This window comes from Drosophila subobscura, chromosome A (genome assembly GCF_008121235.1).
Source record: "Drosophila subobscura isolate 14011-0131.10 chromosome A, UCBerk_Dsub_1.0, whole genome shotgun sequence".
Taxonomy (NCBI): domain Eukaryota; kingdom Metazoa; phylum Arthropoda; class Insecta; order Diptera; family Drosophilidae; genus Drosophila; species Drosophila subobscura.
The window spans coordinates 3,346,112-3,406,085 of NC_048530.1; the positions used below are offsets into that span (position 1 = coordinate 3,346,112).

The 59,974-nt window shown below is 42.3% G+C and overlaps 4 protein-coding genes and 1 pseudogene across 4 annotated transcripts; 4 read left to right on the top strand and 1 right to left on the bottom strand.

Moving 5' to 3' along the window:
- Window positions 1–16,838: 16,838 nt before the first annotated feature.
- On the bottom strand, window positions 16,839–17,728 carry LOC117892835. Its single transcript, XM_034799191.1, has 2 exons — window positions 17,544–17,728; window positions 16,839–17,459 (listed from the first exon to the last, which is right to left on the bottom strand). The coding sequence occupies exons 1-2, from the start codon at window positions 17,658–17,660 to the stop codon at window positions 16,839–16,841; spliced, it is 738 nt and encodes a 245-aa protein (XP_034655082.1). The 5' UTR covers window positions 17,661–17,728.
- Window positions 17,729–20,490: 2,762 nt separating this feature from the next.
- Window positions 20,491–21,027, top strand: LOC117892851 (ARL-6-interacting protein 1 homolog). Its single transcript, XM_034799192.1, has one exon. The coding sequence runs from the start codon at window positions 20,491–20,493 to the stop codon at window positions 21,025–21,027; it is 537 nt and encodes a 178-aa protein (XP_034655083.1).
- Window positions 21,028–24,555: 3,528 nt separating this feature from the next.
- On the top strand, window positions 24,556–25,092 carry LOC117893038 (ARL-6-interacting protein 1 homolog). The gene has a single exon (XM_034799411.1). The coding sequence runs from the start codon at window positions 24,556–24,558 to the stop codon at window positions 25,090–25,092; it is 537 nt and encodes a 178-aa protein (XP_034655302.1).
- A 13,242-nt stretch (window positions 25,093–38,334) lies between these two features.
- On the top strand, window positions 38,335–43,752 carry LOC117893070 (annotated as a pseudogene).
- An 839-nt stretch (window positions 43,753–44,591) lies between these two features.
- LOC117893078 (period circadian protein) lies at window positions 44,592–45,355 on the top strand. Its single transcript, XM_034799499.1, has one exon. The coding sequence runs from the start codon at window positions 44,592–44,594 to the stop codon at window positions 45,324–45,326; it is 735 nt and encodes a 244-aa protein (XP_034655390.1). The 3' UTR covers window positions 45,327–45,355.
- Window positions 45,356–59,974: the final 14,619 nt, after the last annotated feature.

The following is a 59,974-nucleotide window of genomic DNA, read 5'->3' on the forward strand; positions in this document are numbered from 1 at the left end:
CTCGCATCTCTCTACCAGCCCCCCCTCCACCCAACAGCCGGAAGTGCCACACAAAAGTGACAGCAACAGCTCCACCATTGCCCTACATATGTGTGTACCATGTGAGTTTGTGTGTGTGTGGAGGCTGTGGAGGTACACCCATCCATTCATCCATCCACTCAAACAGATAGTATGTAAATATGTACATATGCACGAGAGTATACGCTGCTGCTTGCATGTTCGATCACACGATGCAAAAGTGTTATATGGGAAAGGGAACTCTCTTGACATTGATAAGACAAACTGGCATAAAGAGCTCCACAGCCCCACAGCCCCACAGGCCCATCCAGAATGGGTCACCCAGTCAGACGCCCCCGGGAGTGGCCCGAAATGGAGATGAGCCACAGCGGCAGCGACCATCGTTCAGAGGGGGAGGCTGCGGTTACCAAAAAAGAAAAACTGTGATTTAATATATGCACATTTCCAAAAATGCATATTTAAATGTTGAATTCTTGGATTCGCATAAAGTTGACAGTTTATAAAATTACTTCACCGCTGGAAAGAATATTCAAAGGGGAGGAAAAGATTGGATTTAGCTTTGAGTAAATGTATGAATATTTGTGCATACCGTACAGAGAGTAATCCGTATCCATTTCCACATCCAAATCTTCCATTATGAAAGTAGCTGAAGAATTTTTAAATCTCCGTTCATAGATTGAATCCTGGAAAAATTTGCATTTATATTTACTGATGTTAAACATTTTTATAAATATGTATGCAATATTATTGATATTTTATAGGATCTATCCTAGGTTAGGTTAGGTTAGGTTGAGGCGGCTGTCGGGGTTGTCAGAGACCCGACACACTTAGGCCGGTTTCGGATCTATCCTAACTACAGTATAAAATATTGCCCTATAGTTCTTTTCTGTTTGAACTGTTCCCACTCCTAAATAAATGAAATTCTGGAAAAATAACGGAACTTGTTTATTTTAAGGAGCTTTTAATGTTGCCAAAATACAATTCCTTTAGAAAAAAATGTGCTGTTAAGTTATTAGTTTTATTACCTTCACAAGGTCAGCTTTGGACAAGGTTCTTACTCAGAGCTATGTAAGTGCAGCTTCAAAAATACATTTTAAATTAAAAATTGACAACTACTTTAAATTACTAATTATAAAAAACCGCTACTTGCCACAGTCACTGCTGCTTTCACTGCCATCACAGCTGATGAAGCTGCATCTCTGTCAGCAGGCCAATGCGCTGGCCCCGTGTGGTGCGGGGCACTGAGTCACTCTTTGGCCGTGCGATCTCGTGACAAAGCACTTGAAAACGTTTCCCCAGTTCGAAGAACTATTGGCAATTGCTGGTGTTGGTGCTGGGTGCTGGGTGATGGGTGCTAGGTGTTGGTGTTGCTGGTGCTGCTGCTGCTTCAGCTTCTGCAGCATGCGATTGGGAATGAGGTTACAAATTTAAATAAAATGCGCATGCAAAAAGCAGAAGAAGAAAAAGAAGCAGCAGCACGACGAAAACGGAGAAGTAGAAGTGGGTGGGTGAGAGGGTAATGTGAAGACAACAACTGTAAACAGAACGGCACAACAAAGGCTGGGCTCGGCTCATAATTAAAACGAGCGTTCGACTGGCCCAGAATGCAGCGGATAACTTTCCATGCTCTCAGACTCCCCTTAGCCCCTACCCGCCCCTACCCAGCGCAAACAGCACTCTGACACTCCCCCTCACACACATGGCTCCATCAATCTCTGGCACTCTCCCTCACTCTCCGGGCTGTGCGAAATGTTGCCCCGTACCAAGAACAAAAAAAAGTCGTTGTTCCAACAGCCAAAGTAAAAATTTACGAGTAACGCCTCCTGGAACAACACACAAAAAACCGAAAAACAAAGATTGCTGGCCGCCGAAGATTGTCATACCCTTGCTGGTCCATGGATTTAGACTACACTGCTCTCTTTTGTTGGTTACACAATGTGTCTACATACATACAGTTACTTACAGGTGAACATACTCTTCCGATTAATTATGCTGCAGTTATTCCGAGGTGATGTAATTATTTTGCTTCGTTTTAAACGTCTGCCCAAAATGGAAGTGCTCATTTTGCCAGGGTATACATAGAAATAGCACACACACACAACAACCGAAGACGCCCCCTTGAGTGAGATTTTTTTGTTTCGTTTTTGATTTTTGGGTTTTGACAGACAAATGTCAATAGAGCGCGGCGGCTGTACGTATCCATCTCCTTCCCACACCGCTCCACCGACACAAGCCTCATGCCCATCAACAACAAATCAATGACGACGACACATGTTGGACATCCCGTACACAGGCGGAGGGGCGGCAGGCTGTAACCGAAACTCGAAACGGGAACAAGGAGAAGAAAGTGAAGAAGGAGCACGAGATATACGAGCGATGTCAGACCCACAAAGAGGTACAATGAAAGGCATTTAAGCATTTGGAAGCAATTACCGCTGAAATGAAGCGTGGAATGAAAGAGAACGAAAAACGGGAGAGCACTGCCCGAGATGAAGACGATGAGCAACGCCAGTAGCAAGGGCACGGAAGATGAGCAATTTGAGCAAGAGAGAGCAGGACGCGAAAGAAGACACGTGTCTGATCGGTGGTGGGCCCCCACGGATCTAAAAGTAAAACGAATTTACGTACATTTTTGTGCACATTTCCTGGGATTTGGTTCCTCATCCTCAAATCTATGGGGATTACTTAGTGGAAGCGACAGACGAAGGGTGACACACGGACAGCAGTCATACACGGGAAACACGAGACGCTTCAAATGCCAATGAGCCAAAACGACGAAGAAGATAATGTTCTGTTAAGGCGGAGGGGAAATGCCGAAAGGGAGTGAGAGTACAGTAGTATTCCGAATATGGGTACCATGGTGCATCTTACATGCAAATATACATACACACATACATATGTACATTTATAAATTAGAGCACTTAAACTCTTCTGTGTCGTTTATGCAAACTTATTACACATCGAACTTAAAACCAGTTACATTGTTTAGAGTTTTCATTTACACATTCACTAGAGTCCACTGTTGTTGAGCCGTTCACGCTGTTTTATCCGCGAGAGCAACAGGCTAATGGAAGCAGAACTATTTCCACCCTCGCCTCTGATGATAAATATGTACACATGTGAGTAGTGTAGGTGGCCAGAGCGAGATAGCGCAACGACCAGCGAGCGCTAAAGTGAGAGACAACGATGGAGTGAGAGCTCGCGCTGAGAGTTCGAGAGCGAGCGCGATGATCATCACATGAAAAAGGTGCTGTTGTTGGTTCGTGCGGGGGGCGACAGTTGCGCTAATTGCTGTACTTCACGAATGTGAATTTTCATCTTCCTCCTTAGCTGCTGGTTCGTTTTAGTTTTTTGTTTGTTCTTCTTGGACTGCGGGTGGAGGGAGGGATGAGTCGAATTTTACGAGCAATGCGTTGTTTCTTTTGCTTGTGCTCCTGCCTCTTTACCGATGTTATTATTACGTTGTTCTCTCTGTTGATTTTGTTGGTATTTGTGGCTGGAATGAGACGATGACAGCTGAACGGCTGGAAGGAAGCGCCGTCCTCACCGCGACGCACAGTGGGACACGCACAAGTCCGAACAGATATTTGAGATAAGATGAGATGTTACATTTTATATTTTAAGACGTTCAATTTATGCATTTGCATATTGTTAGGTGTATGTGTGTATATTTTTGTTATACGGTTAATACCGCACAATGACTTAGTAATTCATTATTAGTTAATTAAGAGTTTCAGTCCATCGGCAAGAGGATCTTTTGGTTCCATTGTTTCGATCCTGTTATGTTTGTACACTCAGCCATCTCTGCTACTTTTTCACTCAAAACACTGTTATACATATGTATGTATGTGTGTATGCATGAACCTACAGTGTTATACACCACACACTCATGCACTAAAAAATCCGTTATTTTTTCAGCCAAAGCCTTTCCAGGGTTTGATTTCGGCTTCTGCTTCTGCTTCTGTTGTTTGAGAAGTTTCGCGGCGTGCGTCTTCAATTCCTGGAATTTCGATAGTCACTTTCGGTTATTTAAAGTTTTTTGGTTTAATCCGGTGTTTTGTTATTGTAAATACATAAGTATTTGATTTCCGATATTTGTATATGTACATATAGCGTGTCGCTTATTTTTATTTGTGTTTTGTTTTCCTTCTGAAATGAGTTTCGGTCGACTCGATGATACTTCTATTTAGTAAAACACACGAAAATGGAAGATTTATTTTTTTGCTTTTTTCCTTTTTGTTATTGTGTGTGCATCTGTGTGTTTGTGTGCCTCAAGTGAGTGAGAATGTGCTGGAGGGGGTGGGTGAAGTAATGGGTGGGGGCGTTGGAGAGCTAGAGCGAGCGGGTGTGTGATGAGCGCTTCCGCTTCCGCTGCTAGTGGGGCAATTATACTGCTACTAAAACCGTTCGAGCGCAAATAAATACCAAGAAAACCAACAACAAAACACCAACCATTGAGCAGCGTGGAAAGAGAGAGACAGCAGTGAGAGAGTTTGGGCCGACTAATTGTTACCCAGCAACGGATAAAAGAGTGCACCAAGTACGCGGATGGAGGTGAGTCGTAGAGTCTTCAAAAATATTCCATTCCAGATGTAAATGTGTGTGTGAGGGGTGTGTCGCAAAATTTTGCAGCCACAACCTCTATTTTATTGACGGCAGCGTGAAACGCAAATACGAGTTAAATATACACAGCTTATTACATACAGCCTCTAATGTACACACATTCATGTGTGCATGCACATTTGTTGCACATACATACATACATATGTATTTACATTTATAGGTATGACCCGAAACAAATGTGGATTTATTCTTGGGTTAACTGTCTTTCTAGGGCTAGTTATGAGTATTTTCTTCGGAATGTTCTACGAATGTACAAATATTTTTAGGCAGATTCAGTACTTATGCAATTTGTATGAAAACATAGTTGCATAGTTTCTTGTGTGCCATTCTGTGATCAGTTATATGTACATACATACATATGTATGTATGTAAATTAAAATTTCTTGAACATTCCGGCTGAGCCGCTGCAAGTGTGGCCACACATCGCACGGAAGTTAGTGGGACCTTTAACATAATATAAAAAACCGCATAATAAAAGAATCATTAAAAAACTTAAATCTTCACTGAAAATCTGGAAAGGCAAGTAAATTAACGTTGTTGGCAATTAAAATAAATAAAAATAAAAGTAAAGAAACTTTTGCGATATGAGTGTGACCATATCTTGAGGAATATCGATAAATACGTGGCCAGCAACCCTGTGAACAACCAGCACGAAGCGTGTAGCTTACATGTGTGAAAACTAAACTTTGGTGTTAGTGTGCATTTAGTAAAATGGATAACCTTCCAGACCTATTGTTGGACCTCCCTGAGATACAATATCGACAGTATTTGAATAATTACGGACGCTACCATCATGTCGGAGCACGTCGGAATGTCGGACAGCGTGTTGAACCCGAATTCGTCCCTTTGCCTAACCATGGAATAGCCGAAGGTCCTAATGAAATGGTCGAAGAAATGGCCGTGGAAAACGAATCAAATTTTCTTTATAATCAAGTGGCCAAAGAACTAGAGGTCGCATTTTACAGATATGATTATGAACACTTTAACTCCTAATGGAAATTGGTATGTAAATAAGTATCTACAATATGCTTAATTTTCAAGCTTAACTCTTGATTCTTTCAGCTTACAAACAATTACTTTACCCACGCACGAAGCGGAACGGAACGACAACGACAACGATGTACGCATTGTAGAGTGGGATAACTGAGGACGATTGATCCCTTCTTAAACTTTAAAGAAACAAAACACTATTTAGAGACAAAATACTTGCAAACAAACAACATATGTACATATGTAAATACATGTCATTTGTTCTGACTCGATGGGGACGTGTCTTACAGCGTCTTCTGTTTAATGGGCTTTAGTTGGAAGTGCAAAAAAAAATATGCAATAGGAGCAACAATATACACAGAATAAGAAGGGGAAGAGGAAGCCAAGTGTGTAGCCCATCACACTGTGGAAGAGGCATCAAGTTGATTGTTCTTGTTGCTTGCTGGTGCTTGTTCAAGGGGCACACGTCAATAATTGCGCTGGAAAAGAAGTTAAGGAAAACACAATCAAGCAGAAGGAGCAGCAGCACCAGCAGCAGAGTTCAGCCAAGCGATGGAGGAGGTCCTACCAAGATCTTCGGCTTGCTACAGTCTCGAGTCCCGTCGTTCCCCCTTTCGAACTTTAATGTGAAAATCATGCAATGAACCAAATTCAAACGGAAATGATTCACACTCCAGCTGAAATACAATTCAAGTAGGGGAGAAATCCCCGAACCCGAAGCAAAAGTACAATATAAATATATGTATGTACGTATGTACGTACATACAGCAGACAGGAGGGGGTCTCCAATCGAAATTGCGTTTTCAACAACAATTGTTACAACAACAATGACGCCATTTGGAACAACAATAACAATTTTACCCCCTGCCCCCCGCATAGGATGTCTAAGAGACAGGGAACAGCTTGCTTGCCTGCTGTATGCATGTTCCCGATGAAAGCAGATGAAATACACTCGAGGCTCGAGGGAGGACAGGACCGACCACCACATGTCGAGGAGCATGTGCCCCCAGACAAATGTCAACGCAAATATTTCACTTCCTGTTCTTTCTTTCTATTTTTTCCCCCCCCTGGTACAACTTCTTCTTGCTAAGCTTCGATAAAAGGTTCAAAGGTCAAGGATTTTCACATTTAATTAGACTTGGATACGGCGGCAGAAGCATTTAGCAGCACCAGCAGCCTCAGCGAGGGCGTTCACGTAGGCGGACAGCAGCGGCGGCGGCGGCGGCATTTAAATTTCCAATTAGCCCAGTGAGCAGGCAGAATGAGTGGGTGGATGGTTGTTTCTCGTGGGTTGGGTGTCTGAAAGCTGCCCGAATGGCACAAAGAAGTGTTTGAAAAAGCTTAAATCGCCTTTAGGACAATGGTTGGCCGCGCCTGTGGGCGTGCAAGTGTTGGCTCAAAAACCTTCAAGGTACCGCCTTTCTGCAGGAATTATAAAACGTTAAATTTAAATATGGTAGAGTAGAGCTAACAAATTTAATTCTTATTTAAAATTAAAGCTGCGAGCACCATAAGGCAGGTCGAAACTTTAGTTTTAGTTTAGTTTCTTAGGATCCTTGAATTACTTTTGGAAAAAACTTGAATTTGCCCCCCACACAGTCGATAACAACTCGTCACTGGGGAACGGGAGTTGGGGCATGCAACAAATAAAATGCATTAAATGTCAAGTCTGGAACTTGTTGTCCACGCTGATAGTTTCATTAAATGAAAACGAATTTTTTTGTGAGCATTTTCCCGCAAATAGTACGACTATTTTCACTCTGTTTCTGTTTCTATTTTTTCTGTTTTTATTTGCTTTATTTTTGGCGCGGGGAAAATCCCACTGAGACGACGACGCCCGTCTGTGTCTCATCTTGAGCAACCTCCAGGCAGACAGCATTTTCCTGGCTGTTTTCCCTCACGTCTTCTGTGTGTGTGTGTGCCTGCCTCTCCCTCTCCCGCTCTGGGACTTCAAGCTGCAAGGCATGCCATTTTCCATTTGCCATATTTCAATTGCATTTTAATTCATTTCGAGTGTGTGAGTGTGTGTGTGTGTGTGTGCCACCAGTGTGCACACATTTCCTGCAGTTTCTTTGCCACTTAACCCTTTTTGGATGGGCTGCCAGGAGCAGCCAGGAGGAGTGGTGGTGGGGCTCCTCCTCCAGTGCCAACAAGGAACCTCAAGAATTCCCACAACTGACACGACTGCATGAAAATTATCTTAACCATTTTATTATTTAAATATTCCAAAAAGAAGCCACACAAAATGTAGCCTCTTGGCTAGCACCTTCAGTGTTTCCAAGCCAACTTCCCGATAAGGAGATCAAGTGGAGGATCCAGCAGCTGGGAAACTACTCTTAGAAAAACTTGCCAAAATCCCCCCTGAAGAGCTCTCCAATGAAGCGACAGCGGTAGGAGGCTGGCGACGGGCACAGGAAGCGCAAGTAAATATAATTATATGTGCAATAAGCAATATAACAAGGGCAACTAACATTTAGACGCCTCATAAACTAATAAAAATAATAATAACCACTAATAATAATCAACATTTTCGTGCTCTCGGGGGCTATATCCGCCATTTGGCGTCACACCTGCATAGAATTTACCACTCGCAAATTGATCGCAAATTAAGTAATAGTTTTGTATTTTTCTGTGTACTAATTTATAGAAATGCAAGTGGCTGTGGCTGGCTGCACTTTATCGTGCATCTGTGTAGTGTGAAAAATCTCTTCTGTCTTTTGCTCTTTTTCAAGATTATCGACGGTAATGTAACTGCGGTTTTCCGGCAGCAAAATAAAAATTAAATGAAGGAAGCGAATTCAGAAAAAATGAATCAAAAGAATTTACCACCAACGGCCACGTCTAAGAGTAACTTTTGCGAAATTGGACCCCAAATTGCCCGGATTAATGTTTGCCATCGACAAAGTCCCTCACAAATTGCATGCCAGCGTCAAGCATGTTTTCAAGATAACAAATAAAAAGAGTACCTTGAGAAAAGCGTCTGTATTGGTATTTGGTGGAATTTATTGCAATCTTTTTAGTCGAATATTTTTTAAACTAAATTACTACATTTTGGTTGAAAAATCTTTGGCAAAAACGTATTTATTTTAACCATTTGTAAACTGTTTCCCATTGCTAAAACAAATCCAAGCTAATTGCAGAATACCCCTGCCGCAGTCTCGATACTCGCTTAGGTACATCAACCCTGAGCTTATCGGCATGCAGCCATAATATCAACCCTGATTGCCGACTTCCTGACCGGCATTTAGACATCATTGTGCGTAAGAGTAAGAAGCGAAAAGCACATTTTTAGCCATGCCCGACAAAACTGAAGATAACAAAACTATTCCAATTGAGCAGCGTTTGGTGACCATCGATAATAATTGTTGTCAACTCCGCAAACAGCTCACAGAACTTAAGAATGGGGTTCTCCTTCTTCAACAGGAATTGGAAGCTTGGAAAAAAGAATGCAAACAACAGAAAAAAGCATAAATCTGCTTTTTGCAGTCGAAAGGTATTTATTTTGCTTTAATTCATTTAATGCTTTACCTAAAGTTCACATTTTTTCAGAGCTCGAGCTTCAAACTCTAAAATATTCCACATAAAATGTAACACAATTATTTTATCGCTTGTTCGTTCATTTAACATAACCACAAATAAATGAATCAAACATGTCTGATGTATGATTTAATGGCTGATTATTCAGTTGGGTATTCAAGGGTATACGAAGAGTATAACAATTCTTTTCAGATGCCTAACACGCTGAGTGATGTATCCGTAGTTGCAGGGTTGGTTGTTTCAAATTATAAGTTTTTACATTCAGATCACTCTTTTGAATTTTTGGTAACTATTTCACAGATTCCTCATGCATCTGCAACCAGCAGCCATATTTGTGCAACTTTTGGTCAGAAGCCATTGAAAATGAACATCGATAATGGTGCCATTGGAATTATTCCCTTCCAGCTGCTGTTTATCCAACACCTCATGATGGCAAACGGAGCAACATACAGAGGCAGCAGTGGGAGCTTTCAGCTTAATCTTTCTTAGTGTTTGTCATTTGTATTTTAATTACTTTGCGTTGCTCTCTACATATACTAAAGTCAACTTATTGTTTTCATGTGACACTGAGGAAATATTTGCTGAGCAACTTTGTCGGTTATGCTGCCGGACTCTGGATAGGCTATCTTCAAGCTGCAAAAGCAACATTTGTGTGCCTATTGGGTGAAGGTAAAAGTAGTTGTATAAAATGAGTTTTAAATATTTATGGCTGTGAGATCAAAGCGCTATATTAGGTAACATAATTGTAATGTTGATTGCAATGAACTCTAAGGAATGTTTAGCTTTTTCAGCTGTTAATCTTTTGGCTCTCAGCGCACATTTTGGAGCACATTCCAGCCATTGATTAGCATTCATCGTCTTTCCATTTGAACACTTCTCCTGTTGCTCTTGTCTTATTCTTATTTATTCGGGAAAGATTTCACACCAAATCTGTTTTTGCTTCGTTTTTGCTTCGAGTGTTTCTTGCAGCAATGTTTAACAATTTAATTTAAACATTTACCACGCTCGAATGGCTCGAATTCGATGGATGCCGCCGGTCTCCATCCGCGCACTTCAGTTGCATGCTTTTTTCTCCTCCTCTGCTTAGCCCATTTGTTGGGGAAGACGACTATGACTAGACAGAAGATATATCTATAGGGAAAAGCATCTGCTAGGGCATCTAAAAATTCGGTTAAAGCTCCCGCAAACAACGTTTGGCAAAGAATTCCATTTTCTTTCGGCTTAAATGAGTTTTTTATGGTTTTTTAATTTTGCTTTGATTTGATTTCCCATTTCCGTTTTTCGTTTTCCATTTCCCGTTGTCCCGTTGCCCGCTCTGGTGATTAATTTCCATCTCACCGACTTGTCCTGGCCATGCATAAATATGCTTTTGGCTTTCTCGTCCTCCTTGCAGTTTCTTATTTATTTATTCGCCTTGTAGTCTGTTTCTGATTCTACTTCTTCGTTTTAATAGCTTCATAAACATTTCTTCATTTGATTTCATGTCACTTTGGCCTCACACTCCACTCCGACACCCAAACCAAAATGATCAAAATAAAATAATAAAATGCGAGTAAGTGAAAATGAAAGGCAAATAAAATTTTATGAACTTTAAGTCAAGTGGCGGCACAGGACATTTTGCGGTTCGTCGGATTGGTTTTTGTGTGTTTAGGGTGCGTTAAATGCTAACACGAAATATGAGCTGGCCAAATAAATAAATGAGGCCTGAGTGAGTGCCACAATCGCAAATGAGAGATTCCATCGGAGTTCGACTTTACCAATCCAGGAATTGTGTACTTGCGTCTGCTGAGGAATAGTTGTCTCTATTATTTAAACTAATTAAATTCACTGTGTGTCATAATAAACACAATATAACATGGATATGCAGTGCACTGCAATTTAATTTAATTTAACTATCAATATAAAACGTTCAAAGCGAAACCAAAATTCAATTAAGTGTTGAGTCTAAAGCTAAAAAATAGGTTAAGCAGGCCTAATAATTTTTAATTCATTCATTTTTTGTTTATTAGTTCATTAATATTTATGGATACCAATTTTCTGACTGTGCATTAATTTTAAACAAATTTTCTTGCCGCAAAACAAAACATTTTAATTAAATCGAATCTTAAGTACATCAATTTTAAATTTCTTGATTAACGAATAACCCATGGTTAAGTTTAAATATTTAATGTTTGCTAGTGTAAAATAAAATAGTTATTTTAATATTTACCCGCATAATATCTTCAATTATCTTTAATTATAATTGCCAACAATTCATTCAAACGGTCTCATTTCATGGTTTTTTTATACCCGGTACTCGAAGAGTAAATAGGGTATATTGTATTTGTGCGGATAACGGTTGTATGTAACGCACAGAAGGAAACGTTTCCGAGCCCATAAAGTATATATATTCTTGATCAGCATCAATAGCCGAGTCGATTGAGCCATGTCTGTCTGTCCGTCCGTCCGTCCGTCCGTCCGTCCTTATGAGCGCCTGGATCTCAGAGACCATAAGAGCTAGAGCCACCAATTTTTGCATCCAGACTTCTGTATGCTCACACTGTTACAAGTGTATTTCAAAAATGAGCCACGCCCTCTTCCGCCCCCGCAAAAGGGCGAAAACCTCCCAAATCTACAATTTTAAAGATAAAAGAAAACTAAAAACGCCATTCCGTAGGGAATGACCATATCTATTTGATCACCAAATTGGGATCCGATTGGATCATTATTATGGCCACAATGAAGAAATTTTCAGTGGCCAAACCCACCCCGTCCCGCAGCATTCACACTCTGCTTCGCGCTGTTTATGGCCTCTGCCCCTGACACATCTCTGCCTCTGCCTCTGCCGCGACTCTGCAGTGTGTGTCTATAGGGGAGGGTGGCGAGCTAAAGAAGCGTGTTGGCGTGAGCAGTGTTGTTGATGTAGATGACAGATGAAGAAAAAATTTAAAATTTGACAAATAACCGCTAAGTTGCAGATGTAGTACTGAGTGCCGGGTATAAAAGTTGTGACGCGTAAGAAGCGTCTCACACGTCCTTTATCGTTTTTAAAGCTTTTCTGGAATACTTCTGTTTTTTCTTAGCTTTACTCGTGAATTCCTGGTCATTAAGGCATGCATCCGGTTGCAGGACTCGAAGCATAATTTTTTATCGCCTCCACTTAAAGCAGCAACCCAATCCCCTCCCTCTCGTACACCCTTCCCTCGTACCTTTCACCCTTCGCATTGAAAGCTGAAAATAGATTCTTAGTGTAGTTTCGTCCCCTCTTTCTCTCTTCTGTTTGGGGACGCAGGTCCTCAATGAGTTTACGTATTCGTGGAACGATTCCATTCAAAACCCTTGTCGTCATTGCTGATGGATTTGGGATTGGGGGAACTGGCAACTGGGCGCTCGCCATGCTCCGTTTAGTTATACAAAATATATTTATTCTTTACAAATAGTTTTTTACATTTAATGTACATTTTTATCCACTCACTGCTTTGGAAAATTAAATTTATTCATAATTTCAAGCGAGCGCAGGGCCCCTGCTTGTGTACCCTGGGTCGGATAGGTGCTATGATTGTTAGAGAAGAATTACCGAAAAGATTTAATTCTGTAGCAATTAAAAAATATCCATTTAAAAAAAAAAAAATTTGGATACATATACATACATATTTTATACATTTTTTTATGTTTACTTTTAGAAATTATTTAGGAGTTTCAATTGTGATCTAATGACAGATTTAATTGATATTTATTATTAGCTCTTCCAAGATTACTGATTTATTTATTTGTTCTATTTTTTATATTGGTCGCTGGACTCTTCGTGGAACATCTGAACCGAATATCATAGCCTGAGGAATGATCTGTTCGGTGGTCATGGAAAGCGGATGATCCAGGGGATTACAACCTGCGACCACTGGAAGGAGTTCCCGCTTGATTTCCTGGACAGATGGAGCGGGCTTGAGTGCCCACTGGAGTGTGTGTTTTGTGGGTGCGCTGTACCTTGGGCTAGGGTTGATAAATATTGACGAATTGTGGTAGGAATGGGAATCAGAAAATACACCCGAAACTAAATGGCAAGAAAAGCAAATAAATAAATAGCAAGTGGTGGAAAAACAAAGAGAAGTAAGAAGGGAGAAGAGGAACGGTAAACGGGTAGCGAAAGGTGAAATGGTGAAAAAGGTAAAGCCAAAATAATGGCAGCCAACAAAGAGGGCCACGACACAAGAAAGGAAAGCAAAGTAGGAAATTATGATATCATCTTTATGACGCCATTATGGTGGTTGTCCCCTATGCTGTGGGTGCCCCCCACATGGTACACCCTTCCATCGGCAATGCTATGACTAACTGTCAGCCCTGACGCAGCCACAACCCGCCATCAGCCCAAGGAAAGAGAGAGAGAGAGAGAGCGCGCGCTTTCTTTATGGAATGGGGTGCGGGAGGTTGGTGTCCTGTCAGGGCAAACTGTTGTAAATGTCAAAGACCGGAAAAAGCAACACACAAACACACACTCAACCCACACATGGCGGATGAGGCAAGTGGCATCAGAAGCTGACAAGAAATGCAACAGTTTTGTGGCGCCACCAACGATGTCGACTACTGTCGGTCTGCCCTGCCTGTCTGTCTCGTCTGTCTGCCTGTCTGCCTGCCTGTCTATGTGCTAAGCCAAAAGGGTTAAGAGCGCCCAAGCCGAAAAAAAAACCGACAGCGCATCTTTTCTTTTTCTTTTCCGTTGTTTTGTTGCGTCTTGTAGCTTTTTTGTTGGCACTTTTGTGAAACCGCAAAAATGCATTTCGGGCGTCTGGCGAAACGAAAGCTTTAAAATTAATTTCAAGCGTGAATTTTGTAGTAGGGAAAAAAGCGCAAAGGAAATCAAGATAAAGAGAGAAAGAGAAGCATTATAATGTTTAATGATACTTCACTTAACAAACGATTTTTCAATAATAATTCTAAATTGATTTCCTGATTTTTTAGAGCCTTATTGCAGCACTGCAAGTTCATCTTTTGATGGGATAATTGTCTTAAAGGATACAGAAATACGGAAACCACCAAAAATTGTCATGGAAAACTCGCAGTGCTGCCAATTTTTAATACATTTAAATTCACTCCATTTGGAGTCACAAATTGTGGCCAGTTGTCGGGCGTTGCTCCTTCTCTTCGCTGTCAGTGAATGGCTCTTCTAGAATGCCTATGAGAATGAGGTTCTTCACCGACAACTCAATCGCGTTATTCAAATCTTCAAATGGTGCAGCGATATGGTCCCCAGTGGGCAGGAGTCCAATAACATTTGTGCCGAGAAATAAAAAATGGCCTAGAGCACATGTCAATTGACTATTTTTGGCACACGGAAGCAGTCAATGGATAGGATAGGATCTTTAATTGTAAATGATATTGGTAGATCTGGATCAAATATATAGAAATGTTTGGAATCTGAACTAATTGTGTCCATTTGATTTATTTATGTATTCATTATAAGATCATTTAAATGTTTGATTGATATTTAAGCTCTTCGAGCCATGCATTTATTTATTTGTACCTGGTAAACAGAAATTATGAAAATACTCATAAGCCCCAAATTCAATTAATACAAAGTACAGCGTTAAATGTTCTAAAAAAGTCCCTTAAGTCCGTGTCCCTTAAGTTAAGTTTAATATTATTATTATTAGTATGCATAAGGCTATATTGTTATTAAAAGAATTGTTGAAGCGCTTTAAGTGGCAGCGTGGGAAGTTATTTTGAGCTGCGACTGCGACTGTCGATTCAATTATGAAAATATATAGAGAACAATTCAGGGAAGGTATTACTCCCAGTAGGAGTACTCACGTGCCTGTCCCACACCCCTTACACACATAAAAATAAATCATTTTAATAACTCAATTTACGTACGTACATATGTACATATGCATGTACCATCCATAGCTTTATTGTATTGTTAATACAAAAATATGCAAAATAAACATTGTTTTCTTTTTTTTTTTTTTGATATTTAATTGCTACAGCGAAATTGGTTGGTCGCAGAGATGAGTCCGCATTGACCAGATACTTCAGTTTTGTGTTGAATATTATAAAAAGTTACTGAAAATTTTGAACTCAAAAAAGAGTTGTTTGCCGAACGAACACTAGAAATAGAATGTTGATCGAAAAACTTGCGAGTTGTGAAAAATAGTTTCGGTCGCTAAAAATACGAGAAGGTTTATTCTGAATAACTTTATTTCGCAATCAACTCTAATAAAATCAATTATATCGAACATCTTAAGCAATGGTAAGACTACACGTTGTTTGCTTACATTTACTTTTAATACGTTTTCCCCTAGGCTCCTACAACCGGTACACAAATAAAATTCACTATGTCAAAAAGAATATCCTCGAAGAGCTAACAAAGAAGCAATATGCACAAGTTTTTATGCAGTCCAGGGACGGAAGCAACCGAGATATTGCGTGACTCGAAAATCCCATGGACCTGGGCACAATCATTATTCGTGTGCAGAATCTACGCTATCGAAATGTAGATGAACTGATTTCCGATCTCAGACTTGTCTATAAGAATTGGTTTTCTTTGAAGAAGGGCCATAAAAACCTGTGCTGCCCTGGCAATCAATCGAAAAAATTCGTAGAGAACAAGGTGTCGAAAATGCCAGGGGGCCAAGAGTTTTTCGATCAATAAGGACTCCAAGATGACGGTCAAGTCCCTCCAGTATTTTCCCTGGCTGCAGTTAAATTGCACAGAGCCGATTCCAACATTTATGCCAATCAAAGTGGACTCTCCAAGTGTGAGAACTGAGCCTGTATCTGCAAAAACAAAGCGTGTGGCTGCGGCAAAGCCCGTGGTTCTGAAAACAGTGCCCGTGTCTACGAATGTTCCTGTCCATGATCAAATAGTGCCTTCGCATTTTGGCTGTGCACCTGGGATAGCAGAGCATGAGTATGATGCAAAACCTGTGCCAACAGAGACTATGTATGTCTGTATGTATAAGAAAACAGAGCTTGTCGCTGATCGTACGGATGTTGAAACAGAGCCCTATGGGCAATTCTGGGCAAAAAGCAGCTGAAGCACTACCTTCAGGCACCCGAAATAAATATCGATGTTGACAAACTTGGTAATTCTAGCAATGAATGCAACTGCCAGTTGTGGGACAGCGGCGTGGATGATTTGACATCGCATGATCTACAGACTGTCATTCATATAGCGTTGGAACATAATGTGCCAGTCACTATGAAAAACGGAAAAATGGACTTAAGCGTAACGAAACTCTCCCCCAAAGTTATATCCATATTAAATCAGGCTCTCCTTCAACGCAGACGCAACGATTTCGAATTTCTGCAACTAATGACAGCTGATGAACTGCAGGTTATGACGGAAAATTTGGAAAGAAAGATGGGCAGACTCAACACCCTCTGGATAAGGGTACTAAAAGGAGACATGCCACTATCAGTATCAGTCAGGATCTGAAACCCTCCGGTCCAGCAGCAATGGCGAAAATGGCACGGCTATCTGACGAATAGGAGGAGAAGGAAGAATTCTTTCTGTGAATTCGGTGAAGTTATAAGTGGAACCGAATCAGGAATTATAAATTGATGTGAACGTCGTTTGAAATCGATTAATGAAGCAATAGAAGTTCGCACATCTGAAAATAAATTAAACTTACTTAATGTTCCTTATTCATTTATTATTTTATTTTTATTTATTTTATTATTTATTATATTATTTATTATTTGTTTCTCATGGTGTTGTATGTATGCTCGTCCATTATAGAGCGTAAATGTTTATCGACTTTTCTAGTTACGCGCTCGAAGATCGCGACCTCCTCGTCAAACGTATCCAAAAAATCTTCGTCGGTATCAAAGTTAAACAAATCCACGTACTCCTGGTATATGATGGTGGCCTTGTCACGTATGGTTTGGGCAGCTTCTTTAAACGATTTCTCTTCGCTTTTGTCCATGTTCCAACGTGACAGATTGCCAATATATGTGCAGAGTGCATGCACCGCATCGAGACACTCTGGATTTCGTAACAGCATCATCTTGTTCAATTCTAATTTCCTGATTTCATCCAGTGCCCGCTGGGCTCTGCCCACATCGGCACTGCATAGAGTTAGGCTTTTGCTGATTTGTTGGCACAGCTGAACAAAGTTGTTCTCCACCATAATTTCAACTTCCTGCTGCTCGGTTAAGCACTTCCTTGCGGGACGAACATGCAAGAGATCTGCTGGCATTTGATCGACATCGATTTCGCCCGACAGCACTGGCTCCTTTGGCTTTCGGGCCGCATGGCGTGCATTCTCCATCCAGGAATCCTCCTCCTCTTCGGAACTAACAAATGTATCTGGCTTCTGGCAGCAAATATTAAAGAAAAATATTAATATTAATTATTTTTTCATTCTGAAACGTACGGGTTTAGCTGGTTTTTAACTTACTTTGGATTGGAGTGATGTGCCCTTTGGAATGGGAGTACCGACGGTCGATTGAGCCGATACCTGGGCCTCTTCACTATCATCACCTACTAAGATGGGACTCCCATCTGTTTTAGACATTATTAATGCGACAATAACTTACAGAAATCAAAGGAACAAATTTGATTTCTGTAAGTTATTGCGGCACTTGTGGGTACACGAGGCAGACACTCGCACAAAAGGAATGAAAACGGAAGTACGTGCCCAGTCGCTGTTTCCGGCTGTCAGCGAGATATCGAGCGACACATGCACTGTTTCACTTGATTGTACCAGTTTAGTCAGTGAGCTGTCTGTATGTCAGTTGTGGTCTGTCAGGAAAGTGGAGTTGGCAAAACTAAATCTTTTGCAGTTCAATACAATTTATATAATCGTTACACAAGATTTAATATTATTATTAATCCATTATTTATTATTTATGTGTAGTTACATATATTAATATATATATATAATCGTATTTGATTTGTTAAATTGCCTCTTTTTGTTTAGATAATTGTTATTTATATTTTTATTTTGATTAGATTATTACTTAATTATATTAATGTAGTTTTTGTAATTGTTTTTTTATTGTTTACATTTATGTTTCGTTGCGATTTTGATGTCGAACTGTCGAACGAAATGAACAAAGAATTGTTCTTTATATTTGTTATACGTCATCCCCGGAAATATGCCTCAATTATATTTCCTCTAAGATGTTTCCTCTTACCATGACCAACAATTTTCTTATTTGAAAATTGTTTAGCTGTTCTTTTTCTCTGACTGGTAAAGGTATTTTAATTGTATTAATTTTATTTTCTATAACTAGTGTTGTTGCCCGTACATTATTCTAATGGAAAATTGGGAGTACAATATTTTTGGTCATTCCGTTTTTAGCCAAAATAAATAATCTCAATCTCAGTCAATACTTTCGGATGATCGTAATATTCAATACCTGTAATGCGAGACGAAGGAAAGAAGCGGATGTACAAGCTCTATGCAATTGCGACATGTCCATATGCAAATTTATGTTACCTTCTTGATCGTCTGCATCTTGTTGGAAATGTTCTCGCAAAGAAATCAAAAAAAATTTACCAATTAACAAAAAAATAAACTAAAATATATATACAACTTTACTAAAAACACTAAAATCTCGATTAAATTTAATGAGTTGTTGTAGAAAGATAAAAAACAGATATTACGCTCTGTGGCCAGTATGACCAAAGTAGACCAAAGTGCATGCTCTCTGGGTACACTGTTTTGTGTTTGTTTACAAAACGAAACCCGTGTTATTTTATAGTGGATATGGAGCTTGTCGGACAACAATGGAGAAAGCACTGCATTGGATAAGCCCTTTCCCGCGAGACAGAAATGCAAAAAAACATTTTTTTTTTTATAAATTTATAAAATGAGTACAGAGTATATGATATAATATCCATATAATCAGTTATCGTTCGACTGCATAAATAAGTCCTAATTCGTCTTCATTTAATGCTCTTTTCTAGCCCTCTTGCGCTTGTTTTGATTCTGTCGACAAAAGATAAATCTGCTAAGTTTTCTGGTAAATTTTGTGCTGATCTGAGTACTCAAATGAAAACATTCTTGCGACCAAATTTTCTGTCGAAAAAAAAAGGGTTGATTTTTAAACGCTTGTATGGGAAAATCATCTCTGATTCTGTCGCAAGAATATTTTGCGTGTCTGAGTACTGGGCTCTAAGCCAAGTGCTCAGATCCGAAAACACGTTTGCTAGCAAACTGTGCTATGTATTTTGTTAGCAGCAGAGTGTGACCAGAGGCGAAAACCGCATTTCGCAAAAAGTTGCGTCACGCTATGATTAATGTGCATCTGTTCGAAGTATTCGATTGCTATTGCGCATTTTTGCACATTTTGCAAATTTCATCACTAAAGAAAACAAACGAGAAGGGACGTGTGAGACGCTTCTTACGCGTCACAACTTTTATACCCGGCACTCAGTACTACATCTGCAACTTAGCGGTTATTTGTCAAATTTTACATTTTTTCTTCATCTGTCATCTACATCAACAACACTGCTCACGCCAACACGCTTCTTTAGCTCGCCAACCTCCCCTAGAGAAACACTTTGCAGAGTCAGGGCAGAGTCGCGGCAGAGGCAGCGGCAGAGACGTGAGGGGCAGAGGCCATAAACTGCGCGAAGCAGAGTGTGCTGCTATAAGCTGCGGGACGGGGTGGGTTTGGCCACTGAAAATTAATTTCTTCATTGTGGCTATAATAATGATCCAATCGGATCCCAATTTGGTGATCTGATAGATATGGTCATTCCCTAAGGAATGGCGTTTTCTCTTATCTTCAAAATTGTAGATTTGGGAGGTTTTCGCCCTTTTGCGGGGGCGTAAGGGGGCGGGGCTCATTTTTGAAATACACTGGTTTCAGTGTGAACATACAGCAGTCTGGTGCCAAAATTTGGTGGCTCTAGCTCTTATAGTCTCTGAGAACTAGCCGAAAAACAAGACGGACAGACGGACGGACGGACAGACGGACAGACAGACATGGCTCAATCGACTCGGCTATTGATGCTGATCAAGAATATATATCCTTTATGGGGTCGGAAACATTTCCTTCTGTGCGTTACATACAACCGTTATCCGCACAAATACAATATACCCTATTTACTCTTCGAGTACAAAAACAGCTGATCTAAGATTATTGGCTTCGACTGTGTGCTATAGTTTCACAGCCAATTGTTGTTCTTAGACTTGAATGCCTTATGCATCTGCAGACAAGTTCGCCAGCCACTCAAAATCATCGTAGCCGCTTCGATATTTGCCTTTATCATCCCTGACTGCTGACTGTGTGCTTACATATGTACATACCTACATTGACAGCAGAACCAAGCGTTAGCTGACAAAAGAAAAATTGCACTTTTTGCGTTAAAAATATCGAAATAAAGAGAAAAATATGCCAAATAAAAATGCGAAGCAGCTCGTGAAGGATTTGCAGGCCTTTAAGGGGGCCATAGAGAGTGCCCATCGGTTGCTCACCTGGGAGAAAAATTACTATCCCGGGCTGCTGTTTGTCGGCATAAGTCTCATCTATGCCACGTTTTGGTACTTGGACCTGTCGGTCATCACGATGTTGTTTCTATTGGTATTCGCGGTAAATATGCTCAACCATTTGTTACCAACAATTTCACGCTGGCTGGGAAATGCCCTCGACTGGGATGAGCTGCACGACGTGAGATTTGAACATGTTTGCGAACAGATCTACAGCTTCAAGGAGTACTGGTCCGCATGGGTCCAGTATCTGTCCAAGGATCGCACGTCGGCAGGACTCGTGACTATGATCAGTCTTATCCTGCTGGCCTTTGCCTGGATCGGCGCCAACGTTGACAATTGTCTGCTTATGTACTTGGCCACTTTGCTCATTGCCATTTGGGCTGGCCTGAAGTACAATCTGAACGACGGCGGCTACAAATCGAAACTAAAAACCCTCTAAGAAACATCTTCAAATCTATTAGAAAACAAATTAACACCAGCTTGGTAAGTGTTTGATGGAATTTAAATCACTTTAACGAGATCCTTGCTATATGAACGTTTTTTACAGCCGCTTTTGGACTTCTTTGCTCACTGAAGGATTCGAGAAACTTCGCAAAGGAAAAATATAGCGATCCGGATTTGTTGAGCCAAACAACCCACTTAAAACCTACACATTATTCAATTCAAATTCAAATTCAATTCACTTCTGAACACTTAATAAATGGCTGCAGTCCTTGTACATCAACAATAATATTTAACTATTAATTAAATACGAGGAGTAATTAACAATCCGAAAGTAGCTAAAGTATTCTTTTGATTTCCTTACCTTTATTTTCATCATCTTTAACATTTTTGGTGCATTAGCAAACATTTGTGTATAGATACATACATTCCATTAGAACTACATACGCAAAAGGCTGCCTCAATTTTTAAATTTATTTTCTAGACAAATATTTGCCATAGTTTGAGAGTCAAAAGTCGTGGATTTCGATTTTGAACAGCCGTTTAAGTACAATTTCCACAGCTACCTGAGGCTACCTGTGAAATATTCTTTTATTTTATTGCCCTAAGTGTGTACAAATAATTATTGCTAATCCACTAATCCACCGCAGAACAGCTCATCTCTATACTCGCCTTTATTTTTGTTCAAGTTAATCCGGAATCAGGTAGCCCGACTCCTACTGATCCCTCACATTTGTGGCTTGAGGACGCTTGCCAGCGTTGGTCACGCTAGTGTTAAACAATTCATCATATTATTTATGGCCTCAAAAACGATATATTTGTACAGCTAATATGCACTAAGGAACCGCAGTTGAGGTTTAACGGTGGTAAAGTACTTTATGACGGTACATTTTTAATTGTTTGTGTACGTTACTTTGGGTGGGTTTAACGGCTTTCTCTGGTTAAATGAAAGGAAACATTTTACAACTTTACAAAGAAATTGTCGATTCGTTTTGATAGAATAGAAATACCCGAAAACTTAGCGACGCAAAGTTGAAGTGTTCTTAAAACTTAAAATTTATTTTTGTATTTCTTGGTATTAGATAATTGTTATTTATATTTTTATTTTTATTAGATTATTACTTAATTATATTAATGTAGTTTTTGTAATTGTTTTTTTATTGTTTACATTTATGTTTCGTTGCGATTTTGATGTCGAACTGTCGAACGAAATGAACAAAGAATTGTTCTTTATATTTGTTATACGTCATCCCCGGAAATATGCCTCAATTATATTTCCTCTAAGATGTTTCCTCTTACCATGACCAACAATTTTCTTATTTGAAAATTGTTTAGCTGTTCTTTTTCTCTGACTGGTAAAGGTATTTTAATTGTATTAATTTTATTTTCTATAACTAGTGTTGTTGCCCGTACATTATTCTAATGGAAAATTGGGAGTACAATATTTTTGGTCATTCCGTTTTCAGCCAAAATAAATAATCTCAATCTCAGTCAATACTTTCGGATGATCGTAATATTCAATACCTGTAATGCGAGACGAAGGAAAGAAGCGGATGTACAAGCTCTATGCAATTGCGACATGTCCATATGCATATTTATGTTACCTTCTTGATCGTCTGCATCTTGTTGGAAATGTTCTCGCAAAGAAATCAAAAAAAATTTACCAATTAACAAAAAAATAAACTAAAATATATATACAACTTTACTAAAAACACTAAAATCTCGATTAAATTTAATGAGTTGTTGTAGAAAGATAAAAAACAGATATTACGCTCTGTGGCCAGTATGACCAAAGTAGACCAAAGTGCATGCTCTCTGGGTACACTGTTTTGTGTTTGTTTACAAAACGAAACCCGTGTTATTTTATAGTGGATATGGAGCTTGTCGGACAACAATGGAGAAAGCACTGCATTATTGGATAAGCCCTTTCCCGCGAGACAGAAATGCAAAAAAACATTTTTTTTTATAAATTTATAAAATGAGTACAGAGTATATGATATAATATCCATATAATCAGTTATCGTTCGACTGCATAAATAAGTCCTAATTCGTCTTCATTTAATGCTCTTTTCTAGCCCTCTTGCGCTTGTTTTGATTCTGTCGACAAAAGATAAATCTGCTAAGTTTTCTGGTAAATTTTGTGCTGATCTGAGTACTCAACTGAAAACATTCTTGCGACCAAATTTTCTGTCGAAAAAAAAAACAGGGTTGATTTTTAAACGCTTGTATGGGAAAATCATCTCTGATTCTGTCGCAAGAATATTTTGCGTGTCTGAGTACTGGGCTCTAAGCCAAGTGCTCAGATCCGAAAACACGTTTGCTAGCAAACTGTGCTATGTATTTTGTTAGCAGCAGAGTGTGACCAGAGGCGAAAACCGCATTTCGCAAAAAGTTGCGTCACGCTATGATTAATGTGCATCTGTTCGAAGTATTCGATTGCTATTGCGCATTTTTGCACATTTTGCAAATTTCATCACTAAAGAAAACAAACGAGAAGGGACGTGTGAGACGCTTCTTACGCGTCACAACTTTTATACCCGGCACTCAGTACTACATCTGCAACTTAGCGGTTATTTGTCAAATTTTACATTTTTTCTTCATCTGTCATCTACATCAACAACACTACTCACGTCAACACGCTCCTTTAGCTCGCCACCCTCCCCTAGAGAAACACTTTGCAGAGTCAGGGCAGAGTCGCGGCAGAGGCAGCGGCAGAGACGTGAGGGGCAGAGGCCATAAACTGCGCGAAGCAGAGTGTGCTGCTATAAGCTGCGGGACGGGGTGGGTTTGGCCACTGAAAATTAATTTCTTCATTGTGGCTATAATAATGATCCAATCGGATCTGATAGATATGGTCATTCCCTACGGAATGGCGTTTTTAGTTTTCTGTTATCTTCAAAATTGTAGATTTGGGAGGTTTTCGCCCTTTTGCGGGGGCGTAAGGGGGCGGGGCTCATTTTTGAAATACACTGGTTTCAGTGTGAGCATACAGCAGTCTGGTGCCAAAATTTGGTGGCTCTAGCTCTTATAGTCTCTGAGAACTAGTCGACAAACAAGACGGACAGACGGACGGACGGACAGACGGACAGACGGACAGACGGACAGACAGACATGGCTCAATCGACTCGGCTATTGATGCTGATCAAGATAATATATACTTTATGGGGTCGGAAACGTTTCCTTCTGTGCGTTACATACAACCGTTATCCGCACAAATACAATATACCCCATTTACTCTTCGAGTACCGGGTATAAAACAGCTGATCTAAGATTATTAGTTTCGACTGTGTGCTATAGTTTCACAGCCAATTGTTGTTCTTAGACTTGAATGCTTTCTGCATCTGCAGACAAGTTCGCAAGCCACTCAAAATCATCGTAGCCCCTTCGATATTTGCCTTTATCATCCCTGACTGCTGACTGTGTGCTTACATATGTACATACCTACATTGACAGCAGAACCAAGCGTTAGCTGACAAAAGAAAAATTGCACTTTTTGCGTTAAAAATATCGAAATAAAGAGAAAAATATGCCAAATAAAAATGCGAAGCAGCTCGTGAAGGATTTGCAGGCCTTTAAGGGGGCCATAGAGAGTGCCCATCGGTTGCTCACCTGGGAGAAAAATTACTATCCCGGGCTGCTGTTTGTCGGCATAAGTCTCATCTATGCCACGTTTTGGTACTTGGACCTGTCGGTCATCACGATGTTGTTTCTATTGGTATTCGCGGTAAATATGCTCAACCATTTGTTACCAACAATTTCACGCTGGCTGGGAAATGCCCTCGACTGGGATGAGCTGCACGACGTGAGATTTGAACATGTTTGCGAACAGATCTACAGCTTCAAGGAGTACTGGTCCGCATGGGTCCAGTATCTGTCCAAGGATCGCACGTCGGCAGGACTCGTGACTATGATCAGTCTTATCCTGCTGGCCTTTGCCTGGATCGGCGCCAACGTTGACAATTGTCTGCTTATGTACTTGGCCACTTTGCTCATTGCCATTTGGGCTGGCCTGAAGTACAATCTGAACGACGGCGGCTACAAATCGAAACTAAAAACCCTCTAAGAAACATCTTCAAATCTATTAGAAAACAAATTAACACCAGCTTGGTAAGTGTTTGATGGAATTTAAATCACTTTAACGAGATCCTTGCTATATGAACGTTTTTTACAGCCGCTTTTGGACTTCTTTGCTCACTGAAGGATTCGAGAAACTTCGCAAAGGAAAAAAAAAATATAGCGATCCGGATTTGTTGAGCCAAACAACCCACTTAAAACCTACACATTATTCAATTCAAATTCAAATTCAATTCACTTCTGAACACTTAATAAATGGCTGCAGTCCTTGTACATCAACAATAATATTTAACTATTAATTAAATACGAGGAGTAATTAACAATCCGAAAGTAGCTAAAGTATTCTTTTGATTTCCTTACCTTTATTTTCATCATCTTTAACATTTTTGGTGCATTAGCAAACATTTGTGTATAGATACATACATTCCATTAGAACTACATACGCAAAAGGCTGCCTCAATTTTTAAATTTATTTTCTAGACAAATATTTGCCATAGTTTGAGAGTCAAAAGTCGTGGATTTCGATTTTGAACAGCCGTTTAAGTACAATTTCCACAGCTACCTGAGGCTACCTGTGAAATATTCTTTTATTTTATTGCCCTAAGTGTGTACAAATAATTATTGCTAATCCACTAATCCACCGCAGAACAGCTCATCTCTATACTCGCCTTTATTTTTGTTCAAGTTAATCCGGAATCAGGTAGCCCGACTCCTACTGATCCCTCACATTTGTGGCTTGAGGACGCTTGCCAGCGTTGGTCACGCTAGTGTTAAACAATTCATCATATTATTTATGGCCTCAAAAACGATATATTTGTACAGCTAATATGCACTAAGGAACCGCAGTTGAGGTTTAACAATGGTAAAGTACTTTATGACGGTACATTTTTAATTGTTTGTGTACGTTACTTTGGGTGGGTTTAACGGCTTTCTCTGTTTAAAGGAAAGGAAACATTTTACAACTTTACAAAGAAATTGTCGATTCGCTTTGATAGAATAGAAATACCCGAAAACTTAGCGACGCAAAGTTGAAGTGTTCTTAAAACTTAAAATTTATTTTTGTATTTCTTGGTTATATTTCTGAACGAAAATTTGTTTTAAATTTATTTGTTGTATGGTTTGGTCCTAGTCCTAGAATCCCTAGTGGCATTCACGCTCAACAGTAAAAGCCACAAATCATTTCTTCAAAAATTCAGGAAAAGTCGAAAAAATAAATTTGTATTGTGTGTTTAATTTGTTAAGTCGTTGTAAGTTAGTATTTGTTCATCGTTCAAACACCGCTTAAAAAATGATTCTCAGCTCAAATTTGATCCAAAGTGGAGTTAATTATTTTCTTGAATTTTAAACATGAAAATTCATTCGTGTGGCTTGCAGCAGCTTCGACTGATTTTATTCTAGTAAAACTCCGACTAAGCATTTTGTTTTTGTTTACTCATATCACGCCTGGCTAAAAATGAAACTTTTATGGCTAAAAAAGTGGCTGTTAAGTTTGGCCACCCACAAAAAAGCCACTCGAACGCTTAGTTTCGGCCTAAGACACTCTCACCTGGGATAATTATGGCAAAGTTTTCGACTCCTATATCAATATGGCCCCCTGAGCCACCCGCCACCACCGAATAAATAAGCTTCTTAGTTGCTTTTTCGAGCGCTGCTTTTCGTATTATGTCGGGGGCCCAGAGTCTCTCATAAATTTAATGATGTTTTTGCTGTTTCCTTTTTTGTCTTGTTTTTTCGAAACCTCCTGGTGCTGCCTGCCGTTGCCTCTCTCTCTCTTGCTTTTGCCTTTGCCTTTGCCTTTGCATTCTTCAAAGCTTCACTTTGGTTTTCCGCATTGCAGGGGGGGACTAGTCCGTGCTACTTGGCGCCTAATGAACGCGTTGATGAGGCAGACGCCCAGTCAGGCTCTCTCTCTCTCTCTCTCTTGACTTTCAACCCAGTCGCCGAGCTGCTGCTGCTGTGGCGGCTGCAAGTGTGTCTAACGTTCCAGAAATAACATTTGTAGGTAATAAATTCTAAAGATAATACACCCACAAGACCAGACCCCTGAGTGGCCCCGCACAGGCTATGGCCTAGGCACTAGGCTCGGCACATAACTCTCTCTTTCTCTCTTCTCCACTCTTCCCTTCTCCCTGCTCTCCTCTTGTGTTTACGAGTATTGCAGCGCAGGGCAGCGTCGTCTCCTCCACTAAGCTAAGCGCAAATATAAATTGTGCCGGAATGGCTTGGTCGAGGGGAGCTTGGGGGTAAACCTCACGCACATTGAAATATTACACCTGCAATTGGCGTTGCTCCTGAGACGCGTTTTTGTGTGCTGTGCCCACAGTGCCCACAGTGCCATATACTATGGGTGTTTGTGAGTGGCGTTAATGAGGTTGTATGCTTCCAATGCGCACAACGATGCGTTTGTTGTTGCCTTCATTGACCAAATAATATTCATAATAATTAGTTTATAAAGATTTTTCAGTGCTTGATGCTCTGAAAAAAGGATATAAAATCACAAAATATTGCAAAATAAAATAATACTACAAATTTCAATGAGATATTTCGTTTTTTTAGGGACAAACTTCGTTAAGTTCAATTTACTAAAAAGTTATTTTAACATGACATTTATTTTATCTAAATATAAAAGCACTCTAAAATAAATATTGTACATAAATATATTTAAGCTAAACGTGGGAATATTTAATTTAAATCTAACATTTATTTATGCTATAGATGAAATACATTTCAATTAATTTTCTTTATGGTACATAACACTGAGCGACTGTTAAGCTCGAGACAATAATCGGTTTTTAGGCCTCGTAGTGATCACTTTCTCGTACTGCAAATTTTCCAATATTGTTACTCAAATTTGCAGCGCAAATATTCACGAAAAGTAACGGGCTGGGCTGACAAGAAAATTGCACCACCATTCATAAGATTTATGAGATAATAGATAAGATTTTAGTGCACCAAAGTTGAAGTTTTCTACAATTTTTAATTGTTTTTTTTTAATTTGAAATTGATATAACAAATTTATACTAGATGGTTTGGTAGTATTTCTTAACATCAGTTCTTTAGATGCTAACAAAATTAAGTTAGAATAGAATATATAGAAAAATTAATATAATAACATTTGGCATATCCAGTAAGTAGCACCCCTTCGCAGACTCTCTAAAACCAGTCCATCCTCATATTTTGATGTCAATTTTTGTTGTACAACATTTTTCACTTAAGCCACAAAAAATAAAGACCAAAGCAGGCTGGGTTCTCCGCTTACAGGAGGATGGTGGGTGTGAGTGTGCGGTATGTGTATGCCAAGGACAAGGGTATAGTAGGGAACAGTCAAAGAGAGATGTTGCAAAGGCGGCAGCGGCAGCGTGTCATTAGGTTACATGCTTGTAATTACAATTCAGAGACAGAGAGTATAGAGGGAGGATAACGCACACGCCCAACGCTCGGTTTTATGGCCCGGAATGAGCTCCGGCACCCGACCCGAGATGAGTAATACAAGTCCAAGGTGGAGTGCCAGCCTCCTGCCGGGTCATCGATGTCGGTTTCGGGTCGGTAAATCCTCCGACTACATATGCAGATTATCTACGTCCCTTTTTGTGGGTGAAACTTTTTTTTGTTTTGGCTGGTGAACAACAAAAATTATGTCATAAAAATGTTGTTGCTAATGTTGCGCGGGGGAGAGAGGAGCACGAGGAGCAGGAGGAGCAGCCACAAAATGCCGCATTAAAATCACAAAAAATATAAATACAATATGCAGGGCTTCCCTTCCATCGTCACACCCCAGTTCTCAGCTCCATGCATCTCGCAACTGATTTTCGGAAGGAAGTCGGCAACTTTTATGCTTGTGGAAAATTACGTGAGGCGTTGGCAACTTTCGCCAAAGTTTTGCCAGCGATAAAAGGCACTACAACAATCTTTTCTTATTTCTTTTTCTTCTCCTCCCTCCGATTTGCAATATTTCCGGTTATTACTTTCCGCTCACAGAGAGTGGGTGGGTGGGAGAGAGCTTTACTTGATTAGGATCCAAGCCGCTGATACTCGTACATGTAAGCCCGGCAAGTCCTTCGTCCTCATATATGTAAGCTGCCAGCGAAATTGTGTGCCAAGCCGATCACTTGTTTTTCGGGCTTTAAAGATATTTGGTATATACATTTTTAGTGCTTTATTCTATGCATACAAAATATTGTTATAGCAGCGAAAGCGATTGGAAGACAAAACAAATATGGGTAAATGGGTTTGAATATTGCTTGCGAAGAGTAACGGACACCAGGGGTATGATAAGTGTACAGTTTAATCTACATAGGTACATGGGATCACTGCTGGATAAGACATAATATCTGAATGGTCGTTCATTCCGTCAAACTTAAATAAAACCAAAATATTAATTTTCAAATTAAATCAAAGACCATTGAAGATGTTGAGTATTGCACATAAATTGTATATTGTAAGGCTACAAAATATAGTTAAATCTTGTAGCAGTAGAATAAATGAAAACTGAAGAGGAACGTTGTGAGACGCGCCTTAAGCCCCGTCGAAACTCTTATCCCTTGTACTCAGTCAGCTTATACGTGAGCTTGTAATTAATTTGTTTAAATTATACTATACAGTTCCGTGTTGGCATGAGAAGTGATGTATGTAGATGTAGTTGAAACATGTAGAAAAAATGTAAAATGTAAAATTTTAAAAAATAAGGTACATTTTTTCTACTGGGCACCGGGTGTAAAAATTGTGACGCGTAAGCAGCGTCTCGCAGCGTTCTCGTTTTTTACTGCATTTCTTAAAATTCTCCATTCTCCATTCCCAGACCCCAACTTCTTCTATAAATAGATGCTAAAAATCACTATCAATTAAGTGTCTGTACCCCACCAAAAACTCAACCACATTTGATGGTCTCTTAAGCAGGCGGCATCCCTAGGAGTACACCCCCCACCACTTCCCAGCAGATGTGTGGCCCTGTTCCGGGGGTTCACGAATGTCGTAAAATATGAGAGATTTTTCGTTTTGCTTTGCTGTATCTTTGCATCGTGCGATTCATTATTCTTCTCTCCATTGTTTGCCAGCCAACCCAGCACGCCCCCGCCCCCGCCCACGCCACCGCCTGGATATAGTTTTCCCTTTGTTCGCTTTCCTTTTTCCTATCTGTCTCTGGTTTTGGTCTTTAATGTGTCACCGCGTAGACATCTATTAAAACTTCATTCATATTGCGGTTTTGCAGTATATGTGCAGGATATCGTCTAGCAGGCTTCTCCGCTTCATTCAAATCTGATTTTGGGGGCAAAAGGCAGCAGCAAAAATTGGATGAGCTCTCAGCTTGAAACTCAAAAACCAAACTCCAGCTCCTGCGGCAGAGTCCATCTGTCAGGCATTGTGCCTGGCGACAGTTTTTTGTGGCTTTTTATTGTTTTTTTTTTGGGGGAGGCGGACAGAGGGGTTGGTATCCCAGCTTATGTTGATGATGCTGTTGCTGCCTTTTTGATGGTTCGGCGTGGAATGGGATCGGTGGAGTGTGTTAAAATATGAGCACACTCTCCCTTCCTGGTGTGTGCGGCATCAGGCTCCCTCGCTCCTTCCCTCCTGCCTGCTCATCTGCTCAATGGCAATTTTACCTATTTCCCCCCCATCCATGGACAGGCATCCTGGCATATCCTGCTACCTGGCAACCATATGTGGCCTTTTATTACGATTATGATTACGTGTAAGTGCAGGATGGGGCTCCATGTATCCATGTGTCCCCGCGGGGCGCCGTTGTTGGGAGGGTTCCATTAAAGAAATCAGAAACCAGCAACAGCTGACGGGAATCAATAAGTATGCAGAGCCCCCACCCTCATCAGCTCACTATCTATGCTCATTATGCTAATCATAATGATTAGAGGAGAGAGAGAGGGAGAGAGAGAGGGGACGGGTCCAATCTCTGCCTTGCAGCAATTTGTCACGCTGACTGTCGGAACGCAACAATGGAAGCCCAGTGTGGTTTTTGTTTCTTGTGACTTTTTATCGACCGCATCAGATCTTTGAAATAATCTGAGAAAGCCCCAAAAACGAAACTACGGCGCGAAAATTAAAACAAGTGGAGAGACCCAAACCGAAAACCCCACGAGGGTACGAAGGAACTGCAAATACCCTTGCCGAGGAGCTCCAAAATGTAGCTCCAATATGCTGTCGACTTTTCACTGATGTTCGGGGGTTCAAAGACTCTCCTTAAGCATTCTTTCTTGCACATATTTCCGTCTAGTTCCTTTCCTCAAATCCCTGCCCTAAGCTCTCTCTATAAGCGTACTCTGCGTAGCCCACCCTTCGCTTCTTCTTGTGTTACAAACGGCATGGCATTGGCTGTTGGACTCCACAGCTAAGTTGACGATTAATTTGAGCAGTCAGTGGCTGTCAGAGAGCGGGGTGCGGGGAGAGGCACGGTCAAATGCTCCATCCGGCGGTCAGTTAACCAGCTGCCCAAAGCCAAAGCCAGTGCCAAAGCATATGCCCGAGAGCCCCTCCCCTCCCACAGCAGAGCTCGCTCCAGTTTTAGTGTCGTTACCACTTGGCAGAGAGACAAAGACAAAGCCAAAGCCAAAGCCAGAGACAACGACAGCGACAAAGACAAAGACACGTTCTTGTTTTATTTAATGTGGCAACGGCAAACGGCAACGGCCACAGCGTTGGCGATGTGCTCATTGATAATCATAATCAAGCTAATGATGCGGCAGACGATAAGCTGCCCAGACCGAGAGCCAGAGACACGGAGCGCCCGCGACAAGGTGAATTCACTTATGGGGTGACAGCTTCATCCCAACAACAGCAAACGCAAAATGCACTCTCGTCCATCTGCGAGCAGCGAGAGAACGTGGTGAATAAGTGTTTGGAGCTCACCGCGGCGCACAACGGCACCTCATGGGTGGATTCAACTTGGACCGAGAGAGCAAGAGCAGGAGCAGGAGCCAGAGAGAGACCGAGAGCCAGATACCGTTGCAGCGATGCTCGTCGAACGGCTTTAATGATGATTTAGCATCGTGTCCATCGCCGGCAGCAGCAGCAGCTTTGGTCCACGGACCGACCGACCACATTGATCGCATCGCCACAGTGACGATATCTCCAATTGGTTCCCAAACATTCCCCAAGCCCCGGGGAACGCTCCGACTCCCGGCACTTGCTCTGCAGTGTCTACTTATCCAAGCCAATTATCTCATGGGTTTGCCGTGCGGCCAAACTTGGCAGCAAGAAGCGATTGGGCGCTCATCGAAGATTGGGAGCAGCGCCAGCGAGGCAACATGGAGAGGCAAAGGCCCACTGCCGCTGCCGCTGCCGCTGCCGCTGCGACTGCCGCTGCCACTGCTTCTGGCTAATGAGTGCAATTTGCTTCTTGTCTTGGCCACTAAATGCTCGCATTAGTTTAGATAAATAGCTTAATTAATACGTTTAGTATGTCTCTCCCTCGCCCTCGCCCTCTCCCTCTATCTCTGTGGGTGCCGCTCCCTCTCCATCTCTTTCTCTCTGTGGGCTTCCTCCGGCCACTCCCTGCCGCTACAATTACAACAATAACGAGCGGCAATTATTAGCCTAATGGCATTGTTTGATTTCCGTACTGCACTTTTGGTGGGTTGCGGGGGGCTCCAAAGTGCGAGATCCGCTAAGTGGGGAAATATTTGCGACCCACGGCGCAACGGTGCTGCGGGTGTGGGTTGCGGGTTGCGGGTTGCGGGGGAGTGTTAATGTGTTTTGCTGAGGCAAATAGATGGATGGTCGCATTCAATGGCACCATTAACGCCGCTCGATTAAAGTGCTTTGTAGAAATGTGAAAAAAATAATTAAGGATAGTCCGAAGGGGGTTTCAGGAGAGAGAGAGAGAGAGAGAGAGAGAGAGAGAGAGAGAGAGAGAGATTCCGAGGAGGCGATGTCTTGGGGGAAAAAATGCTCTAAGAGCAGTTGAAAGTATTCTAAAAATTAATTTGCGGCACTCCGATAGGGGGTTTTGATCGGTTTCGGGGATACCCCAGTTGGGGTCTTACACACTGAGCCCATCCCAGCGGAACTTTGGGATTTGTTGAAAGATGTGTGACGCCTGTGAACATTGGCACGAAAAACATGCTCAAGCTGTTGAAATAATTGTGCCCAGCATTAAGGGGGTTTCTGAAGGGGGCTCCGATCTGTTTTGCTGCCATGCCAGTTGGGGTTATGCAACCAAACGCAACTTATGATGGACATCCCTAAAAGCATTCAAAATTACTCAAAAAATCATCCAAACCCCCGAGGATCATCTCCATAATTTATGATTAAATGCACACTTCTGGGGCTCCATTTCCGGCTAATTCCAGTGGCTCTGGCTATACTCACTCCTGCACTTCGTATCACAAATCAATTTCTCACGTTGTCGATTTGCTATCACTCGCCGGGGGAACGCTTCAAATCGATTTCCCTTGCCGCCTAATGACTGCCCCACATAGGAAATTCCACCAAAAAAAATAATGTATATAAAAAAAGACAGAGAAGGAAGGGGAACAAAAGAATACAAAGGGCAGGCCGCTGCTTGATACGCCCCCATGGTAGCCGCCGCCGCCGCCGCCGCCGCCACAATGGCCGTGACTAATGCAAAATGCTTGGCGATGCTCATAAACACCTCATCAGCGATCATTACGATGCCTTCCACGAACGAGATGACGTTAGAAAATAAGCCAAAAACGAAACAGAAAATATATGTCTCAATAAATCTGGACAACGCCGACGCGGATGCCTGCCCCATCATCATCATCATCATCATCGTCCCCAGCATAACTATAAATCTCTGTGCCGATCGCAGCTCGTTAAAAAATTAAATTAATAAAACTTAATTTGCACACAAGGCAACAAAGACAAATCCAGCTTAGCGCTACACCAAAAAGAAAACGAACGAAAAACCAAAGAAACAAAAAACGGAAAGGAAAGGAAAGACAATGGGCTGACCCGAACGAGCAGCAAATGACCAAATCAGAGCACCAAATTAGCAGCCCACCAGTTGGTGGATCATTGCCTGTGCTCTGTGCCGCGCTACCCTCTAGTCTGAGGATAGTATGAGCATCAGCAGAAGCCACTGGGTCCACAATTTGCATTGGGAACTCTTCTTTTAAGTAGGCCAAAGCGGATTTCCTTTAAACTGCCAGAAAAGTGTTCCATCTCACCGTAGAGGGTACTCCCAGCTTCGTGGCTAAATGTGGCTTTGGTTTCGTGGTGGAATTTATTTTGATTTTTGTTTCGAGGGCGTTGCGATGTCGGCTCGCTTGGACCGTTGATAATGATCGATTTGGAACTACGAAAATGTGTCAAAAACAACACGAAAGCCACTCCAATGAGTCGGCGCATTTGATTGTGGCACTCGCAATGACGAGCTTCAATTGTGGCTGCTTCGACGAATGATTGATGGAGACGGGCAGAAAGGGAGTCAGGGAACAGGCAGCCAAGGAGCAATGGAGCAATGGAGCCAGGGAGCAGCCTGTGGTGGTGCTTAAGAGTGCAAACAAGCCGATGAATTCCCAGTAGTCCTAGTCCAGCCAGTAAAACTTATTCTGCCATTGAGAACCCACGACAAAACAAATAAGCAACCCCATAAAGCAGTGCACTTAACATCTGTGGTAGGTTTTTGGTGGCCCCTTTCTAGGCTCCTTTACACAGGATATTTTTGAAGGGGTTTTCGGGCTTAGTGCTTTTTGAATAGGATTGGGAACCACCTGCCTGCGAGGCTCATTGACTTTATATTTGCTCTGAGGTTGGTCTGCTCGCAACCTTCCCTCTTCGGGGGTTTGGCTCTGCTGATTTTTTACCATATCCCGCATGAATCCTCTTTACGTGGCGGTTGGATCTGTTTAATTACCTCGATGAAATCATATTGTAAAGCAAACTTTGCGCTCAACACAATCGCATGAAACGAATTTCCGGCACTTTCGCTTGCCACAGTGCCACGGTGCCACTCCCCCGAAGCCCGCAGCTGGCAGGCGATGCAATTCAATTTGTTTGCCTAGGATGCATGAGCCGCGAATCAATTACGCGGCCCCACAACAACAACGAGGGCCAAAAACAAAAGGAGGGAGGCAGGAAAACCTACACCGGCTCAAATTAATGAAAATCCAATGAAAAGCGCCGCCGCGGTGGTCGCTGACGCTGACGCTGACGCCACATGCAGTGCAGTGCATAAAAATGTATAGAGACATATATCAAAAAGGAGAACCAAGACACGGTAGTTTCATTTTTGTTGGACTCAATTCTGTTCATAAATTCATTACGCAACGAAAGCAACACGGAACGGGGCAACCAGAACCAGCGGGTGCCAGAGCTAAGCCAATAAAAGAGAGCGACTCGAGCGACCCTCGGACGTGTTTTAGCGTGAAAAATGTGTGTGAGAAAAGCCACACAAGTCGTGGACCGGGAGAGGTCTTTCTGATTGAGTTGCTGCATTTCCTGAACCCGAAACTTTCAATGGAAAAACCAACGAGCAGAAGATGCGTAACCGTAGACAGCTTCAAAAACAAAACAACAAAAAATGCGCCAGAAACAAAAAGCAGAAATGTTGACAAAACAAATAAACAAAAATCCCTACAACTTTGCGGTGAAAATTCAAACGGAAAAGAAGTTGCAGCTCAAATTACGAGGGGAAACAAATCGAGACCTGCTCGAAAGAACTCCACAAACGACACGTAACCACCGCCCAGCCCTGTCATTATCCTTGCGAGAGTGTAACCCAACCCCAAAACGGGGTCTGGGGAGGAAACTCTCCAAAGATGAGACACAGAGAGGGAGGGGGAGACGGACTGAGGGACAGCAGAGTGCACTCCAATCTACGAGTATCTGCAGAGGTCCCTGCGATAAGTGCATTTGCAGTGGACATTGATTTACATTTACATAAAACTCGCATTCGAATGACAAAAAGGGAACCAACTGTCCCTGTCCTCCTCCTCCTCCTCCTCCCTTTTTCTTATATATTTCCTGCAGGCTTCTTTTTCTTTTTTTGGTTTTTTTGTGGGTTTTGGGCGCCGCAGTCAAGTGGATTTTGAAGTGGTCAAAGAACTATTCACCAAAAATGCATTCCACTTGGCCATGGAAATTTGATTTTCATGTTTTGGCAGTTACCGAGACCCCCAGAGCCCCAGAACCCACGCCACAATTTTTGCCTAATTTATGAAGGTCCTCAGGAAAATACTTTTGTGCCAGCCTAATTGCAATTGGGTCCGCCTGCAGCTGTCAACGCAGGTCTGGGGCCTAATCACACTCGGACACACCCCAGAGCTAAGATTTAGCATCCACTTGGGCGACAAAAAGGTTCACTTAGGAGTGGGAAAAGTGGAAACCTTTCGGGGGTATTACGTTTCACATCCTCGCTGTAGCCAGATATTTGTATCAGCTAAGAAAACTTTGGTCTTTGCTGGGTGATTCAGTCTCTCTTTTTGCATTCCTTCGAAGACACAAAGAGATCTCCCCGAGTCAGCGGGGTTTGTCTGCATTTCTCTGTCGATCCCCGAGTTCCGTTCCATGTTCGACTTTGGCCTTTTGCTGCTGTCTGGCGTCAGTTGTCTTCAGTCTTCAGTCTTCAGTCTGCGCAGCTCTGTTGCTGGGGCCTGTCTGGGGGACTATGCCCCACGAGTCTGGCAGAAAATAGATGATGTTTGGGGAATGCATTTCCACAAGGGGAGACAGAGACCGACTCAGCGAGAGAATTTCTGCAGATGGCACAGAAATAGAACCGCTGGTCCCCTCGTAATACCGAAAAACTGAGACTAACTCTAGATATTTTTCGCATTAAACATGTCAAACGCTCGTCTCGTCGTCGGCTGCAATTAATAAAGGTGCTACATGGGGCGCTGGAGGGGCGGGATGCTGGGGAACAACTGCCTACTGACTGCGGCAGTGACTGGATCAAGCGACCAAATTGTCTGCGAGGCCAAGAATAGATTCCCCCTCAGGCAGGCAGACTGCCGCCCCCGCTCTCACCACTCACCGCTCTTCCTGTTGTGTGTTAATTTGTGTGTCGCCCCTCGAGGAGTTTTCGGTGAGTTTCGGTTCAGCTTAAGTGGGTAAGCCCGGAGATCGGTACGCCCTCTAGTATTTCTCTCTCTGGTTATTTATTTGTCGCGTCTGTTGGGGTCCAAGAACAAAGCGTTTTCCGGGCGGCGGGGTGTGTCTTCCCTCACTTTTTTTATGACTCTACAGCCTCGGGGGCGACATTTTTCAATGTTCCCCCCAGAACACAATTCGGGGGCGTCTTACCTGACGGCACAGCACAGCCCTGCGACGATTATTGATCTTTAGCCAGAAGTTTGTTGGATTTCCGCATCTATTTTTGGGCCCTGCACTCATCCATCCCCCAGACACGGACAGAGACACGGACAGGGACACGGACAGCGTGCACACAATTGAAACACTTCCGTTAATGCATTGATATCACGTGCTACACAATGTTGACAATTCTCTGATCTGGTCTTGGGAGCAGGGCACTGTGTTCCTCACAGATCTCCAGATTTTTTAAGAATTCTGTGAAGGGAGAAATGTTTCCACAATGCTGACCAAAAATGGAACCTACTCCATCTGATGGATTTGTGGCTTTAAAATAGTTTACAGAACCATGATTCTTATTTTCTGTGGCAGAACTTTCTACTTAATGAAGCCACAAAAAATGTGTGCTTCTTGTGAAGGTTTTTTCAAACCTTCGCTAAGCTTCAAACCCAGTTCTGCCATGGAAATAAATTGCATTAACAATTTTTGGCTAAACAAACATAATATAAATATTTCAATCACTTAGATAGCGTTTAATGTTACTTTAATTTTACATTGAATTCGTTTAATTATTGTTATTTATTTTAAGATTAAACATTAAGTTTGGTCAGCTAATATTTGTCACCCGTTCTGTAAGTTTCAGACACTTTAAGTACACAAATACATAAATTTGTTATTAATTATGTGATCAATATGTTTTATGTTTCAATGCCGCGATCCTAGGGCGAGAAAAGACTACCTGCAGACATCATTTTATCGATAATTTGGGCGTGTCATCACTATGCAGAATGTCATCTCCTTAACCCCGTAACTAGCAGAGTCACATTTAAATCTGTGTAGCCATTTGTTTTTGTGTTTTTATTTTTTTGCTTGTGTTTTGTTTGTTTCGTGAAGTCAGCAGCAATCCCAATACTGTGAATGTGAGTTAACTGAATTAAGCGGAGCCCAAGGAGCTCAGTGGGATCAACAAACAGCGCTGAGTCGTGTTATTAACAATTCTTTCCCACAGCTAACATAAGCCTAAACCATTCGTGGAGTTTGCAGAGCAACAATTACAGAGTCAAAGGACAGCGCTTTGGTTTCACTGCTTCAATTTTAGGTAAATATGCGTTGAGGCTCAATGTCCGCTGGCACTTCAGGCTACCTGAGCTGCATTCTTTTACTCTACTTTATTGCCCCTTGACACCACGTGTACACACATAATTAGTACTAATCCACCGCAGATAGCAAAGTATTCAAGTGAATCCATACATAAATAAATATGTACAATGGTAATTGTTCTTTTACAACTGCTTGACCCGTCCCAACATTTGCCATCCTAGGCATTTACTTGCGCTAATCCACCGCAGTTGCGGCTTAACGCTGCTAAATTATTTTACGACGTCACAGGAGCGGCGCCGTGTGATCATTGAGCGTTGTGTTAGTTTCATTTGTGTTTTTGTATCTTTACTGTATATCTGTCTCCCACACATATTCTTCCTTTACTGGTCCACTGTGTGCTCAACGTTCACCAGATCCTTGCGGTGATTGTGGATCAGGGTGTATGGTTTTAGCAACAACTTGTCCGCCTCCTGGATGGTCGTGGCAGACACGTAGACACGCCCATGGCCATGCAGCTGGGCCATCACGCCTGGCATTTCTCTGGTCACATAATAGACAAACTCCGAATAGACATCAACGCGGAACGTCTGGATGGACAGCACAAACCATACGGCGAACGTCTTTATGCTGATTCTGGAGCCAGAATGCGCCGTGGACCGCAAGCGCAGGTACTGTAAATTGTGCCCTGGCGCCGCTTTAAAGTGGGGAACATTCAATATGGGGGCCAGTAGTTTCTCCGGCACATCGATCAAATTTTTTTTGTCATCGCGACAGCCATTTATGGTAGTAAGAGTGCCATTTGGAAAGAGCCACGATATCCGACTGTGCTCCGAGTGCTGGCGATGATTCTCGAACTTTTGCTGGACATTGATGTGATTCTGGTGGTCGAATCGTGGCAGTTTTTTGGCCGCCGACTTGAGATCGATTATCTGGTTCAAATGCAGCGTGCAAAACGTTCTTGAAAACTTAAATTCAATCCGTTTCCGACCCCATAAAGTATATATATTCTTGATCAGCATCAGCCGTGTCAATGTCTGTCTGTCTGTCCGTCTGGCCGTCTGTCCGTCCGTCCGTCGGTCCTATAAAAGCTAGAGCCACCAATGTAAAATTCGAAAAAATAACCACTTAGGGACAGATGTACTGCCTGGGGATAAAAGTTGTGACGCGTACAAAGCGTCTACCACGTTCCTTCTCGTTCTCATTAAGTTTGCCGTCGGATACTTAATTAGGGTGATAATATTCCACTAATAAGATACTTTCCAATTTTCGATGCTCTTTAATAAACATTTGATGATGATGTAGATGACAGATGTAGAACAAATGTAAAATGTCAAATGTAAAATTCGAAAAAAAAAACAATAATAACAAACAGATGTGCTGACTGAGTGCCGGGGATACAAGTAGTGACGCGTACGAAGCGTCTCACACGTCTCACAAGCGTCTCTTCTCGTTGAGTATGTGTATGTGTTTCAGCGACAGAGGCTAGATTTAATCTTAGTATTTTCCGTTCGACATGGAAGACTAAAATCGGTGCGTTCTTTATTATTTTTGTTTGAGCTGCGAAAAGCTGGCTGCTAAATTTTAAAACAGAGACCGAAAATTGTGTTTGCTTCTGCCTTCTCCTAAAGCCGTACAGTGGCCAAAGCGAGTGGCTGATCACGGAAAAGATGATGGTCCACCGCCTAGCCCCTCAAGTTCCCTCCGCCTACAGGTCTGTGATTCGGGTAGTTGTATTACCAACTTCCCTTCATGGTTCATATTCCTCTCATATATTTATACATATACATATGTATATATTTTATATTTATTTATATTTATTTTATATTATTTTAAATATTATTTATTTAATATAATAATATTTAATACTAATATTTGGGTGGGTGCTGCCCCTGAAAATGTATTTCTCCATTCTGGCTATAATCCAATGATCCAGTCTAATCTCAATTCTGTGACCTTTTAGATGTGGTCATTCCCTGCGGAATCTTCAAAATTATGGATACAGCAGACTTAGGATCTTTGTGTCGGAAACGTTTCCTACCCTATTTACTCTTCGAGTACCGGGTATAAAGAGCAAAAGTCAATGGTAGATGTGCTTGAGGAGAAACTTCAGTTTCAGAACTACTTTTTTTCTAAATATTTGATGACGTTGCAGCGGGATAGATGTGTACAACAAGAGTAGTTCTTTTGGCAGAAAAGATATTGTTTAGATAAGTTTTTCTACTTACTGTTACATCAAAGACAACTTAGTAATTGTTTGGTCACTTTATTTATTTATACCTCCCACAGATGATGGCTTCTGGCTCAGGTGTAGTCATATAAATAAAAGGGATTTTTTTAAGGTGGTTAAATATTTTTGTATAAAAGCATTTTATATTTATATTTAAAACTACTTCAACATAATCTAATTTTAGTCTGCATTTGAACTCCATTCCCACATGATGGCTTAATTATTTATTTCTTGTACTAATTTTAGATTTTTGTAAGTGCCTTTATATGTCGACATTTCCATTTCCATTTCCAATTGAATTAGTTGGCACCCGCTGTTACCCTGCCGGTTAACCAGTAGAATCCAAAAATATTCTCATCAATTATGCAACTTTGTGCGAGTGTTTCCCCCCCCCTACATTTTTAAGCAGGAGTGCCAGGAGTTTTCTTCGTGCTTTCTTGGGCCCCTTCATTCATTTGCAATTTCCATTAAAATGTCATTGAAATTTCACTTATAAAAATTGTTTTCAAAACCAAACCCGAAACCCGAACGCAAAATCCAGGAAAAAATATTGTGAGAAAACGGGTGGGGTGAGAGAAAAAGAGTGAAGCAAAACTGAAGTGAATTTTGTATTGTGGTTGGTTTTGGCAGGAGGGCTGTTTGGGGGGGAGGGGTAAGGAAAAACTAGGGCAAAAGGAAAAACTTTGGCTGGCAATTCTATTGCCAAACGCATTTTGCACTTCAATTGCACGTGAAAATGAAAATAAAGTGAAGTGTGCTTGGGGTTGGGGTTGGGGTTCGGGCCAAAGCTGAGGAAAAACTGAAAAATTCAAGCCTGTGCTAATATGCGTAGGTGTGTGTGTGTGTGTGCGTGTGTGTGTGTGAAAAACAGGGAATGAGCAGAGTATTTTCTGAATGCCTCTTGCGGTTCCAGGTTCGAGGAGAATCCAGAGTTGAAGTTTTACACCCCCCCCTCCCATCACCCATCCCATTCCCCACCCATCTACTGCTCTGCATTTTCACGTTTGTCTGCCGCTGTCATTGATACGGCATCTTCTCCCACCTCAGCCAGCCTCCACCCACCACCCACCACTCGCTCACGCTGACTCTCTCTTTGCTTGGGCCACGCTCTCGCACCTTCATTTCGTTGTCGTTTTGTCGCCTGTTGTTAATTGTCATTGCGTCGCTTTAAGCCGCTCTCAGTGGCAGCAGCAAAAGCAGCAGTGAGCAGAGAGAGCGAGAGAGAGAGCAACGAAGGTGAGCAAAGGGTAGCCTGAAGCCCAGGTTGAGACACCCAGAGCACCCTTGAAGTCGACTGCTTCGTTGCCATGACAGCTTCACGCTGCTGGGAAAACTATTAAGAAACGCCCACATAAAAATGAAATTTATACTTAGTTAATGAATTCATTTTAAATTCAATGAAATTCAAATGGTACAAGCGGCAAAACCACAGCTTCAAATCTACCTTCATCCCCTTCAAAGTGGTCGCTAAACCATGGAATATATTTCTTAACGATAGGAATGGGCTCTAAAATGTACAATTTCGTTGAGCATTTTCAGTTCACTTGAGCTGGACATCAATAATATAAATATAAATGAATATTTGAAACAACAAAATTGATCAGTTCTTTAAGAGTTTAGTGCGTCTATTTGCCTAGTTGTGAGCTCCACAAATTGTTGCTTTGCTTTAGATGCATTTTATTGGGCATTCTTCTAGTGTTCAAGAAACGATAAGGCGCTCAGCGGAATAATGTAAGAAACATACGAGTATATCAGCCATAAAAAGACAAATCCATGGACTTTGGTTTTTGCTAATATTCCTGAAATAAAAGTGCATATATTGAGGTTTGAAAACAAGCGCAAAATCGACGCTTCAGGGTCTTCATTTACATCTGCTTTGGCATATTTCTCTTGGCTTATCAAAGGGCTTCAAAAAATAAAACAATCAAGGCTAGTTTTGGTGTTTATTAAAAGATTAAAGGACAGATCTTTAGGTGCACAAATGAGGAGTGTACGAGTAAGAGGCCGATGTTGCGGCATGGAAAGGAAGAGGAAGAAGAGCTGCTCTCTGAAAAATTGAATGATTTTGTCAAATGAACATATTAAAAATATAAATATTTATCGAAACATTTAAACTGTCAGCCTGTGCAGCTATGAAGATAAAGATCCACCTTTCATCCATCAAGTCCGACGACCCCCAGTGCAGACAATTTCCTTTCCAGGGTATGGCCTATGCGGAGTAGTGGGTGCTGGGTAAGATTGGATGTGGGTTGCCTCTGGGGGGTTGGGGTGGGTAAAACTGTATCAGAGGCGATTGTTGTTGCTGCTGCTGCTGCTGCTGCTGTTTTCACGCGCGGTTAGCGCCTGTAATTGCATTGCCAAGTAAACGACGAACCGCGAACTGCGACAGACACTCGGAGATAGCTGCCATTCCGGGCACACGGGGTCCGTTCCTCCGTCATGCGTGTGCGTGTGTGTGCCTTGGCGTTGGCGTAAGTGAAATTTATTTCAACAGCCCCATCCCCCCCAGGGCACTCGGCTCCCAAAACCGTCGGTGCGTTGGCCAACTTAGGCGAAAAATTGAGAAGCGCACACACACACACACACACACCCAACCCGCCACGGGGGTAACACCCGCACCATCTGTGTGTGGCACACTGGCCCCAGACCCAAGAGAAATTGCCCAAAATATTATTCCGAAATGCATTTTCCGTGCACATCGAGCCAAGGAACTGCCATTATATTTTATGCCAGACCTGAAACGTTTTCCTCAAAGCTGTGGGTTTTGTTTTGAATTTTATTTATTAACATTTATCCCTCGCACCTTCAGAAGCTAAAATGAAGACAAAGACGATTAAAAAACAGAAGCAGAAGTCGCAGCTGGTGTCGCCAGCTAAGAGCTCCAATGAGAAGAATCATGACAAGTCGTCCGTTGTCAACCGCATCAAGACCAGTGCTGGCTACGTCACCGTCACCATGGACGATGCTCCAGAGCCGCGCATCGAGCTGATTGAGACAAGCTCGGGCATTATGCGCGTGGAGCCCGCCACACCCTAACAGAAGTCTCTCCCTGACGGCGGCGCTCCCAAAAAGTCCAAGAAGCAAAAGCAGCAGCCATAAGCAAGCGGACATGTGGCCACAGAGAATCCTGGCATGCTGTCGGCACTGCGCTTCAAGTAGAAAATTTTTGGTCGCAAAAAAGCACAATAAACATTAGACTATTATTATTACACGAAATGGCAGGCGGCACCCTGAGGGAAACACAAAAACAATATTTCTTCTTTTGTGATAATTGTTTCCAAGTACGAAATAGAATTTTCCACGAATAAGTCAAAGATTATTGCATTTTATTGCTATGCCTTTTAGCAGTTGAAAGTCGTTGAATTTGTGCAAAATTTGATGGGTAAATTCCTTTTTTTTAAACCACTTTTATATACATTGCGAGATTTTTGTACTTGTTGTCTCCACATTTCACTTCAGAGCCAACAACCTTTTCCCACGGTGTCCCCCACCCAACCCGGACTGCGGCTGCATCTTCTGTGTACGGTAGACATTTCTCCTGTTTCTGATTTTAAATTTTAATTAAAGTGCGGCTCTGGCTATGGCCTCTGTGGCCTCTTGAGCTTCACGATCTTCGCTGGGCAAACAATGGGATAAAAGTACTTCTTGACACGCTTAGCCGAACCGCTCAGCAAAATCCCCGGGGGCTATGGGTACGCGCGGGGCTTTCTAAAATTGCCGAACAAAATATGAAAATCATAGTCGTATGGTGGCAGAATTCTATCACACATGACCACCAGAAATAAGAAAGCGCGAATCGAAAAGAAATATTGAATTTGCGTCAACTCATTCGTTGGTATATAAGCAGCCAGGGACTGGTCATCGATACGCAGTCGACGCAGAGCATTACACCCAAAATGATGTACAAAGTTTACATTTTGTGTTTGTTGGCAACGGCCATGGCGGCGCCCTCGCCCTCGCCCGTGGCCTCATCCAAAATCCCCGAAAAGCTCGAAGTGGTCGAGCTGGCGGTTGAGGCAGAGTCGGACCCAGACCCAGAGCCAGAGCTGGACCTCGACGAGTCACGGCTAGCGGGCATCTTTGTGAAGGACGGCAACGAGAACGGACAGCTGAGATTCCTGGCTTCGGGGCTGACCAGCAGCAGCGGCAGCACCTCGACCAATACTGGCTTCAACTCTGCCCTGAATCAGTACATTACGAACAAGCAGGACATGCTGGAGCAGCTGCGTCCGAGCAGCACGGGCACCGGCATCACCACTGGCACGGGCACATCCCTCGTGACGGGCACCACCACGAGTGGCACGGGCACGGGCACGGGCAGCGGACTGGTCACCACCACCACGAATGGCGCCATTTATGTGAACCTCGGTGGCACCTCCTCATCGTCCACGTCGTCGGGCTCGACGGCCACCAGTTCGGCCATCAATCAGGCCATCTATGGCGCCTCACCCATTGCGGATCTTTTGCCCCAGATCGTGGCTCAGGGCGCCCTCTCGTCGCGTCGTCGTCCTGGCAACAACAACAACATCCGTCGTCGTGTGCCCAATCGCCGTCGCGTCAACAAGCGACGTGGCAGCGTCAACAACAACAACCTGCAACGCCGCCGGCGCCGTGGCAACAAGCGGGGCAAGAACAAGGCCCAGGTGATGGTCGTGCGTCCCAACCGCGGTTGATTCTGCCCCACACCCAACCCTACTCCTCCCTCACTCTAGTTAAGCCCTCGTCTAGGTCTGTCTGTTTTTTTTTGAGTACTTCCATCCCTTTTTTTTTGTATTATTATTATTAGCCTGCAAGCGGCCAGATTAATTTATTTATTTAAATTATTAAATAGCAGCCAATTACACTGTGCAACACATTACACTTTTTGGAATACTTTACGGGCAAAGTCTCAGTCGGGTTTGAATACTTAGTCACAAATAGCGAATATTTTGGTGGAGCAATGGGAATTGATTGAAAAAGCTCTTAGAATGAGACAGGTTTCATTTTGTATAATGTTTTCCAATCGCAAAGCTTTGCATATTTTATTTGATTTATTAATCTTGGATTTCCAACATGGGAACCCTCTGGAACATTTACTCTTAAATATCAAATATAATATATAAATATCTCCAACATCTGTCAAACAGAAAATGTTAACCTTGGCGCAGATACACACTGAAACGATGAGGAACGTTGTGAGACGCGTCACTACCTTATACATTATACATTACACGACTTTTTTACACGACTGTTATCGACATCTACTTCTACATCTACACATGTCTTCTACATCTATATCTGCCTGAATGCAAATCTTGGTTGCTCTGGCTCTTATGGTCTCTGAGAACCACTCGAAAAGAATTGTTTTTACTCGATCAGTTCACACATAAAAATGCTCCATTTTCGCTTCCTAAAACTTGGCAAAAAGTCGTTCAATGGTAATTGTTTTAAATATTCATTCGATAGCTTTAATTCGGAAGGATTCTCTAATATTCAAATTCCATTTACAATTGCCACCGCACAGCACCTGCTCCAGCAGCCTCAAAATTGGTGTAGTGTAGTGCCTGGGTTCCCGGGGCCCTTTAATTTATGGGCCAACTGGTGTTCATGTTCAGGGCCTCAGCAACAGCAGCAGCAGCAGTCGGCGGAGGCCGGGGTTACGGGTCCATGTCCGTGTCCGTGTCCGTGTCCGTGTTTAGGTGCCCCCTACCCGGGGGAGCGCGCTGCGCCTGGGGCCTGGGGGCTGGTCAAGTGCAAGACAAACGGTCGTCGGCACTGCATGCGGCGGTCAATGTCTTGATAAATGTACGCCAACCGTAGGAGCAAACGCAGTACCCTCGCGGGTACCCCATCGCTTGGACTCGGACTGGGTCCTGGGTCTTCCTCCTAAATCACCGTCACGTGTCCCGGGCTGTGCATTATGTGCTCATGACTGTAATGAGCCTGTAAGTGGACCTAATCAGTGTCATAATAATAGAAATTAATCACTGCAAGGCCAAGTTGGATGGAGAAATTGGGTTGGCCTTCTGGCTTGTACCTTTGGCCCACCTGCAGCTGCTGGCGGGCGGGCTGGTGGGTCACGGAAAAAGTCAAAGTTCAAGTGTTCCTCCTGCCACTTTTTCATGGCATTTCCTTTTCCCTGTGGTGCGGTTTTGTGCAGCGCTTTGGCGCATACTTTGTAAATGTTTTGTAATGATTTGATTTGAAATTCATTTGAATTATTGCTTGCTTCCGTTTTCCGGTGCCTTCAAAATACTTTCCTGTTTCCCCCAAACTAAAAAGAGCCCAAGACCGACCCCAAGAACACAGAGCCCCAGAGCCAGAGCCACAGCCACAGCAGGCGGCCCTTGGCAAGGATATGAACGGACTGGACTCTATGATGTACGAGCAGCTCGCTTGGCCTTCTCCTCGCTCTTCACTTTACTCGTTCTCGTTCCCTCTCTCTCTCTCTCTCTCTCTCTCTGTCTGTATGTCTGTCCAATTCCCGGGAGTTTATTAAGTACTGCCCAAGTATATGCATAGGTCAAGGGGCAGTCTGTGTGTGTGTGCGGAACTTTGTTAATATGCAAGTGAATGGACATTTCCGGTACGTACAAAACGTGCCATGTGCCAGTCCAGACCCGGACCCCGGACCCCGGACCAAACACAATCCAGCCAAGCCCCGCGAAACCTTTAGAGGCGGAAACCGGGTGACCAGAGCCACAGCCAGAGCCAAGGACATGTGTTGCTCCACACACACAAACACACACACACACACATCATCATCATCAGGGGTACTGTGGTGCTTCGAGGGGGTACTCTGCTCGGATACATTTCGCTGCTCTACCCGCTGCAAGTTTCACACGGGCTTTGTTGCTTGTGACGTGAATTTTGGCCACCAGCAAAGTCAAAGATGTGCTGAAAATATTTTAAATATTAAACCCTGCAGGAAAAGATTAGATTCTGATGAAAATAAAAGCCATGATGGACCACAATCTATCAAGAATTTATAAGTGGAAATACATAATTCCCACTTGGAAAATTACATCAAAATGTGTAAGAAATATTGACGTTGCAGCGCGACTTGTAAAGAATTCACTTGAATAATGAGCAGAGCAATCGAAGTTCGTTTTGCTCACAACATTTTGCACTGTGGGTTTCATTTTTATTTCATTTTTTGTTTTTCTTTTCTTTGGCAGTTCTTCGGCTTCGCTCATGTGTAATTTTCAATTAAAATGATTTGAGCAGACAACTTTGAACGCTTCTGGCGCTGACTCTGCTCTCCGGTTGCCGGCTGCCGGTTTCCGATTCGGACTTTTGGCTCTGGCCATGGCTCGGACTCTGGGCTGTTGGGTAATGGTATGGTTGGTTTTAGGGGGCACACAAGCCACAAATACTTTTTGGTACAAAAATCATAAATCATGCAGCAGGCAAAGACACGAACCGTATTGGAAATCGACAGAGGACCAAGAACCGAGCACTGTGGACTCAAGCGTTGACACAAAAATGTACTGGCTGGACGAGGAGGAGGTAGCGCTGGAGCTGGAGCTGGAGGATGGGTTGAAGGGTAAAGCAAAAGGAGAAGTAAAAGTCCGCACATACTCGTATATATGTACATAGCTGGCTAAGTGGGCCACAAGTTTCGTTTCACTTTTGAAATAGTTGCAAAGTGGAAAAGTTTTTCATCTCTGCCTTTGCCTCTGCCCGTCCGTTCGTCCGTTCGTCCGTCCGTCCGTCCGTCCGTCCATTTTCTGGCTTGCCATTTGGCATGCAGAGTGTCCATCATGCCTGTGGTCAAGCTGGGGCATAATTGTAGAATTTCCTTCTTCATTTTTTCCTTCTTTCCCCCTGCCCCCCTTGCAGCGATGAGTGCGTGACACGCGTGGCTGGAGCGCTGAAAAGGATAGGGGCAGGGGCAGGACACTTTTATTTGCCACATAAAAACGTTCTTTCAATAAAGGGAAATACACACACAAAAAAAATATGTTGCACATGGGAATTTCCCCTTTTTGCTGTGGATTATTGAAGCTTGCACAACATTTCTTCGTTCAACTATTTGAGAAATCAATCAGGCGAGTGCATTGAATGCGCTCTGAACTCCCACAAGTAATGATAACATCCAAATTTTGTATGGATAGATATTTTGTATAATAGTTAAGGTTAAAGTTAAGGAATGATAAGGAATTCCAATGAGCTTACAGGCCTCAACAGTCGATGTTCGACTCCTGAATGGCAACGGGACCGCACGCTGTCATCTCCATGGCATTTTTTTCCACTTGTATAATTTATATTGGGCCAAGTGTCAATGCAGCTCAGAAATGTCGAAATACTGCGGTGGTTCCTAAGCCTCCTCTTTGATATTTCTCGTCTGCCTTTTGTATTTCTTTTTTTTTTACTGGTCTATTGACATGCCAACAACAGCGACGACGACATCCAATGGTTGGTTTTGTTTTCCTCCCATTCAACTTGGCTGTGCGCTGTGCGCGGCACTTTGTATACCCCTTGAGGACATCGAACAGTAAATCGAAATACTTCAAATCAATTTTGTCAATCAACTCACTTCTAATATGGCTAACAAATTAATTTAGCGAGGGTATCAAAAACCTCTGCCCCTCCAAGTGCCTTCCCAATCATTCTCTTTTTTTGTGTTTTTAAATGTTTTGTTGTTGTTGTATTCCGTTTTGGCTTTTAATTGCCGTAACGTGTTTGTTCTTTTATTTGTATTTTTATTTCTTGCTTTCGTTGTAGTTGTTTTTTTGTTGTTCTCGGCTCTCGGCTCTCGGTTCTCGGGCCGCCACTTGACGTTTGATTTACTTAGTACTTTTGGCTGTCGCCGCCGCTTTCGATTGCCTTACAAGACCAATTGTAAGCCAATTTTCGGTTCACTTGTGGTACTGGCGGGGGCTGGGGGTCTGGCTAGGCCTCCACAATTTCGACCTTGTCGTTGGCTAGCCACTTGCTGTGGCCACTCTTTAGCCCACTTTTCGAGTGTTTTGGTCTGCTTTTTGCACGTTTTGTTGGTTGGTTCTTGGCTTTGCCTGTGGCTTGACACATTACCGTTGATTGATTGATAAATGATTTGCTGAATTAATTACAGCTCTCAGTGGGACTGAGAAATCTTTAGTGTGTGCAGTGCGTTTCAATGTGATAAGGCTGTCATAAGCAGTCGTCTAAGTACCCGCCCACAATTCTGGCTAATAAATAATTATTTCACATAATCTACGAGTAATTTATAATCTGTGTCAGTAAACCCTAAGCTACTTATATTTTCGGAGCGCACTGTCGCTATGCATGCACAAAATGTATCCATCAGGAGATTGATAAATGTCATTTGGTTTTTCAGGTGCTCAAAATTCGAGCTAAAAAGAAAATATGTGCAGAGGAAGTTGTGCAGGCTTCAACTCGACACTCGAAACCCGAAATATAGGCACTTAATTAAGATTTAGTGGCTCAAACTAAGAGCTAAATCAATCATTTTATTCCAAATAAATTAAAGCACATCAATTAGATAAAGGGGGGGGGGGCACTCTTTCTCTCTGTATGTCTCCTTGTTCTGCTTTTTAATGATTTTCTTCTTAGATATTTTCTTGGATTTTTATGCGATTTTTGCTTCAATTTTTGTATCCAGTTTTTCGACAATTTTTGCTACAATTTTTTCAACACTTTTGGTTACATTTTCGAGTCGATTTTTGCTTGGATTTTTGCAACGATTTTTGCTTGGATTTTTGCTACGAGTTTTGCTTCAACTTTTGATTACATTTTTGCTTCAATTTTTGCCACGTTTTCTGTTACCGCTTTTTATACCCGGTACTCGAAGAGTAAATAGGGTATATTGTATTTGTGCGGATAACGGTTGTATGTAACGCACAGAAGGAAACGTTTCCGACCCCATAAAGTATATATATTCTTGATCAGCATCAATAGCCGAGTCGATCGGGCCATGTCTGTCTGTCCGTCCGTCCGTCCGTCCGTCCTTATGAGCGCCTGGATCTCAGAGACTATAAGAGCTAGAGCCACCAAATTTTGCATCCAGACTTCTGTATGCTCACACTGTTACAAGTGTATTTCAAAAATGAGCCACGCCCCTTTCCGCCTCCGCAAAAGAGCGAAAACCTCCCAAATCTACAATTTTGAAGATAGCTGAAAACTAAAAACGTCATTCCGTAGGGAATGACCATATCTTCAGATCACCAAATTGGGATACGATTGGATCATTATTATAGCCACAATGAAGAAATTAATTTGCAGTGGCCAAACCCACCCCGTCCCGCGCATTCACACTCTGCTTCGCGCTGTTTATGGCCTCTGCCCCTGACACATCTGCCCTGACTCTGCAAAGTGTGTCTCTAGGGGAGGGTGGCGAGCTAAAGGAGCGTGTTGGCGTGAGTAGTGTTGTTGATGTAGACGACAGATGAAGAAAAAATGTAAAATTTGACATATAACCGCTAAGTTGCATATGTAGTACTGAGTGCCGGGTATAAAAGTTGTGACGCGTAAGAAACGTCTCACACGTCCCTTCTCGTTGTTTCCAGTTTTAAGACGATTTTTTGCTACGTTTTTTTTAAACACTTTTGGTTAAATTTTTGCTACGATTTTTGCTACGATCTTTTCTTCGATCTTTGATATGATTTCTGCTTGGATTCTTGCTACGATTTTTGTCATCGCTTTTTGCTTCGATTTTTGGTTAAATTTTTGCTTCAATATTTATTTTCGTTTTTGCTACGATTTTTGTTAGATTTTTTCTTAGATTTTGCTGCAATTTTAGCTTCGTTCTCGCAACTTTCCATAATCTACAGCCATCTGAAATCATTACCAAAATGCACCAAATAGAATATGCTTTTAGTGCTAGAACAGTTCTTCGTGCTGTAATTACCGAGAACTTATGTTCGCTTTATTGGTGCACTTGGCAGATTATTGAACTAAGTGCAAGCCTTCCTTCAAAATACAAGAACAAACAAATAGAGAAATGCATCCGCAAATGAAAATTGCATGCGCACATAATTTCTGTTAATTTCCAAGGAAAATATAATTGCAAATTAGTCTGTAATCTGGGGGATGCTGCCTGCCATGCCCACTTCAAACAACAAACAACAAATGAGAGCACATCGATAAGAAAATTAATTGATTGATTTCGAATGTTTCGCCATAATTGCAGGGCCATTGAAACAGAGAGATATTACATACATATGTACATTTGTACATGCATCTATTTTTGTGGTGAAGGGAATAGGTTTTGCTCAAGCCACTCAATCGACCCAGGCCCAGCCCCAGCCCCCATCCAACCTGCTATTAAGGGAAGTGCCTTGATTTTGATGGCTTTGATGGATGATAGAAATTTCAGCAGAGCGCGTACAAAACTTCAAGTACAGTTAATTAGGCTCAATCAATGTACAAGGACAACGAAATGAGAAGCGAGGACATGACAGGGCAGGACACAAGAACAGCAAGAGGGACAGAGAGGGGCCAGGGACTCGTTGCCGGACTGAGAGAGAATGAAGCAAATAATTAAATCTAATTAATTTGCAGCTGTCAAAGCGCAAAGTGAGAAGACGAAGGAGAAAGAGAAAGAGAAAGAGGAAAAGAGTACCGGTTAGCCAAAGGATTGGATGGATGGATGGGTGTGAGGAGGGGCTACGCATTGTCGACACCTCATCCATCGATTTGTAGCCCCGTCATTGTGTATACCACTACCCACCCATCCCCACCCTCTCCCAGTCATTGCACTTTGGTACAAAAGTCAATTTGCCAAAAAACAACAAAAAATGTGGGTGAACGTTTTTGTGCGTTGTAATGATCCCCTATCCCCCACTCCCCCCACCAATTCAATTAAGGGTTAACACAAAGTGGGGCAGGGGGTGTGTTATGGGTGGGTGGGTGAGCAGTGAGGGGTCAGGGCAGAGGGCCGAGGGCAGAGGTGTTGTTTGGCTGTCTTAGACGTGACGTAAATCAGCGTTTTAAGTGTTTCTGGTGCTTTTCTTTCATTTTGTGTTACGAGCTGTCAACGGCAACGAGGCAACTTTGTTTCCTGTTGATAAAAGACGAAGAAAACAAACACAACAGCAACAAAAATAAAATAAGAGAAAATTAAGGAGAAGGGGAAGGAGCGGGATAAGGAGAAGCAGAGCCAGCTGTAGCTGTAGCTGTAGCCTGATTAGATGGTAATTGTATTCCAATTCGATATTGAATAGTCGTATACTCTGCAGCAAACATTTGTTGTTGTTTTTTCTGCTTCGGGTAGCATTCATTGGGATTTCTTTAATTGCTCTTCGTTTAAGTGGACAAAGTTTTACAGAGTTCCACTTGCCTTTGTTTATTTTTTTTGCACAATTTCAAGCAAGAGTTTTGCAAGAGTTTACTTATGTTTATTCAATTTATTAAGTCAGGCAAATGGTTTAAATATATTTTTAACTCTTGCCTGACTTACATGGAGGAATACTTGAGCAGTGGCTTATTCATGCAATTAAGTAAATAGCCTAAAAAATGTAAAACAAAATTAATTAGAACACAAATTTAGTCACCAAGTATTGAGGTTTGTAATAAACTCTTTACTTTGAATTTTTGTAATATTTTATAGCGGAGTTCCGGAAGGTTTAAGTTCATGGAGAGTGGTCTCAGATCTCTTCAAATTCTTAGAATAAATATTCGAATAAGTTGCCAAATTATTGTACAAAAGTCTGCAACATTTCGGATTTTGTGACGAAAATTGTCTCTAAATATTTCACATTCTTTAAATGTAACTAAATGTACTAACAGTCTAAAGTAAGAAGCTTAACAAATTTTACAAAAATTGTTGGCTATCCGAGGACATTTATAGATGTGTTTGGAAGTCCTTTTTGCTTCCCCTTTCCAGTGTACAGTCTAAAACTGTGTACCCTGTGTCCTGTGTGTTGCTCTCCGATTCTAAAAAGTTGCGCTGGAGTGTCTGCAGAGAAAGAGAAAAAAGTGGAAAAAAATAGAAAAAGTTTTGGTCTGGTGGAATGGAGTGGGCGGAACTTGAGGCAAAACACTTGAACATCTAAATCAAATTAATCCCAGGGAAAGTCTTTCGCTGGCAGCGCGCCCTTTGCTCCTCCGCTTTCTCCTCCTCTGCTTTCTCTTTGCCTTTTGGCAGGCGTAGTTTTTGTGCCTTACTTTGCTTTCCCTTTTGCAAGGCAGCACTCCAGACCCAGACCCGGAGCCAGGCAACGGGCACAGGCCCGGAACCGGTCTACTCGGCTCAAGTGCGAACTTGTTAAATTTACGCAAGGATCTCTCAGCCAGGAAGGGCACAGCACACGCATACGCAATTAGGAAGGGGCATGGGCAGAGGGGCATGGGCAGAGCAGGACTACAACTACGACTAGGATTAGGGGCAGGCAGGCAGCCAGGCAGGCACGGGCACTGGCACTGGCAGATGCAGGACAAGGAAAACTGAAGCTTGAAGCTCAGTTACGCAAACAAGCAAATCAAAAAACCATTTGACGCACTTTCATCATCAACAGAAGGAGCAGTTGAAGCAGACGAAAAGGATGGGGCGTTGGAGCGTTGCCACCTGCTGCTGCTGACACATTCGAAACTGCCAATAAGTCGACACCACCCCATCCATCCCCCGCTCCCTGGAAAGTGGTGCAAGCAACACAGCAACAATAACAAATTGCATGGAGAGTTTCCCTCTTGCAGGCTCCTCACTTTAATGAGCGTTTAAGTCCTGGGCGAAAGCCTTTTGCATAAGCCAACAATCAGAGAGGAGACGGTCCAGCGATAGTCATGAGTCAGGAGGAAGGTTGTGAACTCAAAACCTGAATCAATGGAAGACACAAAAATATGACTCTTCAGTATAAAAACATCAGATAAAGTGGTGCCATGATCTGATATTTAGAATTTTAAAAATTTCTGTTATTGAAGTTTTTTGGGGCATTTCAAAAATCCACAAGTCATAAATAGATGAACGAACCTGCGATGCAGTCAGCTGTACTTACGATACTACGATTTTCACGCTGCCATCATAGATTCCTCCTACGTTTCTCTGTGCCCCGATCTGCACTCCTGCCAAATGCTGACTTTTGCCTGCAAACATATTTTGGTCAAGCAACAGCGACGGTACAATTTTTGGCTCCTTTATGCTCTCTCATGCTCTCACTCTCACTCCCACTCGCTCCTTCTCGCTTCGATTTTGCCTTTGTTGTTTGTGTGTGTGTTTTTTTGCTCCTTTGGGGTCAAGTGGGGCTTTTGATGCTGGCAACGCTTTTATTCTGTGTTGCTTCTCTCCTACTTTTTGGAGCAGGAATTAAATATCAAGTTTGCGAGAGTGTGAGAGAGTGTTTGTGTGAGGCACATGTGTTGCCTTTCCCCAAGCATCACCGCCCCTGACACTCCTCCTGACTTTGCCCTTTTTTGCATATCATCATCCACGTAAAGTTTGCTTTTGCTTTTTGCTCTTTGCCAGTTTGCTGCTGCTGCTGCTGCCGCCACTGCTGTTGTTGCTCGTTTGTTTGTTTATTTGTTCTCCTGTTTCTCTTTCTTTTCATACCCTAGGAGAGGGCATGTACCATTGGCCGACTTTACGCGTATCACACGTTACGCACAAATAGTCGAATTTCCCTAAGAGCTTCACGATGCACCTGCAAGGGTAGCCAAGTGTTCGGCCTCCAAGCTTTTGTTTTTGTTCACTCTTCTCTTCTTTTTGTTGGTGTTCAAAAGCCCCCACACACACCCGTAAACACACATCACTTTCGCCCCCTTCTTTTTCACTCACTCTCGCTCTCGTGGTATGCCCGCAGAAGAGCGCTTTGAGCTTTGCCTCGTCTCATGCCGGTCACATGTGTTCTCCTCTCTTCAACGCAACACTCTCCATCCACCTTCACTCCCCCCTTGCCGTTGGAGTTCTTGTGTTTTGGGTTAAGTGAAAAGTGATTGAGCAGATTTTCGTTGCGAATCTTTCGGCACTTGTACTCTCGCTCCCGCTCTCCCGCGCCCTCTCTCTTCGCCATTCTCCCACCCCATGGTATAACAGTTGGTCAGGAACCGCTAATAGTAGCTGCTGCTGCTGCTGCTGCTGCTCGTCTACCTGCGTCCGTTCTTCTAGTTACATATACACACATGCAAGCACATGCATAAATATATTAAGAGAGAGCTCTCGCAACTGTTTGTACGTGTCTACAGATGAATTGATATACAGTAAGCTCTCTTCTCGTACCATTTCAAGTATAACATTGAAATCTCTTCGCACAGTTACGTTTAGCAAAACATTTTCTGTCATTTTAAAGATTGGAGCAGCCCAGGGTTAAATGAACTAAGTTCTTTGATTATCATTGCTTGAATTGTTTTTGAATATTTTTCCTCCTGTTTGAAAAGTATTTTGTGTTTTCAATTGTTCGTTTTTCTCTGAAAAAGGTAGCACCAGCTTCATGCAGTTTTAATAACTTAAATCATCTATTCCTTTGTTTTGTGCTGCATTTAATTTCCCATAGAACTACCGCGACCTACGGCATTACTTTCATAATTATTTACATCTGGTGGAAAGTACTGGAGACCTGCGTGGCTTCCACTCGCACCACAGTCCCGTGCAATGAGTTTGAATTTAATTAAATTTAGTTTATATTAATGTGAGTTTTGGTTGAGTCTCTCAGCACATGCAACAGCGGAATTCTGTGTTATGAATTAGTATAAACCAAATGTAAATGTTGCATAGCTGAAGACTAAACTAAAGGCGAAATGATGTTATTCGAAATATTGTGCTAATAGAACTCGTACTCTTTAGTTTTTATTTAACCCTGAAGCGTCGTCCCTATAAAATGACATACCAGCATGTACCATTATTGACATGCTTTTGTGTACAAATTAATTGTGAAAAATAAGTCTATTAAGGTGGTTATCATTCAACAAGTCAATCGATCAGACATCCAGCTAAACCAGCATTAACATTAATGTGCAGAACATAGATTTCCCATAACCATTTTGCAGCCATCGTTTCAATCAAGCAATCAATCTCAATCATCATCATTTTGCATCGTTTCCGTTTTTGGAAATTTTTAAAGGTTTGAGCCCCGTGGCATAACTGTAATTTCGCAATTATTGTTTGCACAATCGCACATCATCAATCAAACGAACTGTGCCGACGCCGCCAACACTGCCGACACTGCCGTCTCGCCTGCACCACAGTCAGCACCTGGTCCTGGCCTCCTCCTCCTCCTCCTCCTCCACCCCTTGTTTTCGCTGCCCCTATTAGTATACATATTACCAGTGTCGCACTTTCTGCAATTTCCCTGCTCCGCGGGATTCGAGGGGTTCGTGGTGCGGGGTCCGGGGTCCGGGGTCTGGCTATTGTTTTTGGGGGGGGGCAGCATAAATCAAAAGCGGAAATGAGCACGCAATGTGCATTGATGAGATTGACTTCATTAGCTGGCTGCATCGCTCGTGATGAAGTACGAGCTGGCACTGGTGCTAGAGCAACTTTGATTGTTTTTTTTCGGTTTCAATCAAATCAGAGGCAGCAGAAGCAATCGCAGAAGAAAAACTCTTCCTGCCCGTCCGCCGACAATTAGTGTGAATGCTAATGAGAGCAGAAGTAGGAGACGACGCCACTGTACAGTCTGTGGAGTACTTCATTAGGTCCAGGCAGTCGGACTACGACAAAGTCGTACCGTCACCCCGGCCATGCTTCGGCCATCAGGCAAACTGTGCATATGAACTCATAAACGGAGGGCCAACGCTTTCATCAGAGCCAACGATGGTAGCCAATAAAGCAGGTGTGTTGCACATTGGCGCCAAGTCCCTGGAATGGTGAAAGAAATTTCACTGATTTTACTTTTGGTTTAAGAACAGACAAATGGTATACAATCGATGCTCAAATAGATCGATGCTTAATGAAATTCTAACAAAACTCAGACGTAAATAAAACCAATTATTGATGGAGCTTTTAATTGGTAGATGGCTGTGGAATACATTATTAAGTATAAGTTGATGGATATTCATTGAAGTATCGCAACTCTATCTTTAAAATGGCCTCCCCCCGCATTCTTAATGTTCCTTGCCACACTGTGTCTGGGCCAGTCTAATTAAGATGCATTTGAGAGTTTGGTGAGCGCAGGCTTGTCCGCTTCTTAATGTCTTATGCTTATTGGTTTATCCCCACGCTGTGCCATCACATAAATATTCGTGCAACATGCACCCATGTCCATATATCTGTGTCTGTGTGTTGTATATTCTTATATCTTTATTTCACGGACTCCTGTATTTACCATCTGTCCCCTGTCCCCGTCCCCGTCCCTGTCACTGCTCTGGCTCTGGGTATATCATTGTCGTTTGTCGCTTTTTGTGATAATAAAGATTTATGTCTGGGAGCCTCAGATCCAGTGTGTGTGCGTTTACCGAAAGAGTTGCATCTTCCTAGTGCTTCTTCTTATTTCTTATTTCTTTTTTTTTTTTTGGGGCTAAGATGGATGCATTTTTAATTGGCGGTTCGATGCTGCTGCTGCTGCTGTAATTTTCAGAGCCAACTTCTTTTCTACGAAGTTTTTGGAAGTCTCCTCCTGACATTAACCTGAACTTAAACATTTTTTGTTTTCTGTTCGTTGTTGTTGCTCCAGGAACTAGGAAATTAAGGCGGCAAAGTTGAAGGGGCAGGAACAGCAGAGGGACAGCAATAACAATTTCGGGGCAATACATTTTTGATCCAATTTGTAGGCAGCCAGAAGAGAGAGATGGAAAGGCGGAAAGGAAATTGTAATCTAATCAGGCCTCTAGCTCTCGGCTCTTGGCCCTTGTTCCTTCCTTCTCCTGCAACAGTTGTAAATTATGACACACACACACACACACACACACAAACACATGGCACAGGCACAGGCACAGGACCATAAAATATTGCCCAGAGCCCTTCACATAATTCACATGACTCTCACATAGTGGGTTACTCGTAGTTTCTCCTTCTCCACTCTTGCCCTGCCCTGCCCTGCTCTGCTCTGCTCTGCCCCTCTCTCTTCCGTTACTACACTTCTCATCTTTCCAGATTCGTGTGTTGTCTTTTTTCTACCCAAAAAATCTCCATTTGAGAGTGTGAGGGAGTGAGCCAGAGGATGAGCATGAAAAATTGTCGACAAATGATAATTTTGATCTATGCGATTGACGAGGATCGTCGCATGTGAATGAAGTTGAAGTTGCCTTTGATTTAATTGGATATCTGAGAAATGAAGCCGGAGATTGGATAAGTTCGTTGGGGACCGGAGTCTTTCTTGTTATACCCGGTACTCGAAGAGCACATAGGGTATATTGTATTTGTGCACAAAAGTGCCCATCAAGTATTTGTATATTCTTGATCAGCATCAATAGCCGAGGCTATATCTGACTGTCTGTCTACCGGAGAACTGGTTTAACGCAACTCATGAGCTGTGAAGCTCTTGATGAAAGCAGAACGATGAAAGTAGAAAGAGTAAAAATATACTCGGGCAGAAGTGACCCACTGCAACCCTTTCTTACTCCGAAAAAAAGTGCCGGAGGGCGGGAAAAGTGTAGAAATACTGTCCACGCCTTCACCTGGCTGACCGAGCTGCCCTTCTAAGCCTCAGGAGAGGAGAATATGAGAGGAATATGAACCATGAAGGGAAGTTGGTAATACAACTACCCGAATCACAGACCTGTAGGCGGAGGGAACTTGAGGGGCTAGGCGGTGGACCATCATCTTTTCCGTGATCAGCCACTCGCTTTGGCCACTGTACGGCTTTAGGTCTTTTCGGTCTCTGTTTTAAAATTTAGCAGCCAGCTTTTCGCAGCTCAAACAAAAATAAAAAAGAACGCACCGATTTTATTCTTCCATGTCGAACGGAAAATACTAAGATTAAATCTAGCTTCTGTCGCTAAAACACATACACATACTCAACGAGAAGAGACGCTTGTGAGTCGTGTGAGACGCTTCGTACGCGTCACTACTTGTATCCCCGGCACTCAGTCAGCACATCTGTTTGTTATTGTTTTTTTTTTTCGAATTTTACATTTGACATTTTACATTTTTTCTAAATCTGTCATCTAAATCTACATAATCTACATAATCCTTAGAGCCGCACACTACACGAAAAATTAAAGCTGCTGGACGGGGTGGGCTTAGCCACTGCAAATTATTTCTTCATTCTGGCGATAATAATTTTCCAATCTGATGCAATTCGGTAAAATGCAGTGCACGGCCTAGCTGAAACTGAAAATTAGTTTCCTGAATGCATCTACCCTGGTTGGAAAGGATTTCATTTAATTTTAAAATGTCAAAACAATTTATTTTATATGTTAAAACATCAAATAGAGATCTAGGTATTGTGGATCACTGCTGGATAAGACATAACTTTTGGTTGGTCCTTCCGTCCGGTCTAGAAAATCCTGTACGAGGTCGAACGTATTT

Coding starts and splice junctions, on each gene's coding strand:
- LOC117892835 (XM_034799191.1), bottom strand. CDS start 17,660: ATGTCTAAAACAGATGGGAGTCCCATCTTAGTAGGTGATGATAGTGAA. Junction 17,460..17,543: donor GCACATCACTCCAATCCAAA/GTAAGTTAAAAA, acceptor ATTTGCTGCCAG/AAGCCAGATACATTTGTTAG.
- LOC117892851 (XM_034799192.1), top strand. CDS start 20,491: ATGCCAAATAAAAATGCGAAGCAGCTCGTGAAGGATTTGCAGGCCTTT.
- LOC117893038 (XM_034799411.1), top strand. CDS start 24,556: ATGCCAAATAAAAATGCGAAGCAGCTCGTGAAGGATTTGCAGGCCTTT.
- LOC117893078 (XM_034799499.1), top strand. CDS start 44,592: ATGGCGGCGCCCTCGCCCTCGCCCGTGGCCTCATCCAAAATCCCCGAA.